The 72,089-nt window shown below is 39.3% G+C and overlaps 1 pseudogene across 1 annotated transcript; it reads right to left on the bottom strand.

The window, feature by feature from the left end:
* Window positions 1–29,082: 29,082 nt before the first annotated feature.
* LOC148031510 (rho GTPase-activating protein 6-like) lies at window positions 29,083–60,799 on the bottom strand (annotated as a pseudogene). The gene is made up of 23 exons (XR_015691903.1): window positions 59,951–60,799; window positions 59,118–59,154; window positions 40,352–40,428; window positions 39,864–39,931; window positions 39,697–39,766; window positions 39,426–39,570; window positions 39,021–39,140; window positions 38,650–38,727; window positions 38,467–38,522; window positions 38,286–38,355; window positions 38,096–38,183; window positions 37,737–37,980; window positions 37,407–37,628; window positions 36,906–37,241; window positions 36,738–36,790; window positions 33,839–33,899; window positions 33,634–33,717; window positions 33,242–33,355; window positions 32,965–33,134; window positions 31,149–31,215; window positions 30,086–30,160; window positions 29,743–30,012; window positions 29,083–29,646 (listed from the first exon to the last, which is right to left on the bottom strand). The product of XR_015691903.1 is annotated as a rho GTPase-activating protein 6-like (transcript).
* Between the last annotated feature and the right edge of the window lie 11,290 nt (window positions 60,800–72,089).

Genomic DNA, 72,089 nt, shown 5'->3' with positions numbered 1-72,089 from the left:
GTCATTATGATCTCACATGGCTACTGACTTATCACTTATTCTATTTAGTTTGTTACGCCTACCTATAGCTGGTATAGATATAGCGCTAGTCAATTAATATAGCCAGCTATGCATTGGTTGACTTAATAGGCCACTTTCCTTTATGTTGTATCTTATCTATACTTTGTATACATTGTATTGTGTGTGGAAGAAGAAGAAGAAACTAGCAAGAAAAATTTTTGGCCTCTATCTTTCTTCTTGTATTCTTGAGTGAGCTTTCTCTTGTGTATAGCGTGTGTTGTATCTTATCTATACTTTGTATACATTGTATTGTGTGGAAGAAGAAGAAGAAACTAGCAAGAAAAATTTTGGCCTCCATCTCTCTTCTTGTGTTTTTGAGTGAGCTTTCTCTTGTGTATAGTGTGTGTTTGGCGCAACAGCTCAAGCAAGTCCCCCCACCATGCGATCCTTGACATGGTATTAGAGTGACACAATTGAGAGAGGTTGGATTTGAAGGCTGAAGTGAAGGAGAAGAAGCAAGGATTTGAGCAAGCAAGCAATGGGTAAGAAGCTCTCCCATTCTTCCATTGGAATAGTGCTTGTGGAGGCTCCGGAAGTAGAGTAGAGTGAAAATCTCATATTGTTGTGACCCCATGACTCCTGTATCTTGGCCATGATAACATATGCATATAGCTTCTCTGCCCTTCAAGTACATCAAGATACTCTTAATGGCATCCCTATATCAGCTACTATGTATAGCCATGTAGCATACCACAACCCCCACTACAAATGCGATATCAAGACGAGTGGCTATTATGGTATACATCAAACTATCTACCACTACAAATGCATAAGGGATCTTGGCCATCTTGGCCTCCATCTCATTAGACTGTGGAAAATCAACGTGAGTAACCTTCACATGAGAAGGTAGAGGATAGCCAATAAGCTTACTATCGTGCATATGAAACCACTCAAGGACTTTCTAGATATACTCCTTCTTTAACAGATAAAGGAGGCCCTTAAAGCAATCATGTGTGATGCGCATTCCAAGAATATACAAGCATGTCCCATGTTTTTCATCTCAGAGCTCTTCTTGAGCTAAGTTTTTAAGGTATCCAGCTCATCACGAGTGCTCCCAGTAATAAGCATATGATCCACATAGAGTACCAAAATCATAAGGCTACCATCATGAGCCTTCTTCATGGATTAACATGTGTATGAGTAGGGCACTATATATTTTGCAGATTGGCCTTGAAGGATTTCCTGTTGCTTTTTTGGGCATTTGAGGCCATTTCAAGCCATGTTTTAGAGCCGCAAGGTTGCAAACAACAGTTTCAAGGTATACTGTAATTTCAGTTGTATCGATCAAAAGTGGATCCATATGTTGCAGATTTAAAATCTGTAATTTTTGAGGTATTTGCTAGGAAGAAAACATAAGTCTTATCTACAAACATGTTGCCAATTACATGTATTATTGAGCAATTAGTGAAAAAGGTTTCTTGGTATATTGCTGTGCACTTGTTGTGAAAGGTTGTAGAAGACTTGGTTGTTGTTCTATATCATTTTTGAGATTATGGCAGAGAACAGTGGAAATCCCATCATTGAGAAGCTGGACAAGAACAACTACTCTTCATGGAAGTTCTATGTGACAAAGTTTCTCATTGGAAAGGGCCTTTATGAGTTTGTTATAGGTGAAGAAAAGAAGTCAGAGCTGAGTATTCTTGCGGCTCCAAATGAATTAAAGGTGTGGAAAGAATGGAATGCAAAAGACAAAAAGGTGATGTATTAGCTATCTGCAGTCATTGATAATACTATGCTGGGACATATCAGGAATGTAGAAACTTTACATACAACTTGGATAATTTTTGAGAACATATTTTTAGTAAATACAAAGGCTCGAAAGATTCAACTTAAGCAAGAGTTAAATACATTGAAGAAAGAGAAAATGTTTATCAATGAGTATGTTTTGAAGGTGAGGAGCATTGTAGATGCTTTAGCAGTGATGCAATGCCTGATGATGATGATTTGGTTTCATCTACTTTGGTTGGCCTTAATAATGAGAAGGCTTGAAAATCATTTGCCACTTCTATATATGTACGCAAGCCATTTCTATGAGTTGGTCTCTCTCATGATTACTGAAGAGATCAATATGCAGGGTGACTCATCTGAAAGAAATGGTGAATAGGTCGAAGCATTCTACTCAAGTTTAGGGAGGGGACATGGCAAATCCTCTTTGAGAGGCCGTGGTATGGGATGCGTTGGTGATAACCAGCAAAACATGTTAAATTAGCAATTTGGTGAAATGCAGGTTTTAGGAGGCCATGGAACTTTAGAGGTAGGGGTAACTCTAAAGGAAAATGTGGATGGCAGAATAGAGGTTTTGGAAATTCTGCTATTGTTTGCCATTATTGTGGAAAAATAGGTCATATTGCAGCAAGGATGATATCCGCATTGGTAAATTGCAACAAGAAAATTATGCATCATCTTCATGACAGAATGAAGACAAAAATGAGCGTACTTTTGTTATATAGCATATGATGAATGTTGAGAAAGGGGACACATGATGATGTATGGTATGTCAATTCAGGTGCATCTAATCATATGACCAGACATGTTGAATGGTTTGGAGAGATGCATGACTTACAAAATCTAGGTTATATGCAGACGGGTGATGATTTATACCACCCAATTTTACACATTGGAAAGGTTTCCTTAACCTTACATGATGGCCAAACAAAGAGTCTGACAGATGTATTACATGTGCCATCAATCACAAAGAATTTAGTGTTTGTTGGCCAAATGGTAGAGCAAGGGTTGCATGTTTGATTTAATGCAAAAGATTGTTTTACAGAAGACTTTAATAATAAGTATAGGTTGATTGCAAAAGAAAGTAGAGTCAGTCGCATGTTCACTTTAGATACTAATATTTCTACAATGAATATTGCTATGTATGCTAAAGGAAAATAAGTGGTTGCAAACATTGAAACATGGCATAAACGTATTGGATATGCAAATGTGCAAAGGTTGAAATTAATGCAGTCCTTCCAAGGATTGGTTACATGATTTGTCTTCTTTTAGATTTACAGAATTTCATAAAGTGTGTGAAGCATGTCAATTTGGTAAGCAGGCGGCAAGACAACCCTTTTTGCATGACAAAGATGTGAGTAGAACTATACTTAATGTTGTGCATACAGATGGTTGGAGGCCTACATGAAATGTATCTCTTGGTGGTAGCAAATACTTTGTCACATTTAGTGGTGATTGTTCAAGGAAGCTATGGGTATCTTTCATGAAGAAAAAGAGTGATGTATTTGAGCACTTTAAATCTTTCAAGGCAGCTATTAAAATAGAAACATGCTTGAAAGTTAAGTGCTTGAGATCAGATGGAGGGGCAGGGTATCTCTCTAATGAGTTTGGTGACTTCTTGAGGTCTCATGGAATAATTAGAAACTTTACTTACATGTAGACCCCACAGCAAAATGGGGTCACAGAAAGAAAAAATAGGCATATTGTAAAAGTTCACGGGCATTGATGGCTAAAAAGAATATACCAAAACATTTTTGGTCTGAAGTTATTCATACTTCTATCTATATTATGAACAAAACTCCCATAGCTGCAGTTCATGGGATGACCCTTGAAGAATGCTTTACAAGTAAGAAGCCCAATGTGTCACACCTAAGAGTGTTTGGTTGTATTGCATATGTTCATGTGCCAGATGAGTTGCAAAAGAAGCTTAATTCAAAGGCTAAAAAATGTGTTTTTATTGAATACTCTTTAGAGTAGAAAGGGTATCGTTGTTATAACGTTGTCATCACATGTGAGTTTAGAGTGAGCAAAGATGTTATTTTTTATGAGACGAGTAGTTGGCATGCATCTACTAGTGATGTATTAGATGATGATGATGATCATGAATAGCTATGTGCATAAAGAAAATCAAGAATCACGGAGCCTTAGTGGATCGAAAACATCATCTAGTACTACATCTATAGTTAGCCCTTGGTCTGGGAGACTAAGAAGTAGCCCCACATTTCAAGTAGATCTACAAGTGTTGTAGGTAAAGACAAAGAAAAGAAAAAAGTGTTGGATGGGAATGATGCATCTACTAATCATTTGGGATTTGACAGAGATTCTAGTGGTTCAAAGAGTTTAGATGATGAGCTTGGTATTCCTTCAGTCAAGATACTAGGTGTACAAAGAGTACATAGTAATACAAAAGCTCCATTGAGTGATCCACTGGTGCATAGGTCTAACACAATCAGATACTCTATTAAAAGATTTGGTACTAAAGGTTATACAGCTTGCCATTATGCTTATATGGTGAAGGTAGTTGAGGATGTTGAGCCCACTTATTTTGAGGATGCTATTGGTTATGCTCATTGGGATGTAGCAATGGATGAGGAGATGGTTGCATTAGAAACCAATAAGACTTGGGATTTGGTACCCTTGCCTAAGGGCAAGAAAGCTATTGGTTGTAAGTGGGTTTACAAAGTCAAGCATAATGCAAACGGTTCGATTAGTAGGTATAAGGCTAGGCTAGTTGCAAAAGGCTATGCTCAAATATATGTCATACATTATGAAGAGTCATTTAACCCAATTGTTAGGATGGCAATTGTTAGATGCATGATTTCCTTGGCAGTAGGACTTTACAAGAAAAGGGTGTTAAGAATGCCTTTTTGCATGGTGAATTGCAAGAAGAGGTGTATATAGAGCAGCCAATAGGTTATGAGGATTTAGAGCATTCCATATATGTTTGCAGGTTAAAGAAGGCACTCTATGGGCTGAAGTAATCACTTAGAGCATGGTCTGACAAGATCGGAGAGTATCTTGTCAATATTGGCTTTTATATTTCTGATGCTAATCACTCACTTTATGTGAGAAGGGGAGATGTATGTTTGGTCATCATAGTCATCTATGTGGATGACTTGATTATTACAGGTGACAGTGACAATGGGATTGCAAAGATAGAGTTGAGCTTGAGGGGGAGTGTTGAGATGGCAAGCTCAACACATGTGGATATTGATGATGGGCCTATTATTACACCTACCTACAACTGGCATAGATATAGCACTAGTCGATTAGTATAGTCAGTTATGCACTATTAATAGGCCACTTTCCTTTATGTTGTACCTTATCTATACTTTTGTGTACATTGTATTGTGTGTGGAAGAAAAAACCAAGAAGAAAATTTTTTGGCCTCCATCTCTCTTCTTGTGTTCTTGAGTGAGCTTCCTCTTGTGTATACAATGTGTGTTTGGTGAATCAACTCAAGAAAGTCCCCTCACCACGTGATTCTTGACATAATATACAAGCCGTTCTCATGTGGATCATGCATGAATTTTTGGGATTCAAGGAGTGCTCATGTAAGTGGGCTTCTGTGCTTGTTGTTGATATCTAACATAGCTCGTTCAAGTTTGTGTTGACTAGATAAGAGTATTGTGATAGGTCTAATTACCTCAGATTATTATTCTTATCCATTGTGTGGGCCATAGTTAGACTCCTGAAGGTCACAGACCATGAAGAAGATGGTATATCAAGGACACATCACTTTCTTGCCGAAGGGTCATGAACTGTAACGTGTCCGCTTATCCACTTGTGGGACACGTCTTAGCAGCCCATTGGGAGGAGAGTCTAGAAAGTGCCACCTGGCACTCGCAAGGAATGTCACAGGGTTTGCGATCTAGGTCTTCCCGAGTCTGCCCTAAAGCGAAAGTATCTGACCATTCCCACTTAGGACCGACCTAAAGTTAGGGTTTCTTTCCTATCAGCCAAGTCTCTAGGAAGTAGCTAGCGTCGAGCTCTAGATGAACCACTTTGCATAGGAACAACAGAGTTGAAGCGCTGCACTTGGTTCATGGAGAATGGGAAACGAGAGGGATGCGAAGCTCAACCTCTCTTCCCATAAGGCATAGTCCCATTCCACTCCCCTAAAACAGCACAAATCGGGATTCTAACTCTACTGACTCTAGGTCTTCACAGTTTCATTATTACATCTTTTGAGAAAAGTTCCCAGCTAACCGGGACTACCCTTCTGTAGGACGGACCCAAGTCACGTCCACTGCACTTTCCACAATAGCTTTAGTTGTCTAATTAGGTCCTACCACATTTATGTGCGACATTTAAAATCAGCTTTATTAATTAAGCCTTTAAGGGTATAGAGTTCGTTCATGTAATTTATAACACATGCACAAAAACAAAACAAGCAGTCCTTTTATCAAACAAGTTCCTTAACTTATCTTTAAATTAATCTTTGTCTCCTACCCATACAGGAGAATTATGTATCCCTTCTGTCCAACAAAAGTACCCAGTCCAAATCACATGGCATCGAAATTTCCATCCTTTATCTAGAATAGGATCTTCCAATGCCCCAAACGTTGGGCTCACAGGGATCTCCAACTCCATTCTGGACAAGCAAGGGGTGTCCAGAGCTCCATCTGGCCCACAAGCAGTCTAGGAGTGAGATGCCATTTCCGTGGTTGGCCTTTTCACCACTCGACCATTGGCCTGTGAATCGAGCAGTGCCCTCTCGGGATAATCCACGATGTGATCTTGGAGATGATCCACGCATGCAAAATATCCTTCCTTAATTAATCCAATTAAAATTCAAGCACAATCCAACCAATCAGCCCTAATATTATATTCTAGAAAAACATTCCTTTATTCCCATGGCAACTTGTCATTACAAACCCCTGCCATGCATTTGCCATCAACACAAGCCTTGGAATATTTATCCAAATCACAATGCAACAATTGAAAGAAAAACATTTAGGGTGTTATTCAATCAACCAACAAAACTAATTGTATTTTTCCCAAACAATACAATAATAGACAGGACAATAATTCCATCGCATATTCACTCTTCCCCTTAGGGCCAAAGAGTAGAATTTACTTGATATTCCCTCTTTTAGCCTAAGGCATAAGCTAAAGGTTCCAATACTATACATGACGTAAGTCCTATCATTCCAATGCAAATTAATCAATCTAGCAAGAGCATTTATGCCTCTTCTCTAAGTAACAATTATCTTTTAGCATTTTCCTACTATGCAACATTTTTTCTTGGCTTTATCTTCCTTTCTCCTAAGGTAAGGAGTCGCATGTCATCGATGTAAAGTTTACATAATCTCTCCCATGTATGTACCATGTATATGCATTTGCGAACTTTAAACAATATTATCCTCAGTAAAGATTAATCAAAGACTCATCGATGCTCAATACTTTAGTGTCCCATATGTTGCTTATGCTATGCATGGATTCATCACATAGCAATTAGGTGCAATTTAACTCCCTTTGATACAAGCACTTCTCAAACTTCATCTTTGAATATTTGAGATGCGATTTATCCTTTTCAATGACCTATTCTAGCACCACAAGGTATGGAGCCTAATGTATCTCTTGTGAGCATTAAAACAAGCATCTATCAATTTGAAAATACATTACTTACGACCGGTACCGCAATTGAATTGACAGTGATGCCTTCGCCTGAAGCTCTGTTGATGGTTGTAGGATTGTCATCCGCACGTGACATTCTTCGCTTGGAGGCCACCACCCGCAAGTAGACTCAAGAGATTAAGAAGGTGGAATAGATTCGAGATGGGAGAGCGAAAGAGAAGATGGTTAAATCGAGGATTGAGATAGAGGAAAATTGTGCAGCCTCTCGGGGTATCTATATCTCTCTCTCTCTCACTCTCTCTCTCTCTCTCTCTCTCACGCTCTCTCTCACAATCCCTCTCTCTTTAGCCTTTCGGGGTCTCCTTATGCTCCCTTGTGCCTCCCCATGCCTCATATTTATAATGAATTAGAGAGAAGGGGATAAGTCTGAGAACAAGAGTGGAGGGGCTCTTAGAAGACTCAGTGATCTGATGCTCAGATCATAAATCTGATGGTTGCATTGGCTCCAAAAGGGGGTAAAATACCAAGACACTTCGTAAGAAAGCTCTTAGTTCACTCCTTCTTTTCTCTGTTCGAAGTGTTGTCTACTGCCTATAGACTGCATCGTGGAGCACGTGATTTTGCCAGTCACTTTTCTTTATTTCTCTTTTTATAAAATCTCCAAAACTAACTAAAACATCACTTGTCTTTTCTTTTAAATGACTTTTAGTTCTATCTTTTTAGGATAATATCTAAAATATAATAGTTTTTCCCCCGTCCCCAAGAATCTAATATTTTTGGACCATTCAAACTATACACATTAATACTAGTGATTAATATGGCTCATAAGTCCCGTTCACATTGTACTTTTCGTGAAGGATGGCTACGGTCCTTATCAATCCAGGAAAAATGTCATATTAATGACTCTTGATTTTTTTAAATATATTTTTAATTGAATGAAAATTATTAGCTATTAATACTAATCATTTTTTACCTTAGCTAGTCTTTAATTAGTAATCTTACTAACTTATTAATTAACTAACTAACTTTCGAACTAACCAACTAACTTTTATTGCGTGGAAATATTACATGAACTGAGGGAAGGTTTTCTTGCATGAGCTCTAGCACAAATGAATGCCCAAAGCTAGTACGAGTTAAAAGTGGTTCACAAGGAGTCATATCCAAGCGGAATGCGATAGTTCTTAGTTTTCTACGAGTTGCCATATTGGACCCACTTATAGATCAACCATTTGTTAGATCCCATGCATATTTTCAAGAATGCACACAGCTTATTATGGGACCATATATTAGGAAAGAGAGACATTGTAGGGGCATGACTACATTTGAAGGGGAGGTAGGCAAGATGGAGGCACTTTGGCCACTGTTGATGAGCTTTGATGGTCACTTGTAGCTACCTTGCACTCCTTGGGTATTGTCTATAAAAGAAGAGCGCATGGTGAAGCAGATCATCATGTCTATTTGCACCCCGATGGGTATGATGCGTTCCCTCAAGTCTATTTTTTCTAAAGATGACCAACTATTAGGACTGAAATCCCATGATTGGCACAAGATATACTCCAGGCAAAGAGGCTTCATGAAATGATGGGCCTTTGAGATGATGGGGTCCTCAAAATGATGGCCTTCAAGATGATGGGGGTTCGAGATGATAGCTTGTTTTTCTTTTCTTCCTTCTCCTCTATCTCATTCTCATTCTCTCATCTCATTCTCTTCCCTCCTCTCTCTATTCTCTTCTTCTCTTCCTTTCTCTATCCTCCTTCCCTCTCTTCTATCTTCTTCTCTCCCTCTACTTCATTTCTCTTCTATGTTCTTCTCTCTCCTATCTTATTATTATTATTATTTTTCTTCTTCTTCTTCTTCTTCTTCTCTCTCTCTCTCTCTCTCTCTCTCTCTCTCTCTCTCTCTCTCTCTCTCTCTCTCTCATCTCATTCTCTTCCCTCCTCTCTCTATTCTCTTCTTCTCTTCCTTTCTCTATCCTCCTTCCCTCTCTTCTATCTTCTTCTCTCCCTCTACTTCATTTCTCTTCTATGTTCTTCTCTCTCATATCTTATTATTATTATTATTATTCTTCTTCTTCTTCTTCCTCTCTCTCTCTCTCTCTCTCTCTCTCTCTCTCTCTCTCTCTCTCTCTCTCTCTCTCTCTCTCTCTCGTGGCCAAAGAAACTAGCATTAAGAGTATGGGTTAAGGCTTTTTATAGCCTTAGGGAAGGAAATAATAGACCCTCCCTCTCTCATACTGATTGTCATCACCACGAGGTAACTCTCTCACTATTGTTAAGTTTGAACAACTATGTGTGTTATGTGCAGGCCTGGGAGAATGTTGTTTAGTGTCATGATTGGGGAAGGAAGTGTCGATGTGATCGAGGTAGTAGGATGCTCGGTTGTTGCATGGTTGTGGTGATGTTGATGAGGGAGGGTGGCTCTCATGACGATGAAGAAATGATCATGTGAGTTTTAAAAAGCTTTAAATTAAAAGTTTTAACTTTTAATTTATTGGTCACCCTCTCCCTCCCCCATGTCACATGAGGTGGGGGGATTTATTGAGTCGTTATATCCATGTTCTTAGGAGGAGTGTGAGTTCATATTTATCAAGCATAATTGAAGATATGAGAATAATATAGGTGTCTAAAGACAAAGCTTTGCATGGCTGCTTGGCCATCTAGATGCCACACAGGAAGACCCGAGCGATTTTAAATACCTATCAAAGTCTTCCTTTTTGTAAAAATGGTTCAATCACATCACTAGGCGTAATGAAAAAGGATTAGTGACCAAGTCATGACAAACATTGAATAGTGTGATGATGAACAATCAAGACAAATGAATATAGTCCTACCTTGTTACTCATACATCCTTTAGGATGCTAACCATAACTCACAATTGAATCATAAAAAATAACATTATGTACCACCCTTTCTTAGATAAGATGCTGAGTAAGGAAAAATTTCATGTGGCTAATAGGTTAGGATCAGGTGACATCATCATAGGCATCTTGACCTATATTAATCATATTGGCATATGAATATATGATATGGGTCACTATACAATGATCAAATACAATCCTCACTCCTTTGAGAAATATCTTCAAGGGTTATTAGTTGTTCATAAATGAACTACAACTATAGTCCTCCTCGCTCCTTACACAAACAATCAAGCAATCCCTTGCAACTCATTAAGCAATTCTTTGCAATATAAATACATGCATAGCTTTGGAGGGAATCAACCTTTAGAATCCTTAGGGCATCCTTAATTTTGTCAGGACTCTCCCCTTAGAACTTTATTATTTCCTTCATTCTTACCTTACCAAGTTCTTGGTCTTTCCAATCTACTTTAACTAGGATCCATGTCAAAGATTTGTCCTAGGGTTTAGAAGTATTTTCTCTTATGATGGAAACTTGAGAGATGGTCTCCCTAGTGTGTAGACTTGATATTCCTTTAATTCCATCTCTAATCTAGTAAAGAGAACAATTTCTCTCTAGTTAAAAGGATAGTATTCTACTAGCTAAGAGGATAATATTATACTAGTTAATAATATAATATTCTACTAGCTCAATTTTCTAAACAAAAGATTTGTTTTTAAAGTACAATTGTTAAGATCACCTTAATCTAATTAGACCTGGTCCTCTTTAGGGATCATATAATTGTATGAGAGTTTATAATGTACCATTCGTTAAACTAGATTTTCTTATGAAAAACCAAGTCTTGATCCTAATGCTTTTTCAATCCATAGTCCTAGGGCAATGGTTTTCCTTACAAGGTTTTCCATACAAAATAACTAAGTCTACAACATGACAAAACACTAAAATGAAAGTACCACAACATATGTATATGTGGTCATTAAGTGTGAACCTATTAAGAGAGAAGAGGTGGCACAATGAATGTGTCATAAACAAGGGTAGACTACGTGGGTGTAGTCCAGCTATAGAATCACTGGCGTATCCTCATGTTGATTACCTAACGCACTAGTGAATAATATTATACCACATCACAAAGGCACATAGTGGATGCCAGCTCATGTAGAGCTTGACAACTCAACACTCCCCCTTGAGCTCTTTGTAAATTTCAAGCATAGTCCTGAATCATTGAAGCTTCTTAGCTCCCAAGGCCTTGGTGAAAATATCAACAGCTTGATCCTTTGTGCTGACATAAACCAAGTCAATATCACATGTTAGAACCCGCTCTCCAATGAAATGGTATAACTAATCTCTATGTGTTTGGTATGTGCATAATACACTAGGTTCCTAGCCAATTGAATGCTACTAAGGTTATCATAGTAGATGATAACCTTCTTATCCAGTCAAATGTGGACTTGACATAACACAATGTGCGCCACATTGTATCCAAATGTAGCTTTCATGGAAGCTGTATAAACCAACTCTCCAAACCAATTGTATAGTTTAGTTCTAGCCTAGTGGTCATCAAATAGATAAGATTGTCTATAATATTTTGATACATAGTGATATCCTCAATCAAGTCCCCCTCATGCACACTAAGTTTAACATTAATATCCAAAGGTATAGAAATAGGTTTGCAATCAGCTATACCATACTTCTTCAATATACCCAATGCATACTGTCTCTATGACAACCATATGCCCTCTAGAGTCCTAATTCTCTCTATGTCAAGAAAATAGCGTAGCTCTCCCAAATCCTTCATCTCAAATTCAACCTTAAGAAGACCCTCCACATTGTCAATCTCTACCTCAATATTACCCACAATTATCAAATCATCCAATATATAGTAATGAACACAATACTTGTATCACTCTTATATACATAGAGTGAGTGATCAACCTATGCTTTGTGAAATCCAATGCTAATAAGGTGTTCTGCAATCCTATCATCCCATGCCCTAGGTGCTTGCTTTAGCCCATATACAAGGCCTTACGAAGCTTGCATACATAATCACCGCATCCTCAAAACAAGTGGGTTTCACATCCTATATAACCTTAGCCATATATTCATAGTGATCACCTACATAGCTATCATATGCCAATCGTTGTGTTGGCTTTTCTACTCTACTTGGATTGCATGGACTTGGATCACTACCAAGTTTTTAGTATCCTCTTGTGCCTTCTGCACGCTAGGTGTTTTAATAGATGGAATCCCCAACTCCTTATCTAAGCTCTGCTTAGAGCCATCCAAATTAGTATCAACATGAGAGAAACCTGATCATACATTTGTCAATAGGTGAGTCCTCAACTTTCTCTTTACCTTTTCTTAATATCTATGATGTACTATGCATATAAGCAATACATCCAAATAATTTTAGATGGAAAATTTTTGGCTTTATACTTGTAAACTTCTCTTCAGGTGTCATATCATGTATAACAATAGTGAGTGTCCTATTCATAATGTATATAGTAGTAACAACTACTTCAGTCCAATAGTAATGATACAAGTTTCTTTCTGACATCAGTGCCAGGAGCCACCTATATCAATATGCCTATTTTTTTGCTTAGCAACTCCATTTTGTTGCAAAGTATATCTACATTTATATTGTGTCTATATACCATTTTTTAAAAACAAATTTAAAAAACTCATTGGAAAAATATTCTCCTCCTCCATTCGATCTTAGGCATTTAATATGCAACACTATCTCCTTCTCAACCAAAGCCTTAAAGCTTTTAAATTGAGTGAAAATTTCACTTTTCTCATGCATAAAGTAAATCCATACTTTACGAGTATAATCATCAATGAAGGAAACATAATGCTTCCAACCACTCAAAGTTGCAGTCTTTGTAGGACCCCACACATCAAAATGTATCAATTCAAGTGGCCTCTTATATACTTATTTTTTACGTAAAAATGCATACCTTGCTTGCTTTCTAAATTGACATGCTTCACATACTTTATGCATCCCATCAATCCTAAACTTGGGCAAGCCATCCATAGTCTATTTTGACTACATGTCTTTCAACCAATACACATTCACATGACCAATTCTCTCATGTCAAATTTCAATATCAACAACAACACTTGAACCTTATGCAAATATGGTAGCATCCATTTCAGGTAAACTTACATCAAGAATAAACAATCTGCCTGCAAGTTTTCCTTTTGCAATCAACCTGCAATCATTTTTAAGATCTTCCTTATAATAACCATTGAACCAAACCCACCAAACAAAGTTTTTTGTAATATTTGGTACATGTAGCACATCAGCCAAGTACTTAGTTTTACCATCCTACATACTCAAATGAACATTTCAATCATGAGTAATGGGGTAAGTTGTATCATCCCCTATCTCCACATAGCCCAGAGATTTTGGATTGCACATTTCTCTAAACCACTCTCCATGAGAAGTTATATGGTTTGAAGCACATGAATCCATATACCATATATCAATCCTGATGAACCATCAGTAGCCGTAGTATTCATAAAGTGTTGCATAGTATATAACTGTTCACTTCTATCATCATTGTTTCTACTACTACTAGATGCATAATTACCTTGCTTCTTTTTCCAATTTCTAATTTCAACCTTCTTTTTGAGCAATTTTTAGAAATGCGACATTTTTCACCACAATGCTAACACTCACTACTATCATTAGAAATCTTATGCCTATTAGAATTTGCTACTTGACCTTATCACTAAAAGAATAAAGAATGAGTATGGACATGTATAGTTAGGGTTAATGAGTTAGGTGGCTAGCCTCTACATGGCCTTTACCTTAACATTTATGATTGTGACAACCATGCTTAGGTAAACAGGATCACTTGGCTAGAATACTCAAGTACACCCTTCCAGCCAACAATTGGCCACATAACAACCACCACCACCTTGTTATCCACACACTAGCACTTAGACGCATAGCCATCCCCTATCGTGCATAGAAGCACTTATGCTCAATGATCATTGCTATGATTATAACTCATGCTCATTGACAATAAACACTTGCTCACATGATAATGGAAGCACTTGAGCAACTAAACATTTGATCACTTGGTGGTGATAATCACTTAACCACTTGACAACTAATATCACTCGACTACTCAATATTTACCCCACTTGGATACACCTATGATAATGCTCACATAACCATATTGCCAGTTAGCTATTGGAGGCTACCTTGCATGCCACTTTCCCACACAACTTGGCCATAAGATTATGACCCTATCCATTGACTTGTGATTGGCTATGCTCGACCAATCGTCACCATGCTCAACCTACTACTTGGCCACAATTTCTTGCCACATACAAGTTCACTTGACTATTTCTTTTGCCACCCAAACTCAAGTACATGAAGAGTAAAGTGCTTGGGTACATGCAATTGAAACCCACTCTACCACTTTGCTTATCTACCCATTGACTAGACCACATGGCCACATGAAGGCCACACTTGACCTCTCTCCACCTCACACTTGGCTGCCATACATCACACTTGGCCACACACGCTCCAACCTCCCACCCACTCAATCACATAGAATAATAGCATTTAGCAAGTTAGGTTTAAGAGCACTCAAAATCACTCATGCACTTGGCTACACTCCTTAGTTAGTGCACCCAGTTAATTAGACACACTTAGTCAATTAGTGCACTAAGCTAGTTTATTACACTTAGTTGTTGGGGTTATAATTGCTTAGGAACTTTGTGCACTTGGGTTCATCCACCACTCCAAATCTTTCCACACATTTCTTTAAAGCACACTACTTCACTAGCTCTTGGGCTCCAATGGCAACTTTGCTAAGGTTCTAAGTTTATCTATAATGAAAGTAGTAGTAGTGCTTCCAAATATTGAAGTTTTGTAATGTCCTCAAATTAAAAGATCTTGTGAAAAGAGACCCTATGAATGTTGAAACTAAAATCTTTATTAGGTTTATAATATTAAATAGTAACATTTTCTACTTAAAATTGGTTAGGAAAAAACTTGCCCTTAAGCATGCACCTTGTCATTTTCACAATAGTGCGATTTTGGTATTCAATAATGTCATTCTATTGAGGTGTGTGAGGTGTCATCAATTGATACTTAATCCCTTTGGTCTTGCAAAAATCTTCAAACTTCTTTGAGTTGAACTCACCATGAGCATCTGTTCTAAACTTCTTTACACTTTGCCATGTTTCCTTGTCAACAAGTTTTAGCCATTCTTTAAACTTAACAAAAGCTTGAGCCTTATCACAAAGGAAGTACATTCACATCTTCCTACTACAGTTGTTGACGATCAACATAAAATAAGAAGATCCTACCAAGGCTTGTGTAGGCATTTTACCACACAAGTTAGCATGCACCAACTCTAGAGATGCCTTTACTCTATTCTTGTTTTTTGTGGAAATGCATTTCTTTGTTGTTTGCCCATTATACAAGCTTCACATGGTTCCTTTATTTCAATTAACTACATGTAGGTGAGCAACCATGCTTTGCTTATGCATCTCCTTTAATACTACAAAACCAATGTGACCAAATATTTCATGCTAGAGTTTACTTGTACCCACACCAATTGTGTTTGTAAGAGCACTTAGCTCATATAGGATGTTCCATGTTTCTCTTTTGCCGACAACTTTGTCAACATTGTTGATGATTTCCACACCTATCTTAGTAAACCTCACCTCATGGCTAAGATCAATTATTATAGAAGCAATTGATAGCATATTTTCCCTAATCTCTAGAACATACAATACATTTGAAAGATTTTTGAGTTCACCATTTACAACAATAAAGAAAATTGTACATCTGCCCTCATTAGGGCATTTTGCATCATTCTCAAGTATCACAGTGATGGATTCTTATAGAGGCTTTATAGAACTATATAGACCTTTCTTATTGGTCATGTGATGGGAGGTGCTACTATCAAATACGCATGAGTCAATGGTAGATATTTCTTGCACCGAGGAACACACTTCCTCAATGGTCACCATGAATAACTCCAACTCTGCTTCACAGTTGTATTGCCTATCTCCTTCCCTTTAGTCTTCATGATGCCATTCTTTTCATCTACCTTCTTGACATGACAATCTGCAATTGCATCTCCTTTCTTCTTGTAGCAGAAGCACTCTCCTTGAAACTTTTTCTTACCACCCTTCTTCTTATTATCACCATTGGTAGAGGAACCACCTTTGCCTTTCGCATTGGCAGAGAATGCAACATCTCTACTACTGTTACCTTCTCTGGTTTAAGCTGCAACTCCTTCTCCATTAGTAGTGCACAAAATTCCTCAAATGTCAAAGCTTGGGGTCTCACTTGAGTATTTAGGGTACCGTTACCAATCCATCAAACTTTGGTGGACAAATCCAAAGACACCTTCGAGCTAGCTCCTCACTAGTCTTCTGTATCCCAATGCTAGCCATCTCGTCATACAGATTCTTGATTCGAGTGATGAATGCTTTAGCTATCTCTCATTTAGCAAACTTCTCTACTATTAGTTGATTCTCCAAGTTTTGAATCATTGTTTAATTTCATGCTTTGTACTGGCTTCTCAGTACATTCCAAGCCTCTAATGCCTTGGTTGTATATTGAATAAGAAAAGCTTGTAACTAAGGTACATGATGCATTTGCATTCCTTCATTTCCAAGCTCGTAGAAGATTTACATTTGGAGGAATCATAACACTCGAATTTGATGGGTTGGGGGGGGTTGTGGTTCCGAGTCAATCCCCAACACCGTCTCTAGAAGCTCATAATAATCAATGATAGTTGTAATTTTAAACTTCCACAAAGTGTATTTTGTACCATCTAACTTGCATTCATTGTGAAGATTAGTGGACAAATCCTCAGTATTTGAATCATCGATACAACAGCAGCACCACCTCATGCACCAACATTAGTAACTCATAAAGCAAATGGCATTTCTCCTCTTTGCTATTGAATCCCTTGCCTCTCATGTACTCTCACTTCCTCAGAGCCCCTTGGGCCCTCATACCATGTATAAATTACATGGCACAACAGACAAAATCTAGACAAGGTGTAGAGAACACAAAAAAAATATGAGAAAAACAAAAACTACTTTAATTTCAAAGGAATTGATAGAAAGATTGCTCTATCCACCATCGGTGCACTCCCATTGCGAAGCTTAGTTGGTGATCCTTCTAGACAGGTGATAGGCAAAAATCTTAAGGGTAGTTGGAAGAACTATGACTAGGTAAAAGATAGATTAACCATGGCTTTGGAGGGGTCTTCCTTTTATAGCCTGGGAAGATAATCTAGTCATCATGTGTGATCATATTAGGAACCTTCCCTAGTTAGCTAGGAAATATTCCAAGTAATATTCCCTTTATCATTGGGTAGGGGCATTGCCTCTGAACCCCTATTAGGGGCGCCATTGGTCCCCCTTGAGACGCCCTAGCAGGGGGCCACTTTCTGTCCCTCAAACCCCAAAATAAGGGTCCCCAATAGCTCCCACACCTTGCAACTCCATGCATTGTGCCTCAAGTTACTACCAACATAACTACTCTATCAAACCGAAAGGCTAGATCCACAAAGGTCACATTTTTTCCATTCAATCACATAGACCCTATCTGACATACAAGTCATGACCCAACATGCGCACACATGGGCACACATGGATTCTCCTCATAAAGGATTCCTTACAACTTAGAGTGCCATGGATCATCAGTAGCACCTTATGATGGTGGAGCATTGAGCATTTCTAACACTACTTACTCTAGAGACATTGTATATAGGCTACCAAGTATTGGTAACTAGGTCATAAACTGTTAAAAACAAGAAGTTTCACATCTAGATTGTTTGACACATGTTGCAGATTACAAATTTCATAGTTATGGAGTTTTTTGTCAGTTGTTATTATATGCTACAAGTGTTACTAGAGTAAAGACTTTGATCTATATGTTGTAGCAATTATTGAGCTATGTATACTATTGTATTCTCCATGCATAGTTGCTTGTGAATGAGCAAGAACACTATTCTTTGATGTATTGTAATGATTTCAAGAAGATTAGCCTACTGATATACTTTTAAATGGTTGGAGGTTATATGTTGTTATATATGTTATAGAAAGTATTATAGTAAAACAAGGTTTTAATTATACACAATGATATATACACTATTTCTAAACGATGCTTTGTTTTCTCTTAGTCTTAGATACAATGAGCAGGCGTTATAAAAATTTTATCAATTTTGTTGTGTAGCTTGTTGATTTTTTTATTTTTATTACTTGATAGTTGCTATTTTGCACAAATGACTTTGTCATTTATAATGGACTAGGAATTATATAACGTCAAGAAGGTTGATGGTGCTAACTTCTGTTTATGGAAGGAGAAGATCTAAGATGTCCTCTTTCAAAAGAGGCAAATGAGGCCCATAAGAGGCATAAATACAAAACCAATAGACAACTTGATACATTGACCTGATATTAAACTATACTTAACATAATCTATGTATTTTAAAATATTAAAGTAGGCCCCATGGGAATGGTACAATAAGTATGATGCCTTTATGTAGTCTCATCGCTACAAGAGAAGTGAGATAAATTGTTGCTTATACATTAGAAATACTAAAGATGGTAGCTTCATAGTGTTAATCCTTTATGTGGATGATATATTGATAGTTGGAAAAAACAAGTATAAGATTAATGCGTTGAAAAAAAGGTTAATGGAAACCTTTGAAAGGAAGAATTCCAATGAGTTGTGGCTCTAGCTAGACATTAAAGGATGTGTTCAATTGCGATATGAATGCTCATTTGTTATGCTTGTTGGGGATAAAGGCGCCTATGCCTAGTCACCTATGTATTACTACACCGACAGTACCCACACACCTGCACATTGTAGGTGGCAGACATCCATCACTCTCACTTCATTATTTATTCTTTCAATGACATTTGAATAAAGGGAAGGCCGATCACACATTGTGACTATTGGAGTTCTCACATCTTGTGTCTCTCTTTCTCTTGCTCTTGCTCCTTCCACCAAAGCTTTTGCTTTTGCTCGCATGATTCCACTCCGAGATCACTCCCTTCAACTAGTATCATAGCCAACCATTCGAAGAGCTTCTTCATCCTTTGCTTTGGCTCAGATTCAAAGCTTTAACTCAAGTTTTCATGCAACCATTATTTCTTTCTCTCGAGGTATGCATTGAGTCCTTCCTTATTTTGGCTTGTTCTAACTTGCTCCGCACTTATTGAGGAGCTTTCCAAAGCTTAGTTAAGCCTTATTGAGTGCTCATTAAGCTAAGGAGCAGCCATTTTATCCATATGTATCTGGCAGTTCTCTTCATTTACCCTTAAGACCTATCATATGCATGACAACTATGTCCATTACATGTATGGTTACTAACACAATGTAGTTGTGATAGTCTTTAGTATTGGTTGTTCTTGGCTTCTTCCTTCTCGGTTACTCATATTTGGTTGTTGCCATATTGCTGCAGTTTATTACAGTAGCATCTCATTTTATTTTTATGCATTCTATTTAAGGGAAGTCACCTAGACTTGACAATCTTTTGCTTACAAGTTGTGGATAGCTCATTTTATTTTTATGCATTCTATTTGAGGGCAGTCACAGGTTGTGGACAACTCATTACTTTGGCGATATCTTCAGTCTCTTGCTTGATTTAGTAGTGGTTTTGGGGCTGATTTATAGGGTATTACAATAGCATGCCTTGCCCTTCTTTGTACTTGCTTGGTATCATTATAGCTAGTGGTTCTCATGATAGTGCTATCTTCAACATTGAGAAATTGGATGGGACCAATTACAGGTATTGGAAGACCCACATATGGTAGGTTTTAGTGCAAAAATTATGTAGGTTAGACCGCTCAAAAATGGGGATGCCAAATGTGAAAACATTGCAATCAAGGAGGATTAGGATGAACTAGATGAGCTATTCAAGTCTGCAATCATTTTATAGTAGAGTCTTGCATCTCAAATGTATTGGCTGAAATAGTTGATGGACCTTTACATGAAGGAAGGGACTTCTATGTTTGCACACTTGAATGAGTTTCACTCCATCATCATCCATTTAGCTTTGCAACAAATTGAGTTCAAGAATACTTTGCATCCTTCATTTCTACTTGGTATTCTACCTGAGTCATGGGACACTTTTCGCATGGTTCTTTATGCTAAGGATGGGCTGAAATTGCAAGATGTTAAGAGTGCCCTTTTGACAAAAGAGGTGAATAGAAAGAATGTGGATGCTTCCCATACATCCCATACATTGACTGTGAGAGGCTGGTTGGATGGAAATGGCCATGGTAGAGACTCTAACAGATCTCAATCTAGGACACATGGACAGTCTCACAATAGGTCCCGTGGCCATAAGTCTGGTCTTACTTATCATTATTATGGGAAAGCAAGTCATATTCGGCCAGAGTGCCATAAAAATGCGCAAAGATAAGCATAAGGGAAAAAATTTTGATAAAGTGCAGGACAAGAATGATGATCGCAACATTGTACGTAGCAAGTCTAGTGTCAAGATTGAGGAGATTAATATGGTGTAGCTTGATGTATCTAATGATCTTATCTTGGTAGCTTTTTCTTTGGATGTTTTTCATAGAAGCTGACTCATGCTTTGTCAGACAATACTCAGTATTAGTTGAATCTAATATGACCCCGCATAAAGAGTGGTTTCACTCCTATCGTGGTAAGACTGGATCTATCCCTTTAGGTAATGACATAGAATTGGAGATCGTTGATATTGATAATGTCTAACTGCATTTTGGTTCAAGAAGCATATTCACTCTTCATGATGTACGTCATGTACTAGCTCTCATGAAGAGCCCTATCTCTATTAGCACCTTGGATGATGCAGATTACGTTGTCTCTTTTGGTGATTTCTCATGGAAGATTTTTTCGTAGGAAACTTGGTATCACACATGGTGCTAAGTCTACTACCCTCTATCCTTTGCTTGTATTTGGGTCAGTTGACCATGTTTTGACTGTGGTTACAATTCCACATGTATCTCTTTGGCATCGTCACCTTGAGCATGTATCTTTGAAAGGAATGAAATTGCTTACCGGTTTGCAATATCTTCCACCCCTAGACTATAAGTGTTTTAAGTCTTGTGATCATTGTTTATATGGCATGCATACATATAGTACATATAAGAAGTTTGGCATGAAGTGCATGGGTGAGCCTTTGGCTCTTATTCATTCGTATGTATATGATACCATGCCTTGTTAGTTGCTAGGTGGTGAGAAGTACTTTGTTATATTCATTGATGATTACTCACATAAGGTCTAGGCTTACCCTATTAAGCGAAAATCAGATGTCTTGTCCATCTTTCAACATTGGCTTGCTCTTATTGAGAACCAATCTAGGTATAGGCTAAAATGCCTAAGATGTTATAATGGGGGTGATTATGTCTCAAAAGCTTTTGAACAATTTTGTGATGAGTGGGGTATTAAGTATCAGTTGACCACCCCTTACGTTCCTCCCAAGAATGGTATTGTCAAACACATGAACAAGACGATTCAAGAGAGAGTTCGTAGTATGCTTAGCCAAGCATGCTTACCACATCAATTTTGGGCTGAGTCAATTACTACTGCCCTACACTTGATTAATCAATCCCCTTGTATTACTATTGATTGTCAGGTTATAGAGGAGGTATGGACTGGAAAACCTTTATCATATGCTCATTTGTGTATCTTTGGTTGTGAGGCATTCTGCCATGTTCCCAAGGATAAGCGCAATAAGTTGGATTCTAAGTCCGTGAAATGCATCTTTTTTTGTTATGGAAATGCACGTGAGATGGGCTATCACCTATGGGATCCATAGACTTGAAAGGTTATCTACAGCCATGATGTCATTTTCCATGAGGAAAAGATGCATAAGCAACCTGAGCAAGTGGTTGAGGTACACAAGGTGATCTTTCAAGAGGAGCCTTTTGCTCCCGTACATCCCATTAGATAGCATGTAGTAGTTGATGCTCTAATGGCCTAGGACCCACCTATTGTGCATGATCAGCTTGCTTTGAGATGCTCTACTAGAGCTAGACATCAGCTTGAGTGCTTTTACGCCTTGCATGGATTATGTTATGGTGACAGGTGCAAGGGAGTCTCTGTCTTATGATGAGGCCATGCACACCAATGATAGTCACTCATGGGACAGGGCTATGTAGTCACAGTTTAACACCTTATAAACCAACTATACATGGGATTCCTTTGCCTAGTGGCAAGAAGGCACTGCTATGCAAGTGGATATACAAGCTGAAAAGTATCCCTAGACACCCCAAGCCCACTTACAAGGTCAAATCGGTAGCTAAGGGTTTTAAGCAAGAATATGGTGTTGATGTCGATGAAGTCTTTTCTCATATGGTCAAAATGACAATCCTACGCTTGGTATTAGTAGTGGTTGCTCAGCTAATTCTAGACCCTTTATCAGATGGATATAAAGACAAATTTTTTACATGGAACTTGCATGATGAGATCTATATGCAGCCTAAGGGCTTTGAAGAAAAAGGCATGGAACACCTAATGTCAAGTTGAGAAAGAGCCTTTACGGTCATAAGCAAGCACCTAGGGAATGGTACAAATTTTATGCTTTTATCCATTCATAGGGATATGGATGTAGTTCTATGGATCCGTGTTTATACACGAAGAAGGCTTATGACATCAACCTTATGATTTTGGTACTTTATGTCAATGATATGCTTATTTCTAGGAGAGCTCATGATAAGTTGGATGCTTTGAAAACTCAGCTCAAGAAGAGCATTGAGATGGACATGGAACGGGCCTTACACATTCTTGGGATGCGCATCACGCATAATTACTCTAAGAGGCTCCTTTATCTATCACATAAGGAGTATATCCAAAAAGTCCTTGAACAGTTTAATATGTAGGATGGTAAGCCTACTGGTTATCCTCTACCTTCTCATGTGAAGGTTAGTCAAGCCGATTATCCGCAGTCTAATGAGCAGAAGGCTGAGATGGCCAAGATCTCTTATGCTTTTGTCGTGAGCAGTTTGATGTATATAGAAAGTATGCCTCTAGCTACGTCTTCACCTTTGCTAGAGGTGTTATTTCTTGGATGTCGAAGTTGTAGAAATGCACGGCTCTCTACTATCGAGGGGCTGAGTATATTGTAGCCACCATCGAGGCGGGCAAGGAGGCTCTTTGATTAGGCCGTCTGGTGGTGGCAAACCTTGGTATTACTGATGTGGTCCCTACATTGCATTCAAATTCTATAAGTTCTATCTATTTAGCCAAGAATCTAGTCTTCCATCATGCGAAGACAAAACACATTGAGGTGTCTTACCACTTCATTAGAGAGGTCGCCCTATCTACATGAGAGCTCTCAAAGTTTATGCTACAATAAGTTTAAAATTGAGAAGATAATAGACATGTCTTCTTTGACTAATCTTGCTTGAATCATACGCTTATTTTCCCTAATTGATCCAAAATCAAATTCACAAAGCTTGAGTATTCCATAAAGTATTAAGGTTGCATGTTCTGTTGGGTTTTGTTTTTGTTTTCTTGCTTTTTTCCTTGGAGTTTTGTGGTATTTCTTTTGATTTTAAACCTACTCTACTCCTACTCAATGCCTATCACTGAATTAATCTTCTATCAATCCAATCTTCCTACCTATCAATGTGTATTTCGGAGTGAGCATGTCGCAAATAGCCTCCTATTCCATCCTGAGTCCTAGAAATGAAATCAAAATGTTGGGCTACACAGGGGACAATCAAGACATAATGCAAGACCAAGTTTGAGATGCAATGAACTGATCAACTCACTTCTTTTGTTGTTGTTTAAAACTTGAAGGTTTATTGGTATCCACATGATGCTCCAAGAGTTGTACCATCACATCATCCTTGTTATCACCTCTTGCACACCAATATACAAACGAGGTGATAGTAGAGATGAAGAGTAACTTTAAGAGAATGTCATGTACAAGTTTCTTTCTATCTCAACTCAATCTTCTCACACTCAAACTTTACTTCTCACCACAAGAGATGGAGAAAGAGGAAAAAGAATGGAAGAGAGCTTCACGTCTCAAGTCCCTAACCCTCTCGTGCACTCTTACTCTCTCTCTCCTTTACTCTCAATTAAATACATTAATAGTTGAGAAAACAAAATGGAAGAGAGCTTCGCCTCTCAAGTCCCTAACCCTCTCGTGCACTCTCACTCTCTTCCTCTCCTTCACTCTCAAGTAAGCAAGCATATATTAATAGCTTGATCTATTCTTTTTCATCATTTTTATACAAAAAGTTAAGGTTTTCATGCATTTTGGACATCATCTCTACCTCATGGACCTATGAACTGTCTTTTACATTACTCATACTTCTCCTAACATTTGTTTGACTAGTCTAGGATGAAAATTTGAATAAAGAACCTCACAGCAACCCTCACATCCCTTTTAGGTCAACATGCTTATGGAAAGTAATGGAATTTTCATGGGAGTGAATCTAGCTCTCACAATTAATATAATGATATCATAGAATTACAAGTTCCTCAAGATAAGCTAATGAAGCTAAAATTTTGATATCCTTCAAAAATAATCATTGGAATTGTGTACTTGAGCTCGCTTCAAATAATTGCAACCTTTTCTTTTCACTTTTTTCTATTAACGTGTGTTTAGTTCAATACTTGTCATTTTCATGTCAAATGTTGGCTATTTATTTGCAGGATAAGAGAGGTATAGCTAGGGCCTCATGGTCCTGCATATTTGGCTTTATAGATTAGTCATTGTTGTTCAACAATCTTAAAGGCAAATGGTGATCAATGATAGGAAACAAGTCTTTCCACTTATATACCATATTAGACTTCAAGGGTTGAGACTTTTGAAAAGTTGATGAGGATTTGAAAGGCATGGTTTTAGCTACTATCCCATTTGTGGTTCCAAACAAATAGATTCAAATGTTAAACTTGAAGGTTTTTGTGTAACAATGGTGAATTTGGGAATCCACAATTGGTGATTGCCTTCATCCTTATGCCTTTACTAGATACTTGAGCACCAATCTTAATAAGGTACATGACAATTTGATATTTCTACTTTGCATGATTTGCTTTCTACACATAGATATGGTAGCCCTGGATGGCTTGGACACGTTCTTTAGTTTCCATTGATAATGGACATTTAGCTAGTTTAGATTGGATGACTAGCTACAGTTTTTTCACTTGTGTATCTAGTAGCTTTCGCAACAAGATGCCATCTTCCTTGCTGCTAAAGATGTAGGTGATGGACTTAAGTTATGTCTTGTACTCTTTGGCTAGTTCCTCTAAGATGAAAGTGGAGATCATTCTTATCAAAAGGAGAAAATCTATAATGAATTGGTTCAAAAGAAGTAGGTAAAGCCAAATCAAATGCAATGATATTAAGCTTGAGAGCATGGATGAAATGTATGGAAAGAAATGGATGAGTTAGCACATTCCACTATCATGTTGATGTAAGTGACATGGCAACTGGTGCAAATAGTGTATGGAAGAAGCTATGCAATTAGTATGAGAAAGAAAATATTGCTTTATAGGTATATTGGTTAAAGAAATTCATTGATCTCCACAAGGTAGAGGGGACTTCTATGTCTAACCATCTCAATAAGTTTAATATCATTTTCAACCAATTGAAAGCATAAACAAGTTGTAATCTTGAAAGAAACATCTAACTATGAAACAACAAATAAGCACAAGTATTCAAAACAGCACTACAAATCTAATAGAATGTGGAATTAATATGGATATCAATATCATCTCAAGATCTCTCTTATGGATCTATCCTACATGGATAAGTTGAAGCATAGAGAGAGTTACACATGTTTACATTTTATCTTCCACGATGGTAACAAATCTCTCTCTCTCTCTCTCTCTCTCTCTCTCTCTCTCTCTCTCTCCATATACATATATATATATATACATATATATACATATATATATATATATATATATATATATATATATAAACGAAGAGAGGAATTCATGCTATCCAAAAGACATGAAGGTGTTGAAGCACATCCAGCTTTAAAATAACACATTCACATGAAGCTTAATTAACAATGAATCAATAAAGTGACACTAGAGGAAGCATTGTTCAAAGGTTTTACAAAAATGAAATTACAAAAAGTATGAATTGCTTGGCTTACATGAGATCCATATTTAGTATCTCAATATGTGTCAATAGCTACAAAAGATGCATCATAATTCATGGAGTGTATCCTTCATACGCTGCTCCTTTTTAGTTTTTGTGAGCACAATAGTTATATTAATATTCATAAAAAAATGTACACAAGTAATCCAATGACACACACACAAAGAAAGTCTTCATACACATTGAAAACTACACATGAATGCATCATTGCATGTAAATAGATATATGTTGTCAATTATAGTATACATGGTTAATGACATGCTTATGTGCAAATCATCTCAACAAATAGCCTCTTCAGATTGGGTTACAATATTCAATAGTCATGTCAAAAACCAAAGATAACGTAGGTGCAAACAAAGTTATAAAAATACATCAAATCTGTGGAGTTAGAAAACATACACACGTAAATCAAAATGTATACGACTGTAAAAGTCATATAGCTATCTTTGGCTTTTTGACCATGCGTGTCGAATTTTGTGCTCGTGGGTGCAAGTACAACAGAAATTGTAGCTAAAATTTAGGACTTCTCATGTAATGTGATGTATTTGCCCCTAAAACAATTGTAATTAGTTGTGAAGTGTTACAGCACAAGGTTTAGTGCTTTTGAAAATTTATATGCAGATTTGAAATTTTTGCTTCTATGTGACTATCTATTACTGGTTGGTACTTGTTTGTACCTTGGTCACTTGTGTGACAGTTTGGGCCTGCATTTGTTGAATTTTTTTGTCACATTTGGGCAGAAAATCATGGCTAGCAACAGTGACATTAGTAATGTCATGCACATTAAGAAGCTTGAAGGAGCACATAACTTTGCAGTCTACAAGCATGTTTATGCACAAGAAGTACACGATCTAGAAAAATAGAAAACTAACAACGATATAAATGAGAAGTATGATTCAACAAGAAATATACGAAATAATGGTGTACCAAACAATGAAATGAGATGACGAGATGAGTAGGATGCCATGCAAATGGTAACATTTTAGGAAGACTGAAACCGGAAATTTTGAATGTGAGAAAGCAGCCAACATCAATCATCGATTAACATGATGAAAACAGAACTTCGATGATTTTAGTGACGATGCCAAGGAACAGCTGTACATCTGGCGATACAAAGAGGATAACTGTCAATCGAAGTGAGACTAATTCTCTCCAGGAGGTATTGGCTATGGCTAGTGGCTTCTCATGCCGGTATCCAAGTAGTGTGCTCAGTTACGGCAGCCACTGGCCCGAGGCCTGCATTTAGCTTCGGTGTAACAAATCTTTCTCCTGTGCCAACCAACTTGCATAACGGCACAGCCTTAACTAATAATTTCCAACCTTTGTCGCCAATAACTACTACTACGGCCCCACTAGCCATATTTCCAACCTTGGAAGCTTTGTTTCTCCAGCACAATTACTTCAGCTCTGCAAACCCCACCCCCCCCACCTCCCAACTCTTGCACCAGCCTATTGACTAACTCAGACAAATAGAGAACCCAAAGATTGAATGCTTCTAAAACTTTCCCTGGATCTCCCCACTTTCGTTTCAACCTTCTGAAACTTCACCTTGATCTTAACTTTCAGACAATGTTGCTACTTGATCACGAGAGACTCCTGGTGGCATCACACACACAAGCCACCAACCCATAATCCCAACATTGGAGGTGGTGATTTCTAGCACTACCACCTCTTCAACTTTGCAAAGCTCCTCCAACCATTCCTACTGACAAATCTGATAAGTGCTCCGCTGACGCAATGTTGTGATTTAAGAGATCAGGAGAGATTCCTAATGCCATAACCATGCAAACCACTGAGCATCCCAATCGATAAACCTAGGTTGTGTAAGACTTGCCCAGCACTCAAACTGCCACCAAGGCAGGGGACCTTGCCTCTCAAAGCTGCTTTAAACTCTTCTTATATTTGGCACTGCACCTTGCATCATCACAATACTCAATGAGACATCTAAAACTTTGCAGTCCATACTGTGGATTATTTCACACCATACTTCATTACACCAGTACCATCAGAAATCCCATGCCTAATATTTCTGGCTTGATTCTGAGCATCCATGGCAATTACCACTGCTTGAGCTTCTGGCAAGTGTGATTCTGCACTGACTTTGAGCTTGGATTCGCTCTTTCCTTACTTGCACTTGGCGTTTGTATCACATTTTATTTTCACATACTTCTTTGAGCCCACAAGCAACAGCAATTCAGTTACTATTGCTTGCATGGCATGCTTGAACGTACTTGAGCTGGCACCTGGCCTAGCGGCTCAACTCTTACTTCACTCTAAGCCCAATCAGTTGGGCACCTAAGGCACTATACTTCTTAATAAGAGAGTAGAAATTAAACTGTGAAGATCCTTTGAGATGGGCGCCAACAACCTTACAAATCCTTCCATACATGAATGAGTCCACCCTGCTCTGGATGTCCACCCCACTCTGGATGGTTTGAATGTCATTAGCTTCTCTCACATCTTATTGTTTTCTTGTAGCCCTTTTTGTTGACATTGTACCACATGTTCCTGAGCGTGGTGCACTCAATATTAGCACTTCCTTGGATGAATCACCCACCATTTTCCCACCATAGCCAGTATTCTAAACATGAGCAGAGCATGTGTAGTTTGCAAGTATGAAGCTGTAGTTCAACAAACAAGCAATACACATCAATTCCCAGCATAACCTCCATTCAGAACTAGGCATTGATGCATAGAGTACTGCACAAAGCTTCACCCAGTGTTGGCAAGTGGGAAACACAGAACGCATACAAACATTAAAAGAAGGCCCTGCCAAAGAGTACAGCTGCATAAGCACATAATATGTAACAACCTGATCATGGATAATTTACAACCTTTGTATAAATGCTCTGTACTAGGCTAACAGAGAATTGTAGATTGCATTGGCACACTCCTCTCTTCAAGAAGTATATTCACTGTACCATGGGCACAAGCATATGGTGATTGTTCTGGAACTAACATCTCATCGTGATGGAGCATGAATGTTGAAATTTGTCGTGGAGTTGATAACCTGTTACCAACTCACGTATCATCAAAATCAAGTTGTAATACCTGATAGCTGGGCATGAATTGTCAATTCTGCCATGGATTTTGATTACAGATCCTTCAATTACTGCATGCCCCACTTAACCTAATAGGACAGTGAAAGATCTGGAGCTGTAAAACATAAACTATGACCATTCACGAGTGTGAGGATTGAAAGTTGAGTCCAAGCTGTAGAGCTGCTCCATTAACTGCGATCTCCTCTCCTCAAAGAAATCTAGCCTTGTTGTCAATTCGGCTAATGCTGATGATGTGACTGCTTGCCGCTGATAAACAGCACTTGCCTGTTTGCCAAAAGTTGAAGATAACATAGTCTCTAATGCCCTGTTCCAAGAATGACTAAATAATGTGCATGAAAGATGAGAGATATGTGAGCATACCTCTACATCTGTAAAAGCTCTCTTTCCATTTTGACTCCCCATATCCAACAGATCTGTGCTATCATTTATCTGCAGTGGCTGTGCTTCTATTTGCTGAGAAACAGAATTTATCAAATTGTCTGACCTGCGCCTCCTTGTGAAATGCCTTCCATTCGATACAGGCCCAGCTGGTGGTCGCGAAATTCCCCAGTCACCACTACTTGTCAAGTCTTGTTGGATAGCGTGCCTCCGCAGGTTCAATCCTCTTGTTCTCTCAGCTTTCAGTGATTCCTGCACACCAAAAACTTTCAGGAAAAATACTAAATGACTATTTTCTGCCCAAATGGTTAAGTCCACATGAAACCTTGGCTTCTGCAAGTGCATTGCGCTGCTGAACAACCCTCTGTTCCAAGGCTGATGCATTATGCCTGCTCTCTACCTGTAATCACAGAACAAAAAACCAACCATGGAGATTAAGCAGCTAAGAGCTAAAACAAATTAATAGACATTATGAAAATGCTGTTCAGCTTAACTTCTGCATAGTCAGACAGCATATAACTTTCTCAGTGTGGAACCTCTTCTTGAGTCCAGACAGCAACTTGCAAATGAAACTTCAACCTTTTCAAAGAGATTATTAACATGTGTTTAGTGACACACATTGATACAGCTGGAACCTTGCAGCTTGTCCTTCCTTGATTCAGGTAGCTCTTGCTCAAGCATGAATCATTAAGCCTAATGCACAATTTATAGTTTGGGCTAGATGATCTTTGCCTGTGGTATCAGTTGGTGTATCTCATTTCATAGATTACGAAGCATTGCATGTTTGAGCATATTGTGGATGTGACAGGGTTCCTTGTGGCAATGTAAATTCAAAACATAGACATTCAGTAATTCTTCTAAACAAGCACTCAAATCACCTATAAAATTTACTTTCTTTTGAAATCCAGATTTTAAAGTAATGTTCCCCTCCCAGCTAACAAAACTTATTAGGTGAGAGAGCAGTTGCCCCAACATGTGTATCACCTCTAGACTCTAGTTTACAGTGCAATTACTCAAGTCCAGAGTTTCATGTAACGTTCCCTCCCCAACAAAAACATGAAATTCCTTCTTTGTCTCCCTTTTCAAGGACCCAGAATCACGAAGTGAGACAAAGAAAACGCGATACGCCATAGTTGCCAAGGTATCGTAACAATGACAAAAGGAAACTGGGATTTCAACCAACTAATAAGTTAGGACCACAGCAGGGATGTACCAGGAAAAAGTTCAATATAGATACATAAACATGGGGGGATGGGGGGTGCGGGGGGGTTTTAAAAAAACACTAACACTTGTACATGTCCCAGCTTCCAAAGCAACTAAAATGAGACATTCCGAGCATTGATATCAAAGAATTGCATTTGTGCAAAAACTTAGAGAAAAACAGCTACCTCATTATAATGGGTCTCCTCACTCGAAAGAGCAGTGGTCACATCAACCTCCTTTTGAAGAGCATTCCTTTGAGCCAAAAAAATGTGTGAACATTAACTCCCAGAAGATTGTTTACTCACAAACATATGTCAAATGTCAGCCTTGGCCCTTAAGAAATGTTTGGGATTTACTTGCATCAAAATGTCAAATTATACCCATTTGACTCTGGTTGACTGTAAGTTGCAAGAAACAGAATCTTTATCTTTACTTTCAAGCAAATGCTGCAATGAATTTTATAAACAATGTCCTTGCCTCTCATAAAGTCTATGGCTCTTAAAGCATCAAAAAATTTATAACTGATCCACACTTCCCAATGGACAATCAGATGATAGACCCACAAGCCTTTGGACTATGCAGGTGATTATTGAGATCCTGACTGAGAGGATTGGGAGCTTTGTAAGAAACTTGCCTTTTGTTCTCCCCAATTAGCTTTCTGCAAGTCACTCAGAAAGAGTGGCTGTGATCCAGAGTGCCCATTGGCAAAGGCAGTTGTGTTTAGCTTTCAAATGGGCCCTACACTTCTTCAGAATTCACAAATAGTGGTAGCCTCTGGGCATATTTAAAAAAGTGTGAAAGAAATAAGTTCTTTATCCTACTGGGGAATCCTCCCAGGAGTGTTCTCTTTGTTTTGGTATTTTGGTCATAGGGAGGAACAAGGAGAAAGGCTCCACACTTCATGATTGATCAAGTTTTCTTTCAAAGTTAAATTCAAGGAGCCAGAGTATGATGCAGATCCTACCATGTTCAAGCAATACACATGCCATATAACAAAGCAAAACAAGTCTATGCACACATTGTTAGGTGAGTGACTCAAACTGTCAAAGCAACTGTCTACATACCAAGTGCCATTCTAAAAGGAATGATTTTTTAATACTCTTTGCCACATGCTAAGGCATGCTAATGCAACCCTTAACAGTCAAGAATGGGGAACGCATTCCAAGACAAGTCAATGTTCCAACCCCGTTCCCAACAGTCATTCCCTAGTTGGAAAGTTCTAGCCCCATTCCTTGTAGAGAATGGGCTAGCAAGGACACAAAAGAGAAAGATTTTTTAATCTTTTTCTATGACCTGATTTTCCTGCAGGCATCTCTCTCTCTCTCTCTCTCTCTCTCTCTCTCTCTCTCTCTCTCTCTCTCTAAGCCACTTGTTTTATTAACCCGTTGACCTGGGTTCAAATCTCCCCTTTTATATTTCTATACAAAATGACCACACAGATGTAGGAATCAAACTCAAGACCATCTGGCCAACTGAGTTTCATCCGTTTGCTCTCTCTCTCTCTCTCTCTCTCTCTCTCTCTCTCTCTCTCTCTCTCTCTCTTTTTTTCGTAAAAGGTAATTGTATTAATTACGAAAAAAATACAAGATTACTGGATTACAAGATACATGATGACACAAAGCCATCATGTGAAGAGGTTTTCTCTCTCTCTCTCTCTCTCTCTCTCTCTCTCTCTCTCTCTCTCTCTCTCAACACAAAAACACACACCCACATCCATATATACATATACATCTATGTATACATATATATACATCTACATGTGTGTGTGCGTCTATGTGTGCGCACACCATGTGCAACTCTCTCGAGCCTTGAGTCTTGACGAAACTGAGTGTTGTTCACATTGCTCTGAAGTCTAACTTGCAGGAGTTTCATTTGAGTAGGTACAAGCTGCCTATCATTTTTACTTTGCGGCAACTGTTGCATTAGAGAAGAAAACTTGAACAGCCATTGGAATTACACATTCTGTTGAAATGTGGTTCATATGCTTACTGCACAACTCACTGGTGAGTATGGAGATGCCTGACTCGATGAAAACGCTCCTGAATTTCTGGCAATGAGCCTCCTTGTTGCTGCCGTTGATAGCTTAACTGTGCATGAAGTTCAGCCACTCTTTGCTTCAGCCTTGCTACATCTGCTTCTGCAACTGCTATCTCCTCAAACTCAACACGTGTCTAATCTAATCACAAAATGGTGAAAATCATTCAGATAGACTCGGACTTCGACCAATTCTTAGCCAACTTTTGTTTCCAACTTACAAAAAACAAAGTTACCCAAATACCTTTGAATCAAGGTTCTGTGCCAAGGAGAACTGAGAAGCTGACATTGTTAGGCCTATTTCTAATGCTTCTCGCAATTCCCTTTCAGCTTGTAACTGGTCTTGCAATCTTGCAACCTGCAAACAAGCTACCTTAAGTGAGCATCTGAAGTGCACGTATCACAAATAAAGCATCAACATAGCAGATGGCATCTCCTAATTCTTACTATGCCAGCAACAAGAAGTCTAATTAAAAAAGAATCTGCTATGGAAAAAAAAAAAGCAAACAACTTTAGTGTCATACACAGGCGCAAGCAGACAAAGCTCATGTTAAAGGACAAGGCATTAATCTAATCTAATTTTGATAAAGTATCAGATGTATCAACTGAAGCTTTGATAAGAACCATATAGCTTACATCTTGTTCAAGAACCAAACGACGATCATGAAGTGCTTGTTTCCTCCTCTCCAAACTTTGTTGCAATGCAGCATTACATTTTGCCTAAAAACATTGGCCAAAAAAATTGGAAGTTTGTACAAGAGCTAGAAAAGCCAAGTACCACGATTCATAGGCAAGCATTAAATTTACATAACAGGATAAAAGAGGAAAAACCATTGAACACCTCTTTGGCAATCTTATTGCGCAATTCATTCCTTGCTGCTTCCAACTTCTGTATTACTAACCTGCATAGATTCCACAAATTTAAAATTGTAAGCATCCAATTGTTTCTCTATCCTTACAAAGCTGTTAACACCATTTGGACTAGACGAAACTGAGTGTTGTTCACATCAAGACCATGTAGAGCAAAGGATGGAGGAAACTTATCATTCTTCATATCAAATAGCTGAAGTCTAGATTGCATCATATTAGAAACTGAAGTATATCGTAGAGAACCAGATTTTAGGCCCACTAGGTATTAAGAGGATCAGCAGCTTGGTTAGCTTTCCTAAGTGTAGCCTCAGCCTCAGGCTCATGTGGGAGCCAGCCAACATTCTGTTCTGTGTCTCTTAACTACAGTTTTGTTAGCAGGGTTTTAGTTTATTGCAACAGGTATCAGAACTTAGCTCTCGGTCCCTTAGTCTTCATTAGCTCTAATAGGAAGTCTTTTACTTTTTAATGTGTTTTCCAACTAGCTGGGATATTTAGCTGGGCTACACGTGCATAAAAATCCTCTACTCAGTCATTTTAGTCATTCTTCCTAGTGGTAACAACTATCAGTCATTCTTTACTCAGTCATTTTAGTCATTCTTCCTAGTGGTAACAACTATCTTGACTTTTCCTCTTTTATGGATCTTATCTTTTTGAAACTTTGCATGGAGCGAATTTTATTATTTCGCAGGATTGCATGTTTTGAGAGGTGTATGCATCCAAAAATGGAAGAGATGTGCTCATTGATGAATGCAAGCTTTTGAGACAGCACGTAGTCAACTTTATGATCTCAGTCCTTGGTTTGAGTGGCAGCTGCCACAATATATGCTCAGGTCTTAGCCATCACTTGATGTGTTTCTTGCACCAAAAAGTTACGGCTTCTAGTTACTATGCATACATAAAAGGTTTTCCAAGTGTGTGCTATCCAATCCTTATAGGCAATGACGGAGATTATGCACCTTTCTATGACAATGAGGAGGTCCAATATGCTTGGCATGATAGGGAAGACACCTACTCCAGCCAATGGCTATGACGATTATGATGACAGAGAGAACATGTATTGCAAGGATTATGAGGATGTTAATCCATGCAAGGGTTATCTAGAGTACAAGTGTCATTATGCCTGCATTATGGATCAAGGCATCATGCTGATGAGGATGTGTGCGCTCATGACTCATGCAAGGAGAACTATAATGAGGAGGAGGAGACCCAAAGTCTTACTTTTGTTACCTATTCTTATATAGATGGTGCAAAGAGTGATATGGCAGCTAGATTGTGATGCCTATCCAGAGCACAATGTGGATCATGCATATGGGCAGAGATGCGGAGTATGCCCTTGATCATGATGATGTAGAGAGAGAGAATCATGAGGACCAAGCTTCTGTTGGAGACTGATGATACTCAAGCTCATGAGAATTATGATGCAGGGGAATCTTCATGGCATCATGAGCTTGAGGAGCGGTAGGGAATGTACTTAGCAACTAAAGTATAGGCAAGTGTGTGGACTGCATCGGAGACCATGGACCTAAGAGATCAACCATTCGAGGACTATCCCACCTACTTCAGCCATTATACCAATCTTATAGAAAGCAGGCCACCAGCAAAGAGCATGGGATGACAAAGATCATGAGGAGGTTGGCAAAGAGGAGGATGGAGAGAACCTGCACCGAGAAGCCCTATGCTACCAGTAATCATGCATATACATGTCAGAAGGCAGCCTATCATAGAGTTTCCTGTCATCTTAGTATTGCTAGGATAGGAAAGAGACTCAAATGCTCAGGTACAGACAGAGACCATCTTAGGAACGATGCACCGGTGTGGGATTCTAAGGACTTTGGCACACTTGTTCAAGTCCAGAGGTGCTCATTTTCTGGATCAACTAGAGCAAGTGCCAACAGATTCTCCTGCAGTAGCATAGTTACAACAAACTGAGGAGGAGATTGAGCCACAGATGATATGACCCTAGGCATGTAAATGAGGGTCTCCTAGAGACTATACCTTCAGTGATGGAGCCTAGAGCAAAGATCAGGGCAAGATGGCATGCATTGGTCAGCGTAGCAGAACCATCATAAGGCAAAGGGACTGGTTTTCCATGGGCCATATTCTTTGACCCCAGCAGTAGGCCCGTTAATAGAAGGAAGTAGCATGTGGCTTTTGTATGGGATCCAGGAGCTAGAAGAACTCATCAGTTTGTAGCATATGAGCCTACATTGTTTCTTTCAGGGGACAAGCCTTGATACATGTAGGGTCATCCATGGTTCACTTGGGACCCAGGAGATACTACTCCATCACCATGGATTTGTAGATGGTCCTACTACTTATTCATTTTGTATTTCCTCTATTGGATATCTCTTTGTACTATGGTAGGTTTGAAGGAAAAAATCTTTTAAGGTAGGGATGGTTTGCCGTGAAACTAATTTCAGATCTAAAGCCTCCTTAGGAGATGAAGGCATGGGCTAGGGCGACTTTAGGGTTTCCCGGCTATACAAAGGGAGCTGTGTCACCTTATCTCATTGGCTTGGTATAGGTTTGTATATCAAGTGCTTACTCTCTCACATACATGAATTTTAACATGGGATGTATTCAGTCCTGCTGACAACATCTACTCATTGTAGATGCTCCTATGCAAGGTGAATTTCAAAACCACTTGTAATGTTCCAATGCAATATACATTTTAACAGAAAATAGGGCATGCCATACACTTTTCAATATCCATGTACAATTTTTATCTCATACCCTGAGGCCTGCAAAGAGCAGTGACAAGCAACTGCACTAACAGATGAAATCACTCTACCCTATATTCAAGCTTCATACACATCCAGATAATTTCTCTAACTTGAACATCTGAAAGTCCAACACCAGAAGAAACTCACTCTTCTTCTCCAGATGAGCCTCTGGTCTCAGAGATTGATTTCTTTTTTGTTGCCTGCAAGCAAAGTTTTTAGACATAAGTGTCCCTTTTAGATCAACAATTGTTCATGACATACCAACAGTCACAAAATTGTCACTTAAAACTGATCCAAACAGGAAAGAAAACTTACACTTAAATTCCAGATGGAAGATCTCCTGCTATTGGAAGTAACTCTTGGAGTTTTTACAGCCATTCTGCTTGAACTTGTCTCTGAGACAGACTGCACCGTACCTACTCTAGGAGTTGCCATAGGTGAAAGCCTTGTTATGCCCCACGATGAATGGGATATTCCAAGAGAAGTGGTACTTAAGCTGTCACTTTCCACATCACCTTCACGAATGGGTCTCAAGTTCCCAAGATTTACTGATTGTGACAATACTTTGCCTGGCCTTGAATTATCACTCTGATTAGTATGAGAATTAGAAACTCCAAGGGAATCCACATCTGAATCTCCATCTTCAAATACCTGCAGCTTAGGTTTTCTTTAGCATGTTATGTTCGATCTACTGAAGTTTGCCAAATGCAAAGCACAAAACTACAGAAAATTCCCCTTTAAGAAGAGCAAGCCTAAACTATGACTTGTAAATTGTAAACCATCGTAAAACAAGATGACAGCCAAGTTTATACACACCTTGCAACCATACACATCACTATCCTGATCTCCACTGCTCTCACTTGAGCTTCCACTGACAAGCCGCTCAGGATCCTCAACAAGCTCTGCATCCTGATCATCCTGCACATCACCATAATCTTCCTCGTGCAGCTGGGAAATTTCTCCATCTGACAACCTCTCACTGGTAGCTGTTTCAACCCTTGAATGCACATCAGCACAGCCGTTTTGTGTTTCAACATCCTGTCATGTTCAAAATAATGCTGATTTCAAAATTTTCCACAAGAAAGTAACTAAATATGTATTTCACATGATGTCACAGTTTTTGGCATGAAATACAGTAATCATCACCTCAAAGATTTTATCATACTCTTCCAAAAGAGTTGTGATGATGGCTTGAGCACAGTTTGCTGCAGCAGCAGCAGCAAGAAGTTGTGCCGAGTTGTCTCCGCTAATGTCTGAATCATCCTCAACCCCACACTCGCCCGTCAAAAGGGGCTTCAACAGTAGCGGGGCCATGCAGGCTGCTACAGCAGGTGCTGTCATACGATTCTCATCAGCATGTGCTACAACAGCACGCATCATTTTGAGCAACCTAGCAGGCAAAAATATCAATTATGATACAGTAGTAAAAACATCCAAAGAGCACAGAGAGCAGCAGTATGTGCAGGTTGCACTAGTGTGAACAATTACGCTATCTATAAACACACCTTTGAAGCAATCTTCGATTTGGTTCAGGGAATGTTTCTGCAACAGCCATCCGCATGGCCTGAATTTGATCCTCTCTCACCTGAACCCCTACATGCAAGTTTCGAAATCACACTAGCTGATAATCAGAATGATAAAAGTGAAACCAAAGGTTTGTAACCATGTGAAAAGCAAGTGTTGAACTTCAATTACTCTGAGCTTCAAGCAGAGCAGCACAACAAGGAGTCGGAACAGGCAATGACGGTAGTTCTCTAAGCACATGCTGCAAAGTTTCACATAATTCAGCTCTTATTAGTAACATGTTTGCAATAATCAAAATCCAAGGTCCCAAAGAGATAAAGGAAAGTTAAGTATGTAATTCAAATCACCCTACCTTTATGCAGTCACCTATAACATGCGCATCTTCATTGGGCCCGAACTGATTTTTTCCTGTAGACAACCCAAAGGTAAATGGCTGCACAGACCAAGGAAAACCAATAATAAAGGGCCAACAAATATTTCTCACAATCAGAAAACATAAAAGACCATATTCTTGAGCCATAATAGTTCTAGCAACCTTGCTCATACTCCTGAACTCTCAGCTCAACCTCATCAACATCTGCTGACTGTCTGAGAATGCCCTCTGCAGTTACACCTGTTCAACAGTGATCGTTTCATTTAAACGGCCAATACATCTATCAATTCCACCCCCACAACCATCCTCACACCGCTCTAGCTTTGGACTTTTTACTGCCATGAGGAAAACCCTCAAATCCACAATGAAGAAATAAAACATAAGGTTAGCAGGAACAGGTGGAAACACCTGAACATGGTACAAATAGCTTTGAGATAGATTAAACACCTGGAACTGGGTTACGATTGAGCTGTATCCGCTGTTCAATGTACTTGAAATAGTGCCAACAAAACAAGAAACATATAAAAACATACCGTGTTGTTCAATAAATTGTAATGCTTTCTCCAGAAACGAGGGGCTCCCATCAATATCCTCTAATGCAAGCAAGATAGGTCTCCCAATAACAAGAGACTTCACAGGCTTTTTGCCTCGACCTGCACAAGATAAACAATGTACAGCATCCCAGCAATAAGGCTATTATGATAAGAATTTGAAGTACTGAAAGGCAAAACTTGCTATGAGGGAAGCATCTACCAACAGGGCTTACGAGGCCTGGTCCTGGAAAGACAAGCTAACCTATCCTTGTAGCCACACAATTCATTTGATTGCATGGAGCAAAAAACTACATAGATTTTTTGACTCCACAAAGACATTACTGCATGTCTCTTCAAATATGAAGCTTGTATATAAGAAGGTTCTAGAAAAGAACAGAAGGGTACCTAGGTCAGCTGGTGCATCAGTAGCATCAATTGAATCATGTTTAAAAATGCCAGTCTGTCCTGTATATAACGTAGCATTTGGGGCTGCAGATATAGCCTGTTCAAGAGCAAATTTCCATTCATCCAAATCTTCTAATGTCTCTGCCTGCATCTCAAAAAGAGCGAGTTGCTCAGACAAAGAGTTGTGAATATAATTACAAGTGTTCGCAGACTAAACTGACTTAAGTCTAAACTTGGACTTATGAACTAGCTGGAAAAACAGAAATATAACCTTCAGTGTAAAAGCACGGCCATCAGGAAAAAGAACTGTAAGCAGCTTTTTGTCAGATTGTGCCAGTACACTGGAAAGAAGACATGGTAAGAATCATGTATTACCCTCCAGTAACACCACAGGACAGCATGGTACGGTCGATAATGAGTAAATTAGTTTTCCTTTACCTGCCTGAATTGTTCAACTCGATTCCACCCAAAGCCAGATTGGGTTCAGTTCCTTTAGAAAGCCCATTCTGCCATACAGAAGTTAAAATTGTTTATGAATCATTTGATTGCACATATGTCAGACAGAAATGCAACACAACGTTTGATCAGTCCTTGAGCTAGGTTGAACATCTGATACTAGAACAATCCTATGGTATGGTAATAGAGGTAATTTTCTGTTCACTTGACAAGAAATCCCTTGGGTTATGTCAAAGTTGTTTTCAGAACTACCCTAGGCCAAAACAACACAGAGTGCTACTATGTTCCTGACATCAGATAGGGCCAGGTCTCCACTGTCATCTAACTAGTCATACTGCATCCATCCGCTTAGCATGCTTTGCAATGAAAATCGTATACTTTCTCACAGTTAATTTCTTCTCACAATTAGTTGTAACTTATCCAGTCATTTCCATCATTTACAAGGTATGTGCAGGTTAAAATGAACTCACCGGGTCACTTTTATAAAATACAAAGGATGTACGGGTTAAAACGAACCATCGCCGCTTCCAAGACTTCCAACCCAGTCCTGCACAAAAGCATTTCAGCCTAATGAGCACTATCTGCAATCAGCAACTTCCAAAACATATTCCACATACATTACTAATTACATCATAAACCTATTGTTGATAATTTACAAATTACTCCAAGAGCAAAGCTGTTAGATTTGAGGTTCGAAGCTTCACGGTCAATAACCATAAGGCAAGAGGATGCAGATTATTTAACTTCTCGAGTTTCGTGCAGTGAGAGATACACATTTGTGCATAGCAGAACAGAGTTTCAGAAATGGAGAACGGGAACACATTCACAATCAGGAAACAAATTAGTGAAACAGAACCAGGTAAGTACCACAATTTTCTTTCACATTATAGCTTTCAGCCTACGCATCCACATTGTACAAACGTTTCATGATCATGTCATCTTGCTTATTGTAATTGTCTACTCTGGCAGATCTAGCCAACACTTCAAGGCATTAATCCTTTTTGTGTGCAAGTCTAACACTAATATGCTTGAGTTCCAATTACAAGCACCCAATCGGGTCATATAGGTGGAAGGTGTACTATCTTCCCTCTAACCCACTACACAGGCCCACTATAACCTATGACCACTCATTACTAGCCACCTCTAATGCACTTTTCTATATATCTTGTAAGTGCAAAGAAAACAAATTCAATAAATGATTAAATGTGCAAATTAAGAGAAAGGATACAAATTCTTTTTCTCTTGTGTTATGACAATTCTGGAGGATCTAGCCTACACTTTAAAGAACTAATTCTTTTTGTGAGGCAAGTCTAAACCTAATACGCTCAAGTTCCAGTAATTCACAAGCACCCAATAGGGTCATATAGGTAGAAGTGTTATCTTTCTTCTAGCCTACACTATGGGTCCACCATAACCTATGAGCACACGAGTGGCCAATTTTAATGCACTTTGCTAAATCTTTTATTACAAAGAAAACAAATTTGATAAATAATTGACTATGCACATTAATTAAAAAGAATACAAGTTCTATTTCCGTTGTGCTGTAACACACTGATCAGCACACAAAAAACCTCTCGAGTGAAAATCAAGCCAAAGCTACCACCAACCTAAAAGTGCAAGTAGATGAGGTAGATGAGATTCAAATCAGGCTGACATGTGCAGGAAAAACAAAAACAATTGCAATTGGATAAAAAACAAAGCACGTTCAGCAGCACACAGCAAGGTGAAAACAAGTTGACCACCAACTAAAGGATGTTACCCAGCTAGGAAATGAGTCCCCTACACCACATGAAGTCAACCAGCAGCAAAACGCAAAGTGTTACAACCCCTTTAGCAGACTTGTATTAGCAAATACAGCAAAGAGACAAAGCACCAAGACCAAGTACTTGGTAATTCGATACCATGCGAGAAAGAGAGAGGCAACAAAGGCAAAAGAAAACAACTACTACATACGCAATGAAATTGACAAGAGCAAGTGAGAATGAGAAATTGGGCCATGGAATCCAACCAAAGCATAAGTGTGAACACAAGCCAAATGGGTTGTAGATACTATTGAAGTGCTCATAGTCTCCCTCTCTCCAATAGAATGCAATGCATTGAATGATACAAAATAGAAGATTATGATACTATTGAAGTGCTCATAGTCTCCCTCTGTGCAATAGAATGCAATGCGTTGAATGATACAATATAGAAGATTATGAAAAAGCACAACATATATAGACTAAGGATGAGCAAGAAAAGGGGCACATCATCCAACTGCCAAAGTCCCCTAAAATGCAGGCTTATTTTGTATGGAACATTTCGCCCACTACTGAAGAATGTGCCTGCACAATGCCGACTAAGTTGCCTACCAAATGCCCATGAAACCAACATACGAACCCAGACATTTACTATGCTAACAAGTTGAAGGCAAACCTCACCCCTCCCTCTTAAAAAATGTAATTTTGCTCAATCCAAGTCCCTTAAGAATCAAAATATAGCTTAGTGACAATCAACACGAGAGTACAGAAGGTGCAACTCACACTCATAGATCATACAAACATGTACAAATATGCACATCTTGTCAACCTTTCTTCATAGTTGTAGAGTTATACATCAACACGGATTACTTCACACTCACAAAGAGATGATAAGAAGAGAAATGCTTGAAAAGAAAAAAATTACTTTACAAGTACATTGTCTTGAAAAATAATTATGGAAGAAGGAAAAAATTGAGAGATATAATGACAAAATGGTGGGGAATAAACAAGGCGATGGCTAGACCAAATCTGGGGCTATGTTCAACTATTGTAGTCTACGATAATGTGGGAGCTTTCACTCAACCGCCAAGACCCACGGACCGCTTATTGTTTCAAGCGTTCCAAGCCGAGCACTAATGGCTACCTCTCACATAACCGACGCGCCATCCATATCTACGGGTGTAGTGAGCTTACCTCCGTGCCGTTCGAGTTACCTCCTCTCCCGCGCACTTCGGTAGCTCCACGATCCAAGTGCAAGCTTCAAGCAAGCTCCATCCTCAAGCTCCACACTCCAAGCTCCATTGCCACGAGCAAGACGAGAGAAGAGAAAAGAAGAGAAGAGAAGAAGAGAGGAGAAGATGGAGAGCTTCTCCTCCTCGGTCCCTCACCCTCACTAAGCAAGCCTGGAGTATTGTCCTGCACTTGAGAACCCAAACCGTGTATAGGTTATAGTGTGAATATTAAGTGAGTACACGTGCATATTTAGGTATTACTTAGTTAGAAGACTATCGGCTTGGTTCCTTGTATAGCAATGGGTCAGTGAAGCAAGGGCTTAGTTGATGGAAAAATTTGTCGATGAAGACGGGGAGTACACTTGAAGATTGCGTGAGACATCATTATGGTTTTGTCAAGGCAATGTAGCACAATTAAGCTCTGTGATGTCTGAGCTTTTGGTAGCTAGTGGTTGAGATGGAGTGCAAAAGAAAAATGGCAAGTGGTTCAAGGTGACAGGTCTAAACATAGGCATGGCGAGCTCCCTAGGTATGTGCTGCCCTTGATGTGCCCTGAACAATTGTGGGGGATGTACAAAGGGCTAGGGAATTAGGGACGGAGCCAGCCGACCAAGGTCATTGGGCGTACCTAATTTGAGGACCCCTAGGTGTGGTGCTGTGATCGTGTGCGTTTTTCTTTTTTCTTTTTCTTTTTCTTTTTTTTTCTTTCTTTCTTCTTCTTCTTCTTCTTTCTTTTTTTTTGGTGGGAAAAGTGAATACAATCAATCCCATACATTGAGACTGTTAGCCTTTCATTTGGATTGAGAAATGTTAGGATTCAAAGGCTATGAAGAATTGATATTACAGAGATGATTGTGTTACCAATCTTGATGCTAGAGGAACTATTGTTGAGATAAAGAGATACACTTGAGATTTTGCAAACCTCTTTGTAACATATAAGACATTGAACAATTGAGGTAGCACTTGGAGTGAGCTGTGCATGGACAAGGGCAGAGCATCTTGCGAATTGAATCCTGGATGATGAAGAGACGTTCGCCCTTGTTGAGAGCATGGCTCCTACTCGAACATAGAGTTTAGCCAAGAAGGAGGAGGTAATCGATGATTATGCTTTGGCTATGCTCAGTTGCAATATGTGCTTTTTCTACAAAGGTGTCCTTGGGTTCTCATCCAGTGGCGTTTCCGTCATGGCTTTTGTTTCTTGGTATTCCTGTCACTTCCTCCATAATGGTTCTTTGTGGGATTGGTGGTCTTGTGGTGACTTGGACATTAAACGCCTCTAGACCTTGACCTATGTCATGCTGCATCCACTTGTCACTTCGTGAGAGTATATGCTCACTTGCATTAAGTACATTGAACCAATGCAATCATGTTAAGACATAATTTTTCAGAATGCTATGATGCCTATCCCATTACTTGTTAAGATCGCATACATTAACAGTAGGTGAAGGAAGTGTGTACAAGTGGGGATGTTGCCCCTTTACTCATCAAGAACAAAAAGTTATGGCATGATGACTTGTCAAGCTACTTGTACATCATAGGGGCTTAGTCGATAGGTACTAGGTGGGGTGAGTTCGGTTGGCTAGGCGACCGGGGCGGTGCAAGTGTGGGGCTCCCGTGAGGCTGGGCAGGGAACATGTCGACCGGGACATGAATGGTGTAGTTCCGGGCCGCTACTATTTCCAGAATGTCTTTAAACAATTCATTAAATTATGCCCTATCCCTAGCCGCCTTGTCACTACGTGAGCACCTGGTGCCTGAGCGTGCGTTGGGATCTATGCAACTAGCGTTGCCACATTTTGTGTGCCTCCCTGAGCATCCGCTTCCCTGGCCCGCGGATTCTTCGGCCTTCGTTCGGGGCGGTGTCGCTTGGGGTCGCGTTTCTTGGCGTACCTTTTAAGAGTAGGCACGTAGCGCACTGGCGGAGGGGCGTGTGCTGCATGTTCCCGTCGGCTGCGGAGAGCGTCCTTGCAAGCTAACTGCCCTTGGTTCTCCATGTTTTCCTTGCGGGGGCTTGTAATATGCGAATCAAGGATTAGGATTTGTCACATGATAAGACCATTCATATGTAAGGGATTATAGTGCAGATTATCAAGCGCATAGGACAAGAAGAGGAGGGGTGGGCATGCAGTGCTTGTTGGAGAGGGATGGCCCCCGTGATGTATATTTAGCCTCCTGCCATTAGCAAATCTTGGTTCACGTCGAGTTACCTCGGCTGGCAGTCATGGATTTAGGCAGGGCCCCTCCTTAAAAGGATAGACCGGAAAGGAAAGAAGGTGTATAGAAAGGGACTATACCCTGTCTACACCATCAGAGTTGTTGGTCAAGGCTTCCTATGGCAGTAATGTGGGTTGCATGCCCTTCACTTGGAGGTGGGGATGGCCCCACGGCTTTTAAATACGTGATGAGAGAAGGACTTGAGAAGCTTAGCCTGTCAGACCCAACTCTTCTCCCTGCGCTTGACTATCATTGCTTGTGTGTGTTGATATTGTTTATACATGGTGACACAAAAATCAGTGTTTATTTATATACATATTTATGAATCCATGTCACTTCACGAGGATAAGAACCAATTGTAGAACTCAGGGTTGTACTGGAGCGTGGCACACGCATCCAGCACTCGTGGCAGCTTACTTAGTACCGATAGATATTTTGCCACATCGAACAGCATGGAACCTTGTCCGAGTCTACTAGCAATGTGTAACTCCTCCTCAGTGAGAACCTTATCAATCAAAGGGCTCTCTAGGCTAGTTCCAGCTAAGTTCGTACCCCGAATGCCAGTTAGCACTCGAAGGGAAGTTGGTGCCACATAGATTGGGTCTCTTTGAGACCGCCATTTGGCCAATCGCTCCTCAGAGACTGTCATGATCTGAACCCCTAGTTCGGCCATTGCAACGCAGTTCTCACACCAACGCTGTTCAAATTGACTTCGGACCTTTGTTAGTCACTTTAGTTGCTCTATGTCTATGAGATTTGGTCGGCAGAGCACTTCATTGAACGTGACACTTAAGCGCAGTTCGTCGGCTTCCTCGTCAGAGATGAGTTACATGCGTTCATGCAGAAGCCTATCGTAGTGCTCGTTAAGATGTTCTTGCTCCTCCCAGGATAGAGGGAAGGGCAAGAAATCTCCAAGCTGCTCCTTGGGGATTGTGCCCATGTCCGCAAGGACGTAAACCCGTGCGAACACCTTGAGCTTAGCCTCCATCTCAGCTAGGCATTCTGCGATACTTCTATGTTCAACAAGGGCTTGCTCGGTTGCTATTTCATGCAAGGTTCTAGGAGTTGCCTAGGCTTTAGCATAGCTGGGGGTTCAGGCCTGTATGAGCAAGATTGGTCAACGCTTGGATTGCTCATGCTCTTGGGGTTTCCTTGTTTCTCTTGAGGCTTCGTTATTGCGTCATGGTTCTCCTTGGGTGTGACTGATATGACCTTGTCACCCTGTTGTGACAGCGTTGTATCCACTCTTAATTGATCAATGTGAGTTCTATTGTCAGTGGATAGAGTGTTGCAAGCAACTGTTGATGGCAACGGTTGCTTTGGTTCTTCAGAGCACACGGATGTGTCTGAGGGTTCACCGCTATTAAGAGAGGCATTAATGGGTTCATTGGTGGATGGACTCGATGCTTTATTCATCGGCTCTCTGGCGCTCTTCGTCTCAATGTTCTTGGGGTCCACAACCACCTGCAATTGCTGTTGTTTTCGCTATTTTCTCCTTTGTTTCCTGGTCCGTGAAGGTGCATCTCTCGTCGACTCAGGATTCTGGATTAGGCCAACCGGTGATATGCTTGGTTGGGCCTCAGCATTTCCCTTCTCTAGTGTGTCCTCATGGGACACAGCTATGGCCTGCTGAACAGCCTTGCCCGGTTGTGAGGATACAACTGCCTCCCTTTTTGGAGAGTCTAGCTCTTCAGCCAACTCCCTTGTGTTTAACTCCTCTGGCCTAGGCTTTAGGGACTTTGGAAGTGCTGGAGTTGTCAATGAAGTTGGTTGTGACACCTCCTCCACAAGTAAATCACTAAGGACACATTCTACAAGGGGCATTGTCACGGCCAAGGGCTGTGACTGCTGTGATCCTTGATTGGAAGTAGTGGTAGCTAGTCCAGTGGGCTGGCTACCCTTGGTGGATTGCGGTGTCAAGTCCTTAGGCCGATCCGAAGTGGCCGTGCCTTTTGTTGCTCTTTAAGCACTCATCTGTGTAGATCGAGTATGAGTTGATCTAGTCACATTAGGTTACTCAGGCATATTGATAGATGACGGAAAGTCAGATAGAAAAAACGATGAAAAGCACGAGTGATTCTTCTCCTCCCAACCACGCCTAGATCAGTGCTGGCCCTCCACACGGATTCCTTTGCCAGCCGTCAACTTCCTGGAGTCCTACTATTCCTGGACTCTCTTACTCTCTAGGCTCCCCTTAACCCCGTTCGGGCGCCCAAGAGCCCGGACGGTCATTCTCGTGCATGTTCCCCTAGACTTACCTTAATGTCACATTAAATGTCACTTTTAATGTCATTCCATATTTATGACCTTAACGTGACATTAAATATCACTTTTAATGTCACATTTCCTTCCCCTTAAGAATCGGTTTCGTCCTCGAAAACGATACTTGGAAGGTCTAACTGTAAATCGGGAAACCTTTTCTTTAAAGTACTTACTCGCTCCCATGTTGAGCTTTCTTCTGAACAATCTTTCCACTTAACTAAACATTCCTGATAAATAGTATTCCTTGTTCGTCTATTACAAACATTTAATATTTTTTCTGGTTCATGTGGATTAGATTGGTCATTGAATAGCTCCTCAAAATCATCATTTAAGATTAAATTATCCAAATCACCCAACTTCTTTCTTAATTTACTTACATGAAAAACTGGATGTATTTTACTACCAGCAGGTAGTTGGAGCTTGTAAGCCAATTCTCCCACCTTTTTAAGTATTATGAAAGGACCACAATACCTTGGTGAAAGCTTTGGACATTGTCCCTTTTTCATAATTTTGGTTTGTTCAGGCACCTTAAGATAGACCAATTCTCCTTCTTCAAAGGAGATGTCTCTTCGGTGAGGATCTGCATATGCTCTAGCTCGATTTTGAGCTTTTTTAATATTTTCTTGAGCAAATTTTAACATACTATTCATATCCTCCAAAAAGTCTTTAGCTGCCTGAACCTTTTCCTTATGCAGTCCTACTGCAAAAGGAGCTCTGGGCTGAAACCCATACATTAACATAAATGGACTATATCCGGTGGAAGAGTGCTTGGCACTGTTATATGCAAACTCTGCTATCGGTAAATACTCTTCCCAATTAGTTTGCCTTTTACTTACATATGCCCTAAGCATATCTTCAAGAATTTGGTTAACCCTTTCAGTTTGCCCATCTGTTTGCGGATGATCCGCCGTACTCATGCTAAGTTTAGTATCCAATTTCCTAAATACCGCACGCCAAAAATGGCTATCAAATTTTCTGTCTCGATCAAAAACTATATTTGCCGAAAGGCCATACAATCGGTATATGTTCTCTACGAACAATCTAGCTAATTCTAGTGTTTTAACATCAGTTGAAGTTGGAATAAACCTAGCCATTTTGGTTAACCTATCCACAATCACCCACACAGAGTCGTGCCCCCTCTGTGTTCTAGGTAAAGCAACAATAAAGTCCATGGAGATACTCTCCCATTTTCTCGAAGGAATTTCTAATGGATGGAGAAGTCCTCCCATTTTTAATCTTTCAGCTTTATTAACCTGGCATTTATTACATTTGACCACATAGTCAAGGACGTCCTTATTCATTCCAGGCCAATAGAACTGCCTTTTAATAAGACTATAAGTCTTATTAACTCCTGGATGTCCCGCACTAGGGGTATCATGACACTCAAAGAGTATCTGGCGCCTTATTTTTGTATCTTTCGGGACACATACCCTACCCTTGTAGAGTAAATAACCATTATCAATGGTAAAATTCTTCCACTTGAATCTAGTTTGAGCAACCCCTGATGCTTCATTTCCTTGTTGAACATCCTCAGATATTCCTTCCTCAGTAGAAGCACTTTCATTTGGATCCCCATTTTTTATTGCTTCCCATATGTTGGAATATGCCGGATCAACCTGGCATTTCCCTTTTAAAGATTCAAGCAAGTTGGAAGTGAACTGAGTAAAACTCAATTCATTAATGATGGGCATTCTGCTGAGTGCATCAGCTACTATATTATACTTTCCTTTTCTATATCTTATCTCATAGTCGAACTCTTGGAGGAGTTCGGCCCATCTGGCTTTACGCCCGTGTAAATCCGATTGATCATTAAGCCACTTAATGCTTTCATGATCCGATAAAATCAAAAGTTTGGCACCATACAAATAGTGCCTCCATTTCTTCATTGCATGTACTATTGCATACAGCTCCCTCTCATAAACAGAATAATTCTGTTTTGCACGATCTAATTTCTTACTTTCAAAAGCAACTGGTCGACCTTCTTGTAATAAGACCGCGCCTATTGCCTTATCACTGGCATCAGCTTCAACCACAAATGGTTTATTGGGATCCACTATTAATAATACTAGAGCTGTAGCAATAGCTACCTTAAGTTTTTGAAAACTTTCATTTTGGTCTGTTCCCCAATTAAAACTTTTCCCTTTCCCTTTAAATTGGTCTGCCATTGGAACAGCTATTTTGGCATAATCTCGAATGAATCTACGATAAAATCCAGATAAACCTAGGAAGATTTGCAGCTCTTCCAGGTTCCTTGGAGGTGGCCATTCAATAATTGCCCTTACTTTTTCTGGATCCATGTTGATTCCCTCCTTCGAGATAATATACCCCAAATATTTGACCTCTTGTGCAAAGAATTCACATTTAGTTTTCTTCGCATAAAGGGAATGTGTTCGTAACAGTTGGAATACTAATTGTAAGTGTTCCAAATGTTCTTCTCTTGATTTACTAAAGATCAAGATATCATCCAAAAAGACTACTACAAACTGTCCTAGATAGGGCCGTAAAACACTATTCATCAACTTCATAAAGATAGCTGGTGCATTAGTGAGGCCAAAAGACATCACCAAAAAATCATAATGCCCATATCTAGTACGAAAGGCCGTCTTTGAAATATCTTGTGCCTTAATTCTTATTTGGTGATAGCCTGATCTTAAATCTATCTTTGTGAAGAATTTTGCCCCTTGCAATTGATCAAAAAGATCTTCCATTCTAAACATAGGAAATTTATTCTTCGCCGTTATTTTATTAAGTGCTCTATAGTCAACACAAAGTCGCATAGAACCATCTTTTTTCTTTACCAATAAAATTGGTGAAGCCCAAGGTGAATTACTGGGTTGAATAAACCCTTTATCCAGGTAATCCTTAATTTGTCTTTTAACTTCTTGATGCTGTGTTTCACTTAACCTATACGGTAGTTTTAAAATTGGGTGTGTATCCTTATTTAAATCAATTGGGTGATTTATATCACCCCTATCTGGTGGAAGGCCACTTGGTAGATCAGAAGGAAACACATCTTTAAAATCATTTAACAAACTATTCAATTCATTATTAACATTCAACTCACAAACATAAGAAAATTGTTGCTTCATATTACAGAAAGTAAAAGTATTTTGTACAGGAAGAGACCATAACATATATACCTCACAAACTTCCTTCTTTATCAGCTTCTGAACTTCAATAAAACACAGCAAAGGATTATCAGATACTTCATGTTCACCTTGAATGACAAAAGTCTTACCATCCCTTTCAAATTCCAGTGTATTATGGTGATAGCTACGTTTTAAGGATGGTTCCAATCCCCATAGCCACTCCCTCCCTAGAGCAATATCAGCTCTTTCCATGTTCATTATTTGGAAGTCAAGCTTATCTTTATATCCTTGAATCTCAATTTCCAAATTGGATACCATTGTATCCCATATTTTATTGTCTTGGCCTTGCATCATACGAACAACATATTGATGCTCACTGTTTTGTTGGGGAAGTTTCAATTTTTTCACAAGTGCATAATTTACAAAATTATGTGTGGCAGAGTCATCAATCATGACTCTAACCTTTTTTCCAGCTATCAATCCATGTACTCTAAGTAAATCATGTGGTCCAAAAGTAGGTTGCCACATAGAAGTTGACATATAACACTTATGTTGTACATCCATGTGCAAGACCTCTAAAGATTTATACTTTTCATGGCCCTTTAATTCTAAGGTCTGCACTACATGGATTTGTTTTTCTTTTCCCTTGCCCTTGTCCTTATCCTTTCCTTTGTCTTCCCCCTTTTTCTTTTGAGAGCAATTCCAAGCAGCATGGTTAGGGGATAGGCAATTGAAACACAACTTTTCTTTTTTGGCCTTATCAAAGTCATCAAGACTTAACTTTGGCCGCATATATGGTTTCTTTTCAAAAGGTTGTTTTTTACCCTTAAAAAATGGCATTTTCCTTTTAAATTTGCCCACAAATTTTGAGGTTTCCAATTCCTTAGACTTGGGCTCCGTATCAGTGAGACTAGTGAGTATACCTGGACGCATACTATCTTCATAAATTAATGCAAATTTAATTGCCTCTTCCAGCATCTTAGGTAAACTCCGTTTTACTTCCTTTTTACAGGCTTTATCTAGTCCCCTAATGAATCCTCTTGTTTTTTGGAATTCATCTATTCCTTCCAGTTTGAGGATTATCTCACGATATTCCTCCAGATATGTCAGTAGGGGTCGTCCTTTTTGTCTGACATAATCCCAATCTTCCCAATTTCTTTCCATTTCATTTTCAGGAAGAAATTCTTTCAAAAAGACAGATTCAAATTGAGCCCAAGTTTCCGGTATTTTATTTGCCTCCTTTAAAGTTCGCCACCACTTATATGCTTTGGGTCCCAAAGTTAAACTAGCCTCCAGTGCTTGGAGATGTGGTGGGGTATTTTTTAATTTATGTAAATCTTCCTATTTTTGGAGGAAATTAAAGATTGTGTCTTTATTCCTATCTTTTTCCTCCCCGTAAAATTGAGGTGGTTTCATATCCTTTAGAACTGGATTATCCCTCAATTTATGGTAAGTTTGGGGTTCCTTAGAATCTCGCATAGTCACATCTAAATCTTTCGATGAAGATGGGACATCTGAGATTTCTATCTTATTTTTATCTCTTTCCAACAATAAAGTTAACTGAGATTTTATTTCAGTAAGTGTTTGAGTTAAAAATTCCATTTAAACCCCCTGAGTTTGTACACGAGCAGTAAGATCATCGAATTGCTCTCGCGTAGCAAAAAATTCTTCCCATTGTTCTTCTTGTATTTCTGGTTCATGGGGATCTACCATAGGTTGATCCCCGGAACTAGAACTTTCCATTTCCCTTTCTTTCCCTTTTTCTGCCATTAATACACTGGAATTGGAAAGCAAAAATAAGAAATTTGCATACAAGATAAAGTACTTCCCTGATTTTTAATGGCAAGCTGTGGTTGCTGGTTTGGAAAGAAATCCGAAGAGTAAGGAACAAATTTTATCGCCCGAAGAAAGTCGGTCACGCAGGAAATGGAGCTTCTTTGCAGAACGACTAGTATTCAGCCCCCTTCTTTAATAATCACGCTGGTCATTAATGTCGTTTTCTTGAATTTGCTCCCTGCTGAACCTGTACTTATGATGTGCTTGTTGGTGTGTTCATGGAGAAGCATTCACAGTCAGGCGTGGGCAAGATTTGATGGCCCACGATCAGTTTTTTTTTTTTTAAACGCGTAAAACAGAATGGCTACCCCTTTCGATATGTTTCGTGGCCAGAATTACACGTCACGTTAACTTTCGTGACGTGTCACGTCACTTCTAACCAATGATTTACGGGTCGTTACAAGTCCGTCGATTGTTGTCGACGTCTCGTATGACCAGCGACTCCAGCGACTTCTTTTCGTGACGTGTCACGTCACTTCTAACCAATGAATTCACGGTCCATCGAACTTTCGACTGAACAGATTGCGGGCGAATCCGTCACTGCCCTTCTGTTGAAGACCTCCAGGAATCCTCACGGCTCTGATACCAATGATAGATGACGGAAAGTCAGATAGAAAAAACGATGAAAAGCACGAGTGATTCTTCTCCTCCCAACCACGCCTAGATCAGTGCTGGCCCTCCACACGGATTCCTTTGCCAGCCGTCAACTTCCTGGAGTCCTACTATTCCTGGACTCTCTTACTCTCTAGGCTCCCCTTAACCCCGTTCGGGCGCCCAAGAGCCCGGACGGTCATTCTCGTGCATGTTCCCCTAGACTTACCTTAATGTCACATTAAATGTCACTTTTAATGTCATTCCATATTTATGACCTTAACGTGACATTAAATATCACTTTTAATGTCACACATATCCTTGGGTCGATAGCTACAGATGGCGTCATGTACCACCTCTTGGACATTTGGAAGCTTAGACGGAGATAGAGATTGGAATTGAGCAGTTTCCCTTGACAACCGCTGTTGTGCTTCCTGTGTCCGTTTGGAAAAAGAGGATGTAGGAGATCTAGGACTCTTAGGTGGACTTGGCACAGGCTGAATGATTTGCTTGAGGCTATTAGACGATTGTGCCATTTGCTTTGTTGAGCGATCAGCCTTGCCTTGAGCAATGTTGTGCCCATGATGCTTGTTCTCCCCTTGGGAAATCAAAGGCTCTTTGGGCACTAATGATTTTTGTGCATGCTCAATGGCTACATATCACATCTATCTATTTAGCATGCTATGCTGAGGCTCTTTCTTTTAAACAATCATGTTTGGTATGTTGCCTCGAGACCTAGAGTTTCTCTTAGATTTCCTCCTATGCTTCATTGCTTTTGATGCACTCTGGCCTTCAGCTGATGGAGGCGGTTTAGCAAGGGATTTTGGTACCCAAATCCATCAGTTACCTGCGTAGTACCCTTGAGCACGTAGCAACGCTTTGGATATCCATCGCGACGTTGTGCTGACCCTCCATCGATGCCTGCGTCTATAAGGCTTGGGCTTCTTTTGTGGTCTTCTACGATATTTGTAAGTCCAAAGCTTGTCCTCGGCATTGTCTCTTGACCTTCTGTTTTCAGGCCTGGCCTCACTCACTGGTTCTCGTTGTTCGACCTGTGCTTGTAGTAACTCTTCCAACAAGTCCTTGCTCTCGCTAGTAGGCTTGACTATTACATCAGCACCTTCCTTGCCTTTCCCTCGAGGTTTGATGAGGTCACCCTTGCTAAAGGTTGTGACTATCCTCACACCCGGTAGTGTCAAGTGTATCCTCTGTGCTACATAGTGGGCCTCACACTTGGTCGCCCTTTTGAAGGGTCTTCCTAGGAGGGTTTCTTTCCCGCAGCTAGCACTATTTGGAGGAACATGAAATAGGATAGGCAAGCTTTCAGTTTCAATGGTCGCAAGGATTTTGCACTTCCCTATGAGTGCTTGTGGGTGTCCCCCATAAGGGCTAAGAGTTGCACTAGTTGGTGTGAGCTCTGGTTGGCCTAGTAGGGTCCATGATTCATAGGTCAAGATGTTAAAATCTGCTCCTTCATCAATCAGAGCATCGATTGTATGCTCTCTTTTCACGGTGAGTTTGACCCTAAGCTAAGCAGGTGGTACTATGTCTTCATCTTCCGGGTCCTGGCTTGTAAATTTAAGCCTTCTGATAGATGCCCTTGAGTCCCCACTTGCATGACCAGATGTGGATTCTCCACCAATGTCTTGGGTTATCTGTGCAATGTTGCTCAAGGTATATCTCTCGTCAAGAGTATCATGTCTAGTCATTTTCGCATTTGTAGCTTGCTGAAGTTGCATTTTGCTCTGACTAGACACGGTCTGAACACAATGTCTTTGTGTTCTCATAGTGTAGCCTTTTTGCCCTTGATGGCTAGATTGGCCCATTGATGTTCTAGGGTCTCTGTTTCTCTCTGTTCGGATATGGGCTTTTGGCTGCTCTTTTGCAAGTGAGAATCCATGCTCGTGTAGAGTCATTACTTCACTAGGGTCCAATTTGGAGGACCTATCACGGCGCGCATTTTTCCTCCAACTTACTTGGGGGAGGTGCGGAGGAGGCAGAGCCCCTCTGTGGGGGTCCGGGGGGGGCAGTCCCCCCCCGGCCCGCAGGGCCGTTACGGTAAACGCCATACGCAATTTGGAGGACCGTTTATAGCCAAATTCTGAACTACGTGCTCTAAAATTTAGCCCAGTGATGGATCTGTAATGTGCCTTTAGCTCTATGTAGCCTTTGGGGTCAATCTCGAGGTTTAGATGCGTTAAAATTTGTGTTCTAGATACCTATTCGATTTTGACAGTTTTTTGTCCGATTCTCAGATGTCCGATTTTCAGGAGTCCGATTATCAGGATCGGACGTCCGATTTTGGGTTGGTCCGAGCGGCCTAGTGGTCCAATTTTAGTCACGTTCGATTCTAGGAGTCGGATCGAAAAAGTGGTCCGATTTTCAAAGTGGTCCGATTCTGGGAATCGGATCGGACAGGGTGGTCCGATTCTGGCTGGTCCGATTTTGGACGGTCTGATTCTGGGTGGTCCGAGTGTCCGAGTCGGACGGGTTGGTCCGATCGGACGGGGTTGGTCCGATCAGACGACAATCGGAGTGTCTGAGTCCAAGCGTCCGAGTCCGAGCGTCCGAGTCCGAGTGGTCCGATTTCCAAAATCGAATGGGTTGGTCCGAGTGGTCCGATCGGACAGGATGGTCCGATCGGGCGGTTGTCCGAGCGTCCGATTATGGACTGGTCCAAGTGTCTGAGTATGGACTGGTCTCATTCTGGGACTCGGACGGCCTGGTCTGACTGCACGGCCGACGGCCCGCGAGTTGCACGCGATGCCTCTAGACTGACGTCTACTACACCGAATCGTCTAGCGTCTTCCAGATAGGTGCAAGACACTACAAGGAAATGCCAGACATGCCTGGAACCACTGTGGTGCTCGAATCGAACGGCACTTCAAGGATCTATGCCCCTATTTCCCTGTTTTAGCCTGTTAGACAGCAACAGAGAACCCTACTGTTTATTTCTTTTTCTTTGTTTTTTCCTATCCTAAATGCATCCAAATCACAAAGTAAATACCTACACTACTCCATCTCATAACATAAATCTCAAAAAATCAAAAAACCTACTTGCCAAGGAGATCGAATATCATCTTCAATCCCCTCACTTCCTACCTATCTCAAGCACCGGTTCGGGGGAAATCCCCTTACTTTAATGCTCGATTTGAAGCGCGCAAGCGCTCAAGGCTTGAATCCATTGTCCCGGCAACGGAACCAAAATGTGGGAGCTTTCACTCAACCGCCAAGACCCGCGGACCGCTTATTGTTTCAAGCATTCCAAGCCAAGCACTAATGGCTACCTCTCACATAACCGACGCGCCATCCATATCTACGAGTGTAGTGAGCTTACCTCCGTGCCGTTTGAGTTACCTCCTCTCCCGCGCACTCCGGTAGCTCCACGATCCAAGTGCAAGCTTCAAGCAAGCTCCATCCTCAAGCTCCACGCTCCAAGCTCCATTGCCGCGAGCAAGACAAGAGAAGAAAAGAGAAGAGAAGAGAAGAAGAGAGGAGAAGATGGAGAGCTTCTCCTCCTCGGTCCCTCACCCTCACACTCTCACACTCCCTCTCTCAAGCACAAGCTCAAGCAAGCAAGAACAAGAACAAGAAGAAGAAGAAGAGAGCTACTTTTGGCCACACACAAGAATGAGCTTCTCATTCACTTTTCAACTTTATATACAAAACCCTAAATCCCTTTTGGGCGGTCATCCCCTTTTTCTCTTTTTTACATGGCCGACCATAGCCTAGGCCATTTTTCCCATTGTCATTCTATCTTCCTAGCTTCCTTTCCACCGCCCGTCTATATTTACAACTTGCACGGGTGAGAGCCCGGCGCTCCTTGAATTAAACCATGATACGCTTGCGCTCTTCTACAAAAGTTTTGACTTGCGCTTTTCCTTATGCGCCTTTCTCCCTTATTTAGGACTCTTCTCCTTATACGTCTTTGTCTTCCGTTTCTCTTTACCTTGGCCTTTGTCTTTGTCTTTGTCTTCTGCTTTAGCTTTTTCGGATTTCCCACCTTCGTTCGTTTGAGGGTTAACAGATAAAAAAAACTTCATCTAGAAGGTGAAAAAATGAGTATATTCTAATGCAAAGAGACAAAATAGAGTAGTAAAGACAAGGGTTCAAACTGTAGCTACAAGTCATGAAAAGAGACAAGTGGACGGATGCATGGAAGCTTGAATGACAAGTATTATGAGACTTGTCACTCTTTTATGGCTGAGAACTGTTAAGAATAGCCAAATTTAGTAAAATCAATCATAATACAAACTAAAAACTTACAATATCTAGAATGCCATCTCTAATTTTAGAATTAGCATTCTTAAGCCAATGCAAGACTCCTATAATTGAAATATCTTTCTAATATAGATATTCTATGAAAGCTCTTTTTACTTACATTGCAAAAATAGTTATAACATCTTTATATGAGATTTCTAAATAGAGATACATACATTCTAAACTTCCACCTATACATCCATATTGTATAAACTTTTCACAATCATGCCATCTTACTGATATCATTTCAGTGTGCGCCTCTAACCTTGGCAAGTTCTAGCCACAAGCACCCAATAATATCATGTAGATGAAAGTATGCATTATCTATTCTAACCCACTACATGGGTCTATCATAACTTATGACCAATCATCAAGAGCCAATAGTAATGCACTTTTCTAGTTGATTATTAACTAAAGAGAAAACCAATTTAAGAAGCAATTAATAATATGTATTGATTACAAATGATGCAAGTTTTGTTCATGTTGTGTTGTGACACAATCACTCTCCACACCTTTTTTTTTAAATCAACTTTCAAGCATCACTTGGATTTGAAAAAAGTCAAAATAAGAACATTCATTTTTACGTAGACACGAGAATGAATTGTCTGGTAAAGGCAATCCTGAAATACTTCATATAAAACTAAATTTTCAAGAATAAAAATCTAAATGAGACTTTATAATGTGCATAATAGCTACATGTCATGAAGTGAAATAAGTGGAGGGATACTTGGAAGCTTAAATGGCAAGTATTGTGACATGTCTCTCTTCTACAACTTTTCTTTTTTGGCTGAAAACTATCGAGAATAACCAAATTTAGTAAAACCTCTCATAACAAAAAGTCGCTATTTTTACGGCATCGTTTCTAATTTTAGAGTTAGTATGTTTAAGCCAATGCAACACTCCTAAAATTTAGGGATACCTCCAATATGGACATCATCTGTAAACTCTCTCTAAGTACATTATAAAAATAATTGACATATGTCTACTGCCTATTCACTTAGATTTTGTATACAATGTTGAATCATGTGCAATATGTGTTTTGTCGTGGCCCATGTAAAGTACTTTTATGTGTATCAAAAATCTAAACAATTTTCATCTCGAATAGATCCCCTTTCTTACAGTTTAGAAGACTTGTATGAAACCTTGAAATCCTGTTTCATACGTCCCATTTCTGAAACCCCTAGCAACTATGTTCTAATCTACTATATGGGTCTATCATAACCTATGACCAATCATCATGGGCCAACTCTATGCACTTTTCTAGGTGATTATTATTTAAAAGGGAAACAAATTCAAGAAGTATTTGATAATACACATTGATTACAAATGGTGCAAGCAATGTCAAAAGAAGGACGTTTGTTTTGATGTAGACATGAGGATGAATTGCATGAATTTCACTTTCTTAAGTAAAGGCAACCGTGAAATCCTTCATGTAGAACTAAAGTTTCAAGAATGAAAAACTAAATGAGACTCTATAATAGATATAGTGGTCATTACATGCAGATCTCGAAGACATTAGTATGGGGTATAACAAAATGGAGATGTTGCAACAAATCAGATATATATGCTTTTGTGGATAGAAAACAAGTATCATGCATTTGAGCTTACCTAAGGTAATCACTTAAAACTCGTAACCCCTTTATTCTTTTTCCAACCTGCACTTTGTGATGTATGTAGATACGCCACCAAATGCCACGTACAAGACTAAAAAGGTCTACAGATCATTTTTTTCCTTTAGGTGAAAATGCTCACATTGTAGAAGAAACAAATACTTAAACCCAACTAATGAGCTGCCTCTACATGTGGCTTTAACCAGAGGACATTCACAAAAGTATATGATGCGTTGCAATCCAAAACCAATAGGAGTCCAATGTACAAATTTCAAGTAGCTGTATGAATGTATCAACAGAGTAATTTATAGGACTTAAAGAAGAGAACTAACCATTTTCAAGTAAAACATCTAGATATGTTTTCAAATAAGAATGTACATATAACCAATTGTTGTTGACTAACCTTTTGAAGAAATGAGTAATAACCCACTCTTGAAGACCTGCACAATATATGTCCAATTAGCAAACAGCAATATGCCATAGGGGTTGAAAGGAAATAATAGGACAAAACAGTTAGTCCAACGTGGAAGCAGAAATGCTGTAAATCTGTAAATTTTTGCATTGGAATGCTGCAGAAGCTTTTGAGCCTCAAACTTTGCAAATGTCCAACATCTTTTACCAGCAGTCTCCAACATATTTCCAGGAATCGAAAACATTTAAGTTATGGAGTGTTTAGTAAGTCAGCTTTGTCTTTAACGTTTCTAAAAATACCCAATAAGAATGAGGAGATATAATCTCCATTTTGTAATCTCTACTTAAGGCAAATTTACTCTCTGTCCAAGGAACCCTGATCATAATCAAACTTCATTGAAGCTGCAGAAATGCTGTAAATTTTCACATTTTCATATTCCAATGCTGCAGAAGCTTTGGGGCCTCTAACTTTGGCTTCAGCCACAAGATGTATTAGCCAAGGTTAAAATGTAAAACAACCATCCATATTGATACTGTAAACAAAAATCCAAGCTTTTACAAGCTATCTCCAAGATATTTCCAGGAATCACGATACATTCAAGTGGGTCCAGCAAATCAGCTCTGTCTGTAACGTTTCTAAATAATATCCTATAAAAATAAAAATGAGCAATTTGAAAACCTCCATTTCGTGATTTCTACTTGAGGCAAAATTATCATCATTTCTGCATCTGTTAACGTGCAATTCAGGCCCAATTTCTACATCTATTAACTTGTGTTTCAGGTTTTTCATCGCCTGAAACTAGACAAAAAGGGCTGAAGAATCACCAGGTTGACTCCTCTGCCTCTGGAACGCTCGTGCGGTGTTGCAGGAGTTGACATAATTCACTGCTGACAGGGAAACTCTTTGCAATGCACGACCTAAAAACCAAAACTTGAAATACCTCTCTGTAAAACAGAAGGCCTGCCTTGCCAACAGCGATATCGTTTAGGCTTCACGCAATGAACACCACTGCTGAGTGTCAGAAATCCAAGGTGGCTTCATGACTCAAAGACTGGTTAATCTGTCCGGTATAGAGCAAGAGGTTAAATAGAGCCTGATAAAAAGGTTTGCAAACGGATTTTTCCGACTCAGGCAGGTCCCAAGCTCAAAATTACATGGTCATAACGCTGCCTCATTTGCTAGAGAAATGGAGTCTTTGCGCAGACTTATAGTCCAAATGGCGTGGCAAAGCTTGCCAAAATGCTCGCGCAGGCCGGCAGACACCGCGCGCGCGCGAGAGAGAGAGAGAGAGAGAGAGAGAGAGAGAGAGAGAGAGAGAGAGAACGAGGGGACGATGAAGGAAGTATTATGAAGCTTGAAGCAAAAGCGAGTATTAAAAATCACTGTGCGGTTGTTGATGTGATGATGATGATGATGCCGCTACGAGTGAAAAAGTGACAACGCCTTTCTTTTTTCCTGCGCAACAAACTGGCTGGAGAGGACGGAGTTGGTGCGTTCGCTGCCGGTTGCAGAAACAGTCGGTACACGGGCGTCGCATTCTCTTGTCGATGGACTCTGAGGAAAAAGCTTAGTCCGCCATAGCTTTTGCTGTAAGGAGGAGGCGACAAACAAAATGAATGAATGAATATGAGAGAGAGAGAGTGTGTGTGTGTGTATGAATGAATGAATATGAGAGAGAGAGAGAGAGAGTGTGTGTGTGTGTGTGTGTGTGTACGTGTATGTGTGGAAGGAGACACGGAGAGAGGGTGTGTGTGTGTGTGTGTTTATTTGTAGAAGAAGAGAGAGAGTGGAGACTTCCCAAATTAAGGGCTTCTACGTGATAGCGCCACCGTCTTTTGGGCCCTCAGTCCTGGGGCCTGCCCAATCCGTTCAAAGCTCAAGGGCCCAGCCCCCACTACCCTAACAACCTGTTTGCACGCACGCTGCATTGCCTCCACACTATGTGATCTTAGGTTGGTTACACACAACAATGGACGCCCAATTTTCAAAAAATTCAAAGTGTCCATTGGTTGATGTGTGGCGATTTGATTCAGTCCACTTTTTTCAGTTTGCGGACACTTTTGGGAAGGGGATCTTCCCCACCCAAGATGTTTTCCGCAACCACTAACTAGACGACAAGACCTTCAATATTAAGAATTTCCATTGTGCTTGAGTAGTTTTGAGCCCTCGCCAATGGGGAAATGGTTAGGCTTTAACTACCACTAGGACATAACACTTTTGGTGTTAGAAGGGGTCGCATTTGGTATGTAAACAATCAGACAGACTATTTTACGAGTAGGTGGGGGATTTAGCCCTGTGTGTAATTGCCCTTAGGCCCCAGTCTCTCTAACCTGAGCCAAAGTTTTCCTCTTCATACCAAGTTACTATGGGTCGATTCAAACAACACAGACGGATGCCTCACTTGAGAGCTATGCTTGCATTACCTAGTGTGACAATGTACACAAACGACCATCTCCTCTATCAAGTTCACTATGGGTAGTTTGTCTACATGGAGCATCTAGAGTTTTGCCAATAAGGTTGGTTACCAAATGGCAGACGCCCAACCCCTGCCCAGAGTGTGAGCGTGCAATTTTTGAAATTAGGCACACACATGGACACGAAGCATTTACACATCAAAAGAACACATTTTTCAAAAAAGTAAAAATTATTATATTTATAGATTTTTTGATTGGTTGCAAATATGAAATGTGCATCCTTGTCCATCACTTTACAAACTGGGCGGGGGAGGCTCCCCATCCAAAAGTGGGCGGGGAGTTCACTTATTTAACAGGGAAACAACATGTCATGTCCTCTCCAGTGTGTAAAGGACTACGGATGCCCAACCTCTAAAGAAGCATTTTGATTTATTAATACTTGCAAAGTGGGCGTCCATCATTTGGTGTGTAAGTGGCCTAAGGCACCCATGTATCAGTTGGCCTTTCCCATGGCTTCCACTATAGTCTAAACTAGTCCTATGACTCAAAGGGATTTTGCATGTGACATAATTAAACAAATTTTCTAATCTCAAAATGCAATGTTGCATCACTTAGTTATCACCTAAAAAGAAACTGTTAGAGAAGAATGATAGAGTTCGTCTATGTGAAGGCATCACATCTAAAGCATTCAATGATCCCATGTATCATTTGCCTTGTACATGTGAAGGGCCTCTCTAACAGTATGGAAGTTGCAATCAGAATATTCCATACCAAAGCACCTTGATGGATTAACTACATCTTTCAAAATGATTATGCCCATCCTTAATTTTGCACCAACTAATGATTAAATAAACCTTCATCTTTATATGAAACAAAAATTGCCAAATGAACTTAGAAAGAATAAGGTTATCACATGATGCTAAAATGAGAGTGTCCATGAGGCGCTTGCTTAGTTCCAAGCAAAGTGACATGGATTTATAACAATTGAAGAAAGGTGTGACAGAAGGCTAACTTTATTTATGACACTTCAAGAAAGTTGAGCAAGTCCCTTACATGGCACTACCTTAAGCCTATACCTAGAAACCAAATGCAAGCGTATATAAGTTTAGCTAGTTTGGTTATTTTGAGGATTTTCATGCATATGAGTTACAGTTTTGTCTATAGACTAAGTGGCATAAGGTAGAAGGACAATGTGAGAGAAGAGCATAACTGCTACTTAATATCAATTGATGATGATTATTATGATCTTAGCATTCTTCAAGGAACTACTAAAGATTGAGTATTACTCTCTTTTTTTCACTCTAACCAAATTGGTGCTCATATGGAAGAAAAAAGGGGGAATAAAATAAAGAAATTAGGAGATGTGTTTGCCCTCCAAATGCCTTAAAGAGAATGAATCATTAGACTAAGTAGATTATCCCCTCTTTCTCATGAACAATATGCTTGTGACTTTTTCTTTAACATCTCATAAAAAGTTAGATTGGACCATCTACTAAAGGGTTGAATATGTTGGGTTGAGAAAATTCATTCAATGCAAAACACAAGCCCCACTAACAAAACGAAGAAGAATGGCATGGTAAAGAAAACAATGTCTTGTTCACAATAACCCATTCCAATGTGTTTTTGAAATGTAGAATGCTATACCCTCCTCTTTTCCGATAGAGTAAATTCTCATGAGGCCTCTTTTCAAGAGCAAAGTTCAAACTCTCAGAAATAAACCTCGTCACGTGGATTGCTCCATATTGGCTATGGTGTAAGTAGCATGCTCTGACCTTACCTAATATGGAAGTACAAAAGCAAAGAAGCATGAAACAAAAGAAAAGGTCCTTATTTTTTAGGCTCATTATGCCCCTTGATGAGTTGTGGGGTAGCTATGGCCACAAAGGACACACAAGGATATCCAATGGAGCCTAGTAAACATGTTAGACTTCATATTTTATGACCAAATTTTAAAAAAAGTGTTTGCCATGTCCTTGTTGCCAATAGTGATCATTTCACGTGGTCAAGTTCTTTCTAATACAAAAAATAATAGATTGTGTACACTTTAACTTAATGGCACACCCTTGTAAAATTTCACCTAGATTTTCAACAAACATGAGTATGAGAGATTTAACCTAAATAAATATAAATAGTACAATGGATGATTGATATAAGCGAAGCTTGTTCTAACAATGTGTGATGTAACCAAAATTTTGTCAGATTTGTGACCATAGAAGACTTAGAGGTGAGGGATTAAAAAAAACATGTAGAAAGAGTTAGAATGTGGGTCGAGTTCAATGGTGTGAGGATTCAAATCTTGGGTTGTAGCCTAAGTTACACAATCATTTAGTGTTTAAAAGTTGAGATGTTCAAACAGCCAACATGGTGAATTGCAATGTAATTGTCTACCTCATAGTGAAAATTTTGCTTTCAAGTTATTCTTAAAAAGAATGTTTGCACATCCTAGTGCATGTCCAAGATTTTCGATTAAAAACATGAACTTCCTTCTCGCTTATATATGTTTAGCATTTGAAATGTTATTTTATCAAAGAGAGTTAGAGAGAGAGAGAGAGAGAGAGAGAGAGAGAGAGTGTGTGTGTGTGTGTGTGTGTGTGTGTGAGTGTGTGTGTGTGTGTGTGTGACTATTGCAAAAGCACACTATTTACATGTTATGTAAAATTTTCTAAAGAGGTAATTCTTTGAGGCGAAAGGATAGCACTTGTAGTAGTAGCATGGATCCTAGCTACTTCTTGTTTGCTTTGAAAAGCAATGTCACTAGGGTGGTCCTACCTTCTTACTATTATTCTTATTATATGCTAATGCTTGTACTTACACCCTACAATTGTTAGGCTTCCATGGGGAATGTCCTTGCTTTTATTTCTACTTATCAAAATGTGTCGTAAATCTCTCTAATTTAGTGGTAGGATAAAACCTCTTTTTGCTTGCTCTCTAATTTAGTGGTAGGATAAAACCTCTTTTTGCTTGCTTTTTCATTTGGCGATAGGGCTTTTAGGAGCATTGGTCCTTGTTGGAGATATGCCATTTTGGGTTATATGAAGTTTGGCAGGTTCATTAATATGATTACCAAATATCTTATATTCTAGTTATATGCTCAAATTCTCACTCCTATGAGTGAAAGGTCAGGTTGTAAAGGTAAATCTTGATGAAAGAAAATGGAATGGTATGACTAGACTGAAGAATTGGCAAACCAAGGCAAACCATGGAGACTTGTTAGCCCTCCAAGAAGTTGAAAACTTTGATGTTGCATCAATACTCTTAGATATCCAAACTAAGATTAGTAAAAAAGTTAATAAATGCAACATTATTGTTCTTTGAGGAGCCGCCCATAATACCCTTAAGGATATGGTAGATGCTCCACTACTAGATTTCTAACAATAAGATGGACGAGTTTTCATTTTCGGTTAACCTATGTGTTGAAGACATGGATTAAGCTTCCTAGTATTAAAAAAAAAAGTGGTTCTAACTACTTCTCTTCTTCTTTCCTTTTTAATGCATCAACTTATGGTTTCCTCAAAAAATAAAACATACTTCCTCCTTTGCAAAGTTTAGTAGCCCATTTAATCAAGAGACACAAGAGTTGTTTTCGCAAGCCTAAAAACCACCAATTGGTTGAGTTGTTTTCGCAAGCCTAAAAACCACCGATTGGTTTTGAGAGGTTTTGCAAGCCTAAAAACCACCAATTGGTTTTGAGAGGTTTTGCAAGTTTTTGAAACTTACTTCATGTCACATAAGCATCAAATCCAAAAATCACTTTGAATTTAGCATTGGAGTCACAATATCCCCTTCAAATATTGCAATCTCTCTCTCTCTCTCTCTCTCTCTCTCTCTCTCTCTCTCTCTCCCTCTCCTCATGGATGGAGTTGCTAAAGTTAGCAAATGAGAAGTACAAATAAATAGTATTAGGCCGGTTACACACAAAGCAAAAGCCCTTACTACCTGCCCTCAAAACAGTCCATGCATTTCTTTACATATCAACCATGCTATATGTCCTTTAAAAAGGCGTGGTTGGCCCATTGGTAAGGGCTCCAAACAATGAACTTATAAGTTTTGGGTTCAATACTTGTCAACGATTTGAGAAATTTTTTAAAAATAAAGTGAAAAGAGGGTTGTCCTCTTTTGACTTGGGCATGCATTCGATCTTCGGGTGGTGGAGAACCCCCATCCAAATCTATTCATCACATGTGTGATGCAAGACCAACCATTCACCAACATGTCACCTCAATGCCCCTTTATTTTGCACCCTGAATTGTCCGTTTGGGCCTGTGTGTAGCTGGCCTTATTCTAATAACTAGTAGGATCAAAGTAGCCTTTTATTTGTGGACCTTCAAATTTGAAACATGCATATCTATAAGAGGACCTTTGCACACATATTGTGCCTAGCCCCTCATTTAATGTTGTTTTCCACATATTCACAATGCAAATTGTTCTCTCATTTTCAAATGTTTCCTCCTTTGGCACAATTATAAATGGAAGATGTACTTTCTATTTGTATGTAAACCCATGAATTGTGTGCTATGTAAAAACTCATTTTAAATATTGGAAAAAGTTAACCTACATGAACATATTCAAAAGCCTAAAATAAGGACATCCAAGGAAAAAATTTAGTCAACATGAACACTTTCAAAGGCTAAGATTAGAATCAAGGTGTTAAACATCAAATTATGGTTTTCAATGTTGTGTGGACAACTTTAAACTGGTTTCAAGCAATACTTAAGTTTCATGAGATGTTTAGAGCCATGTTGCATATAGGGTTTTCTTTTTCTTTTTCTTTTTTTGGGAGGACGCGGGGGGCGAGCGGGGGGGGGGGGTTGAACACCACTCCCCCTACTAACCTTGTGCTGTCAAGGAGAGTGGAATTACTTTAACCCCACTTTGGCTTGATAGAACCCACTCAAAAGCAAGTGCTAGCTTGGTGCTAGTCTATAATTGGTTGTACAACGACACTTTTGGCTGTTACATTGTTAGCTATGAAATGGAGCCAATGGGAATCTTTTTATATTTTAAAAAATTGTTTACTTTTATTGACCTTACGTGATCTCCATCTTTGCCTCTTCTGACTATTGTTGTTTTAGCCCCAGTCGTCTTGGCGTGACCAGGTTCTTAGTATTTCATGTGACATCATAGTTTTCTCTAGCGACTTTTATTAAGCCCCATAGTTTAAATGTATGGTATTTATATATAAAATCAATAGAAATGATCAACATTTTTAATGGGAATGCCGTTTGAGACAATATTTTTAAAGCCTATTTTGATGATAGAAATTAGCTTAGAACAAGCAATGACATCCATCAAATTTGGGAACTCTCGAGGACGGCACGTTGTGGCACTACCCGCCCTTGTAGCAGCATTGCGCTCACAGGAACGGTCCCCGCCATGGGGTTTTCAAGCTTCACGAGAAACAGCTCGCATGCTACCGAGTGGTTTTGTATTTTGCAGGAAACTGGTTTTTGGAAGGTAGGCAAGACCTCGGGAACACAGGCCCCAGAAGAGCTGCAGCCTGTTTGGGGGGCCACGGCCAAAGGATCGCGTAAAGACAATATTAAAAGGGACGCCACGTCGGCTGCGGGTGAACACCAGCAAAGGGGTCTTTTTCATTTACTTTGACAATCTGCAAAAGGACGTGCATCGCTCCCTCGGTGGGCCCCATGCCTACACGATTTCCAGGCGGGCCCCGCGCTTACGTGTACCTTTGACTGCCACGTCATCCTTGCCGGGTCCCACGCCATCCAGCCTCCCTCAATCATTCCCTCGCGAGTCGCGACTCTAACACCGTTTTTTTTCCTAATCATACTTTTTCAATAGTTTATAGATATTCCATTTGCATTGAAACTAAATTTAAAAAGAATTCCTATTTTTATTTTCTTCATGCACATCTCAAAGTGCTTTCTTTTTAGACCCACGTGCATATGGATTCTTGCACTTCCCAATAAAACAAGACAAGAGGACTTTATAGGCTTTTATGTAAGGCTTGTCGTCGTCAAAAGACGAGTTCGCTTCATCCTAGAGCCTACACAAGCTCTCAAGAAGCAGCTGCTACGAGAAGAAACATTACCTTCATGAAAACTGTACATTTTCAAGTTTTTAATCTTAGAGCATGCAAAGGATTTAAATATGTAGAGCACAAAGTATCTTGAGAACCCTACTTTAATGAAGAGCTTTTCTTACTAAGGGCAGGTACACACTACCACGGACGATTGGGGTAGCATGCAATCCGTCCTTTATTACGTTTACACACTAAACTACATAAAAATTTTCACAAAAAGAGGTATGGTCTAATGGTATGAAGGCTTTGACAAATACCTACTGGCAGAGCTTCAATTGCTATCAAGCGCGATATATTTTTCTAATGTATATAATTTGTCATCTGGTGTGTTGGGCATGGACGATTTTTAGGATAGGGGAGATACCCCACCCAAAAGTGTTCGGCGTTCGTGAATTTCGCAGCCTGTTAAAACGCGACACATCATCGGCGGAGACTTTCTTTTTCCCGAAATGGCCGTCCACATCGTGGTGTGTAATTGGCCTAAATCAAAAATTGCATGGCCAACTTCATTTCTAGAGCATTGTGGCACTATGCCCACCATAAGGATTTGAACTAAATTGTACAACCAACTTGTCAAGGCATTTAATTGCACCACAAGTGGAGATAGTTTAAGTTTTAGCCTCATACTACTTTTTTTTCCCTCTACTAACAAAATTGTTACTTATTGCCCTATTATCTTACTAGGGGCTTGTGTCTCAGATCGATATGTATGGGCCCAACTTTTGTGTGTAATAAGTGTCCATGAAATTTATATTTATGCTATAGGTGAGGAGCCACCTACTATGTAACATGGAAATATCATGCATGTCTTTTGGGAATGTAATGGAACAAAATTTCAATGTAATAAAGTCAAGAATTAGTTAATGAGTGCAAATCTCATTCAAGAGTTGAAAGAAAGCTCTCTTGGTAGTCATGATTGATGTAAGCTGTAATTTTGTAAGACTCAACTTTATCATCCACCTAAGCATTTGCATGATGTGGATTATAGCCAAGAGAATGTTCTATGGGGTACATCACAACAAAGGTCTTCAAGTCTCGAATTTCTAGCCTCTTGAATGTGTGGGGTGGTATGGTAAGGTTAGTTCATGCATTATTTGTGATTAATTTGGCCATGTTCAAATGGATTGTCTTATTAAGGCTTTTGATCAAAACAAGGCACTTGTATCGTTTATTTTGACCTTTGCTTAACTAGTGTATCTTCTTTGAAATTGGCAAAGGAAGAAGGATGATGAGATGTTAAGTCGAAAGAGGAAAGCTCATGTTAGTAACATGGGAAAAGCCTTAGGTAATGTGGAAGAAATGCATAGTTTCTTGGGTCCACTTTAATACTAACAATGTAAGAGAGCATATATCTAAGCAACTTGGCTTAAAGATCTCTCAATTGGGGTTCATGAGATGTTAGATCACATATGGAGTAATTAAGATGATTAGAATGATGCATAGGATGTTGTTAAAACCTTGTTTTCAAGCACATCTTTTATCAAAGATGGGTTCTCTAGAGGCAAGGGTCTTCTTCAAAAAAGGCTAAGAATAGTTGAGATTATCACATTAATCCTATGGTTGCTAGCATCATCTCGTGTCCAAGCATGTCATGTACCAAGTATGTATTTAAGTATAGATCCAGTTTGAATGCATTGAGTATGACAGCTCAAATTTTCTAATAATCAACTTTAATATAGAGAAAATGGAAGCACAACTTGGTAATTTGGTCTCCTTAAAGAATTTAGAATGGAACTTCAAGTAGGCTCTCTCACATCAAGGTTTTAATAATCAAAGCAAAAGGCAAGTTGAATTGGATGTATAAATCAAGCTTTGATATTGATTCCATGCACCAATATAAGTTTCATGATAGGATATATTGTTTTTCACATTTAGTCATTAGCTTTTTGTGAGAAGCCTTCTAGTTACTCTATTGTTCGTTAAATTCATGCTAGGCTTGTGCATAGGTTATATAAAACTTAGACTCAAGTAAGAGTATTCACAAAGATCAGTAGGCAAACCTTACAACTAGAAAACTCAACCTTGCATAGAAATGGTTAGCCTCTTCAATAGATGTGCATAAGAAAGCATGCAACATAGTAGATAGAACCTATCATTTCATGGATGTTGTCTTTTACCTCATTTCTCATTATTTAACATCAAAACATACAAATGACTTGCTTTGCTATGCCCTTTTCTCATTAAGCAAATTTACCTTATTTTAGATAGCTTGGGGCTATGAGAGTTTCAAGAAGAAGGAGCCAACTTTCTAAAATTTGTTGTTGATGTTGCACTTATCCTAAATTCTAAGCTTGTAGACCCTTCTAGAGTCCAAAATTCTAAACCTTTGAATACTTTCATAGCTATACCTAAAATTAGCCACTTTTGCAATACCATATAGAGTTATTTCTTCTTGATGTTTAAGGTCCAAATTTTGTCGTTTGATAGGATTTATATATGGGAAGAAATTAATGATCTCCATTTGAAGAATAAATCTCTTTCTATTGTGAATTTCACCATGATGGAGAGCTTATAGGGCCAACCTTTTAAAACTCTCACTAATATGTAAAATAATATGATGTCTGATATTATTTTAGGAGGAGTTTAGTATGGTGGGCTTGAGTAAAATAGCTTTGACCTACTTGAAGGGCTATTTCTAGCATGCACACTTGATGGGATTTGTGTGTCCAATCATGGTACTTTTGTTACACAATGTTTATCGTGTGAAAGTGCACATTGTTGTGTTTTCCAAACCACTTTTAATTCAGACTCTCTTATGTCTTCTTAGGTTGTATATATCATAAGAGTTCATGCAAATCCATTTCACTATGCCTAGATTTCTAGAATGGAGTTGCAATAACTTCAATGTATCGTCACACATTAGAAAATGCTCGGAAAGCTTGGCTGCCCTAATTTTCTTAAATAATTTGTTAGGAAGAGAGATTGATATTTCATGGGATATCATTATTGGTGAAAGTTAAGGAGTGCTTTATTGGGAAGCTATAGCCAATCAATACACAACCTTAGAATTTATAGAAATTTTTGAGGAAGACTTTCAAAATGATGGGAGATTTTTTTGAATGCATCATAAAGTTTATATTATATAGTTGTATACAACCTTACATCAAGACATCAAGCCCTAAGAGCTCTAAAGCTTAGTTACAATGACATTTTTGACTAGGCTCTTTGGGCTTAACCAAAAGAAGACTTAGTATCTATGAATAAAATTTGCCAAAATTTTTAGCTAAGTTAGATGTGATCCATGGCTTTCCTAAAAAAACATACAAATTCCTTCCTTCATAGATTCTAGAAAGGGTAGCTCCCCTAATGATCTACCAAGTGTCAAATGTAACTAAGGCATTCTTCTCCTATAGCCAAGAAGGACCATGTTCTAGTTAGTCATGTAATGAAACTGAGCAGCATGAGATAACTAATCATGGATTTTCCTCCATAATTTCCTCACTACCTAGCAAGCTCAAAAAAGATAAAATACATTTTCTTCAAATCGCTAGCACAAGGCACAATGCTTTTCTAGTTTTCCCCAACCACCTATTTTATCTCTAATAGGTAATTTGATTGTATCCTATTGGTCTCTTGTGCATATTGTCTTTCAACTCTTCTCTCTTACAATTAGTTGGTTTTCTCATAAAATTTCAATTCAATTTAAGCTATGGTGAATATATGCAACATTGGCATCAAAGCATAGTGATTGGTATGTGCATCACTATCCAATCAACATCAAGGCCAAGGCATCCATCCATCATTGAGGATTCATCTATCTTCATCATCAAGCATCATTGAAGATATTATTGGATAAAACTTATGCACATAGGTTTCTTGCCATAGAGGGTGGGAGTGGTTATTTTCACTCTTCTCAAGGTGAAAGAGACATTTCACTTATCTCAAGGCAAAGGAGACTTCTCCCAAAGCTCTATATTACATAAGTTTTATCCTTTCCTCTTTTCAAGTACAACCCAACTTTGCATAAGTCGTGGTTGCATCAAAACCATTGTCAAGTGGGTTTTCCATGAGAAGGTAGTTTTATATAAGAAGAAGGCAAATATGAGATAAGAGGAGTATGGTTGTTGCCTTGAAGGCCCCAAAACTCCTCGATCATCTTCTCCATTAAGATGGACCGCTAACTCTCTACAACAAGAGGCAATAGCTAAAGGTAAGCAAGGTACACATGTTTCTCTTTATGCTTTACTAAAAATGTAAGAAGTTATACAATATTTAGATATAGTTATTTTGCATGATGATGGTAGTTCACACGATTTCATATTTGAGAAATTGATTAGAAGATTGCATTTGGAAACCATTCCATCATTGTATAAAATAAAATTTGCTTTCCAAGTAATAAAATATAACATAACATGTAACATTAAATAGCTCATGGTAATTCAAAATTAGAGTTACTTCCTTTGATTTCACATATCCAAGCCAAGCATGCTTTTAGGAAGCAAGGCAAAATGTGTATGATTTATGCCACAAAGATTGAGGATCCTAACATTGCATTTCTTATGCCTT

Source organism: Lygodium microphyllum, chromosome 9, assembly GCF_053477565.2.
Source record: "Lygodium microphyllum isolate KBCC chromosome 9, Lygodium_microphyllum_v1.1.10, whole genome shotgun sequence".
NCBI classification, from domain to species: domain Eukaryota; kingdom Viridiplantae; phylum Streptophyta; class Polypodiopsida; order Schizaeales; family Lygodiaceae; genus Lygodium; species Lygodium microphyllum.
This window is presented reverse-complemented; position numbering and strand designations above follow the sequence as displayed.